Source organism: Rutidosis leptorrhynchoides, chromosome 11 (genome assembly GCF_046630445.1).
Source record: "Rutidosis leptorrhynchoides isolate AG116_Rl617_1_P2 chromosome 11, CSIRO_AGI_Rlap_v1, whole genome shotgun sequence".
NCBI lineage: Eukaryota > Viridiplantae > Streptophyta > Magnoliopsida > Asterales > Asteraceae > Rutidosis > Rutidosis leptorrhynchoides.
This window is the reverse complement of record NC_092343.1, coordinates 11,774,345-11,846,433: the sequence shown is the minus strand read 5'-3', so window position 1 is coordinate 11,846,433 and position 72,089 is coordinate 11,774,345. Positions and strand designations below refer to the sequence as shown.

Here is a 72,089-nt window from a genome sequence, read left to right as displayed (position 1 = left end):
TTTTCTGTCTCATTTCCAGAGTATCTCGTCATGATTATATACTATCTTAGATTCTAAACCTTATTCATTCGCTCGTTGTTACCGACAATCATCCTGGAGTAATCGAAGAAGTCAACGAGCTTCGCGCCTGAGTAATGATTTTTGGAGAATGTGGTGCAAAACCTACCAACTTCAACAACATAACCAGTACCAACAGTACCATCAATAAACAGCACCAGTACCATCAACAATCCGTGCCTCAACATCTCATTCTGTACCTCGAGCATAATCATCGTTCTACGAATCATTCTACATCATTTATCTTCGTTCGACATGACGATTATGTAATCTTCAATGTTTTAGAGATTATTTATTCTAGTTCTAACGGTAAATCAAATAAGATTAATATCACATTAACTCATTAAATCCATGATTATATCTGAAGAAAATATATATGTATATATATTTTCATAAAGATTGTAATTAAAAATTCTTTCGTACAAACTGTTAATGGTGAAAATATTTTAACGGGTAGGTAATACCCGAGGAATATTTAGATTCCACATTAATAAGTTACACTGTACATTCTTCGAATCTGATTCGACGGTCATTTACTATCCTGTTTACATCTACAGATATACGTATCCATTCACCACAGAATAATCATGTTCATCCAATTTCATATTTAGATTTTGATTATCAAAAATCAAGTGGCTTAATGAAGGAAACATTTGACAAAATAAAATTTGTTAGAAACAAACAAATTAACTATGAGAAATTTTGTTAAGAATCCACGCTAACTGTTCCTAGCTAATTGTTCCCAGCTAACTGATTACACTTTATTTATCGCAATTTAATTATCTCAATTTACATTCTCGCAATTTTATTTATTGTCATTTAATTTCTGTTATTTACTTTACGCATTTTATTTATCGTCATTTAATTTCTGTATTTATTTTACGCAATTTAAATATCGGGACACGTATACAAGGTTTTGACATATCATATCGACGCATCTATATATATTATTTGGAATCACCATAGACACTCTATATGCAGTAATGATCGAGTTCTCTATACAGGGTTGAGGTTGATTCTATAATAATATATATACTTTGAGTTGTGATCGAGTCTGAGACGTATACGGGTCACGACAAGTATTAATTAATTCGAATATAATATAATAAACTATATATAAATTACTGGACTGTTAACTGTGGACTATCGACTGTGGACTAATAACATTGGACAATTAAAATGAATTAAAATATTGATTATAACATATGAAACTAAACAATTCTTCAAGTTTGCCACTTGAATTCATCTTAAACCTCATTTGTATCTCAACAATTACAACTTGCATTCAAACCTTTCATGATTCTTGAAAACACCTCGATCGAGAAGATGAACCAACCGCACTTCATCTACGGAAGAAAAGATTTATGCATATAGTTATGCACCTGAAAACACTCAGAACCTGAGTAAACGTTTAACACGTAGCCGTGCTAATTCCTTAGTGTTATTATTACCCAAAATAACATAATAATTCCTTTCAAAGTTACAAATTTTGTAACAGCTTCAGCAAGACAATTTCGACTTTTCGTTCGAAACAACCTTATTATACCTTTGATATATATGCGTGCTCTTTTATTGTTACCGGGGAACCTTTCATATTCCACCATAATACCATCAGCGTTTAATCATCTAAAAACACAATTCTCCTGAAATCACCTCGGATTGATAACCGATGATTCAGATACGGCTGCATTAAATGCAGAGGAAACAGTAAAATTATAGATGGCCTAAATGGTCAAGAGTTTGATGATAAAGAATGGAGTGTTGGGAACGCTCGATAGAAAATTTGGTACTGAAAAACGGATTTAGCTAACCATGAAGGAAACAAAGAACAAATACAAGGACCAAACTCTATAAAATCCAGGAAAATCTGGATCCGATGAAATCTTTAGCGAATACTTGCTCCGTAATCACTTTAAGTCATCGTGAATGAATTTCTTCATCACAATTTGATTCTAAAATTCTAAGATATTATCGTATCTTGCATTATAAATATCTTTCATATTTCTGAAGATATTTTCATAACTATTCTTATCTAAAATTTATAATCTCTTCGCGCTATCAGTGTTACATCATATAGAAACTGTTAGTTTCTATATTCTGTAAACTTTCGAGCTTAAAATATGAATGTTATTGAAGTAATGTTGGGAACTGATGCATGAGTTAGTATAATATAATGACACCTGATCAACGTGATTATATTACAGTAAGTCATGTTGAGTTTCTAATGGAATGTGATAATTCACAGTACCGTCATCATGTGCCATGTTACACGACTCTTACATTCTATCTAATCTCTAAACATATCAAGAAAATATTTCTTGATGATTCGGTCTTTTCCAGGATATTCTGGTAATTTGACCAATCAAAATCATGCCATTACCGTTACTTCCTAAGAGCATTAGCTATGTTCATTCCAAATCTCATATCTACGAATTTCGGACCATTATTCGCTTGACTCGAGGTCGGGAAGAGAAAACGAATGCATGGAGCTTCGAAAAATAATGAAGGATATAAAACTCAACAATCTCACAGAAATTACAAACCGTGTATATCAATACGTATTGCAACGTAAAGACACGGGAGAATTAAAAACATTATAATTCCAAGAAAATAATAGAAGTAAATAGACTCTTCTGGTGGTAAAGAAAAAAAAAAGAATGAAAGATATGAAAGTTAGAGATATAATAAGAATCGGGATTGAATGGAGCATATTAAGAATGGGTAGAGGAAGAAAGAATAAAATGTGTGGAGAATAAGGAAACGAAGGGGGTGGATTTATAGCAATATATCTGACAGGGAAATCAGAACAGATTATTGCATTAATCAAAGAAGATTTTGATTTCCTAAATCGCCGCAGAACTAGATCCTATTACGAAGATTTTCTTTCTGTAAATTCCAGAAATCAATCATAACGACGTCATCGGTTAAAACAATTTTATATTTACCCATTTCACTCTTTTGTGATAGCTTCACTCGTACGCTTCACATGATCGAATCGTTTTATCCATATCTTCCAATAATGATAAAACTCTAATATTATCTCAGATTCGTCATGAAAACATTCCTATTGTTATTTATGACAACCTCTACCAAATTTTGGGGACGAAATTTCTTTAACGGGTGGGTACTGTAACGACCCGGAAATTTCCGACCAAATTTAAACCCTAATCTCTATATGTTTCCGACACGATAAGCAAAAATCCTAATGTTGAGTCTAGAAAGTCTAAAATCTATATTCGGATGATTAGTTACTTTTTTTGACCAAGCCTGACGATTCACGAACATTTATGTGTATATACGATATATACCTATTAATTGATAACGTTAACAAAGTATTAGATATGTAATATTTGGTTTCGATATAAGATTACTATATTTATCGGCGAGAGTAAAAGATAATATAATTTTTATGTATAATTATTATTATATATATAATATTTATAAATGATAAATATTCAATAAAGATTATCATATAATTATATAGTTGTTATATTAATATTATTACTTTCATGATCATTGTAAATAATGATGGTAATACTAATATCAGAATGATTAATAATATTATTATTATTATCATTTTATTATTAAACTTATTATCATTATTGTTATTATTAATATCAGTATAATTAGTAATAAAATTATAATTTACATTTAAAAGAATTAATAACTATTAGTAAAATTATCTTTTTGTTATCATTATTTGTTATTAACAATATTATCATATTTATTATTATTATTATTATTATTATTATTATTATTATTATTAGTATTATTATTATTATTATTATTTTGATTATCATTATTGTTATTACTATAAGTATTTTTATTATTATTATTATTATTAATATTATATACAGTATTAAAAATTAACATTAATATATTATGTAGTTATTTATATTAAAAGAATATAATCTATAAAAACTGAATCATTTAAATAAATTTGTTTAACTCGTTATCAAACTGTAGGAAATTGAATCTTGATTAACTGGTTGTACAAATTTATAGTAGTAGATAAACGAACCAGTAAGCCAAAATCCAAAACGGGTCACCATCCAGTTTATTTTTTTCCTCCTGTCTCCTTTCCTTAATCGAATTATCTATCAAACAATTAGGCTTTAAGTAAATCGGTTTTCTTTGTTTTTTTTTTTTTTAACTCACTTCGTTCTCTTTTCATCATTATAAGTTATAAAATTTAACCAGCCCAAATTATCGAATTTAAACAGAAAAATAAATGAAGAACACAAGCCTACTCTGTATGTTCATATTTTAAGTGAAAGCACGAATTCGAATAACTTTTAAAAATCTAAAATTGCAGTTTTGTTGGAAATCACGTGTCTAAACTATCTGAAAAGTTTCAGGATTCAATTTTCGATATCGAATTCAAATTCGTGAGTCAAAGTTATATTCTCAAAAAGTCAAACAATATGTTCATAGCAAATTCGTAATTTTCTTGATGTTTTAAGTTAAATTAACAATCCAGGAAGTTTTTAGGAGAGATTTGAAACATATTTCGTGTTGTAATCATGGTCTAAAACATTCAAAAATCTCGAATATGATTTGGAGTTTATAAACGGGTTTTAAGGTCTGCTGTATCATTTATTTTTATTTTTTTTTCTTCGGTTTAATTGATTCAAACAACAATTATGGATCATTTTTGTATTTATTTTAAATCCTAAAACTATTAAAGTAGTTCGTTGCCATTTAAAATTGATCCCTGGTTGATTGGGAAGTGAAGAAGAAGGAGAGGAAGATAAACTGTTAAGTACACGGGTTATAATCAATTAGATAGGATTAATTTCAAGAAAAACAGAAATGGTCTGATGGTTTGGTGGGTGGTCGTGTGAGCATGGGGTTATGGGTTCGAGCCCAACTGGTGACATTTTTCCTTATCCGATTATTTTAAGGTAGTTTTCATTTTTATAATTATTATTATTTATTACTAATATAAAAATTAATAATCTATTATTGATAGTATAACTATTATTATTAGGGTTATTATTACTAGTTGTTATCATTAATTGTTATTGTTATTATTAGTATAAAAATTGTTATTAGCATTATAATTATTATTATTACCATTATTATTATTATGATTATTATTATTATGATTATTATTATTATCAAGTATTATTTATATTATTATTATTAAAATAATATTAAATATGAAGATAAAAGTTTTAAATGACGTTGTTAATATTATATGTATTAAAGTAAAGATTATTGATATGAAAATGTATGTAAATTACATAACTTAACTACACAAATAATTATATATATATAAAATGAAAATATTAATAAGATTTATAAATTAATAATTATAACAATAATATCACTGATAATAATATATATATGTTCGGTTACGAGTATATGTTTTAATATATATACAATTAATATAGGTTCGTGAATCCGAGGCCAACCTTATAATTGATCAACGGTGTTATATGTATTTTTACTATAAAATACATTAGGTGAGTATATAGTCCCCTTTTAAACTTTAAATATTTTGGGCTGAGAATACATGCGCTGTTTTTTTTATAAATGATTTACGTTATGGACACAAGTGATCAAAAATAAATTCTACGTTGAGTTGTACCATGGCATATTTCTTTATACTTGGTAGCTAATATTTACCTGAGGAATGTAAACGCGAATCCTGTTGATAGATCTATCGGGCCTGACAACCCCAACCGGGCTGGACGACCAGTTTTCAACGGTTGCACAGTACTTCGTTTCTGTATACTACGCTTGGTACGGTGTAGTGATTATTTAAGAATATGCTGCGATGATTTAAATGTTAAGTATGGTTACCAAGTGCTCAACTACTTTTACATACACTTGCGAGTGTATTATGTTTAATTATATGATATGAAATCTTGTGGTCCATAGTTATTATGCTGCTAGCATCAAACCTATATATCTCACCAACTTTATGTTGACGTTTTAAAGCATGTTATTCTCAGGTACAAATTAAGTCTTCCGCTGTGCATTTGCTCATGTTAAGGACATTACTGGGAGTCGATCATTGCAATGGAACCAAATGTTGATGACTTCGTCCAGGAGGATTAGGACGGGTCATCACAAAGAAATTTGGGAATTTCATCTATCGGTGTTTATGATGGCACAACAGATCCAAAAGACTTTCTCACCATGTTTGAAGGTGTTATGAGATTACAGTATTGGGAAGATGAAACTGCGTGCCATATGTTTCCAATGGTGCTGCAGAAAATGCCGAGAGAGTGGTTTGCTAGTTTGCCACCAAGGATTATTACCATTTTTCTTGATTTAAGGGCAAAATTTGTGATGCAATATCAAAGCTTGAGAAGCTGTACGTTATCACATCTTGATGCACATGAGATAACAATGCACCAGAATGAATCACTTAGTGATTTCATGAAGCGTTATACTATTGAGTGTCAAAAGATACCAGACATACCAGAATCTCAGCTTGTTTCAGGGTTTATATTTTGTCTTGATCAGCGACGTTTTGCACGATTGGTTCACGCGTTGTGTTATGATGTACCAAAAATATCGCATCAGGCATTGGTTATTGCTCATAAATACTTGAGAGCAGGAGAAATGGGATATTCAAGAGTGGATAATTATCAAAGAAACTTCAGGCAGCAAGGCGGAGAACGGAATAGGAATGACAATTATCAGAGACAACGTGGGTATGAGAACAATTATCAGAAGCAGCAACATGGTTGGAGGGGGAATAATCATCCAAATGACAACTATCACCAGCGAAAGCCATTAGACAGACATCCACTTATCATGGCTTTGAATAAAACTCCAAAAGAGATCTTGTTCACAGAACCGGTTAAGGAAACATTTCACCCTCCACCACCAATGGAAGAGCGTCAGGGACCATAGAATGACAAGTGGTGTGATTTCCACTAAGCATATGGACACGATACTGACAATTGTAAGTCGTTGATAAGTGAAATCATCGCAAAGATTAAAGCTGGGGAGTTAAACCATATTTTACCAGGGAAAAAGTACAGGAGAAATGATCCAAACAAACGTTTTGCTTGGCAAGGAAAAGTACGTCATCGTGGACGGCGTGATTGGAACAGAAGGGAAGAAAGAAATGATGAAAGGGATCCAACCCCTGAAATGCACATTAAGGTTATATGGAATGAGGTGGAGGAAAATGAAACAGACGGAGAACGCAGGACGGAGAGGTGGATGTATGCTCCAATCATATTTTACACCATTCTAAATTGGCGTCTATCAGAGGAACCTGTAGTTATCTCAGCTGTAATTGCAAACAGAAACATCACTCGAATATATACTGATACAGGCAGTGAAGCAGATATTTTATATTTGCAATGTTTAAAAGCGTATCCGTTCAGCGTAAAGGATAGGCTTCGCTACACGAACTTGAAGATTGCTGACATCATGGGAGAATCAATGAAGGCAGTTGGTAAAGTGAAGCTGGACGTAACATTGGGAATACACCCTTTAGTCCGAACAGAAATTGTGGACTTTATGATTCTTGATGGCAGATCAAGATTTAATTTATTGTTTGGAAGGCGAACGCTTCGCAAATTTGGAGCAATCACATCTACACCATATGAAGAATTGCGGTTCTCAACACCAAATGGTGTAGCAGTGATACACTCTGAATACGTTGGACCAGCAAAGGAGAGATCAGTTGTTTATGAAGCTCCGGAAAATTTTGTTCAAGGAGGGACGTCAAGACAGTTGTTTAACAGTAACGATGTGAATGGGTATTTCAAACTGCCCAAAAAGTGGGAGCATTAAACGCACGACGCAACACGCTGCACGGAAGACATTATATTACCATCATTTATGCAGAATAGCTTGTTGATTCGTACAAAATAGTTTGTTTACCATGTTTTTTAATTTTCCTCGGTTCAGACAAAAGCACAATGCAATTTTTATAGTTTTCTGATTGGGATTGATCACCCCATAGGAAGATGTTGCACAAAATATTGTATATGCGGCAATGAAATATCAATAAAATTTTATCTTTTCTCACGCAAAGCGATACGCGTTACGAATGTAGAACATTGCATTCATACCTACCCATATAAGGCAAGGTATTTTTATGCCCCCGATGGTAGAGGCTCTTGTGTCAACATTATAGATGCAAGGGATTGGCTAGCGTAAAGTGTTTACTTCGCTAGAGGGCACCGAGGCAAAAATAAGGATCTCATAATGTCATGACATACAGAATGGTTTATCACAAAGGCATAAATCCATTTATATTTTGAAAGCAGAAAAAATTAAATACAAGTATATTTTATAAAGCCGCAAAACACCTGAGCGCAACACGCTAAATGGAACACCACCCATTCTATACGCAGAACTACTTCAAACAGATTTCTCACTTTTTATGCATGGCATAAAATGTTATGTTTGCTTCATATTATACTTAAGAAGAAGTTTGCAAATTTTCAAATGCTTCTTTACATAACAAATATCCTTATGCAACACGGAGGACGGATAACATATTGATTTATCCATCAAGAAAAGACAATCAGAGTACATATACTTTACCAACAAATTAAGCAATACGCATATAAATCCTGATAAACTACATACATTATGAACATACAATGGAAAACATTATTGACTCAGTAAGGTCATCATTATATCATTGATAGATAATACAATAACTCTTGGCGGATAGCGGATACCAGATGAAAGTTCAACACATATGCTATTTTGAAATCAGTTCAAGGCAAAAAAACTTTTGGCATATGATACTCAAAGATTTCTATAGCTAACAATAATCATGTATATATGTACTGCCAAGCACAAAGGATCACAACAGTTTCAAATTATGTAAATACATAAAACATAGAATGTTATTACACAGAATTATAGAGTGTCTTTTCAAATTGGTACTTCTAAGATGTCCTTTACAGAAGCATCTTCCTTCTCACACACCTCTTTAACGGAAACAATTCTTAACGAAGAAACTGCACTCATTGCAGCCTGCACTTTGACCTCGGCGTCAGGTTTGATATGCTTTGATATTACGGTGGGTAAGGGATCAGGTTTATTTGGAAGAAAGTTGACAATTTCTTCAACAGCATCAGAAATGTCATTTTCTACAGACGCCATAAGATATTCATGAAAAGTTTTACCAACAAGATCAGATTTCAATACCCTTTGCACAAGGTCAGGAATACCAAGCTTCAAATCAATAAATTTTTTCTCTGAGGCAGCAGCAGTAACAATTTTTTCATCAACAAGACACGTTTCTTGTTCCAGCAACTTCTTCAACTCCTCTACTTCCTTCAATAATTTACTCTTTTCTTCCATCACCTTTTCTTTTTCCAATCTCTCAGCAACACATTTTTTTCTCAATTAGCTGAAGTGTTTCCTCTTTCTTCTTCGCTAAATCAACTGCCATTTTTCATTTCAAGTTAGCATCGTTCAAATCAATTTCCATCCTTTTTAGCTTGCTGGCATTCTGGACAGCATTGTCAACAAGAGTTTCTTGAGCCTCTTGCATTTTCAGACCATGAAGTACTTGGTGATTCAGAAGTACCAATGTTGCAGCAGTAGATTGGCAACTTTGTTTAAGGGTCATTGCAATTAGAGATGAAGAAAGATCAGCAATCGTATTTCCCTGCAAGATAAACATACATTTAAAAACTACAAATAATGTGGACAATACAAATAGATTTCCAAGAATTAACTGGTGATATATACCTTCAGAAAATTGATAAAGCTGTCGGATTTATTAACAGGATTTTCCAGAAAACTTCTTAAGCCGGACAGAGGGACAACGGAAGGCGGCTGAAAAGAACAAGAAGATTGTGTTGTACCTATTCTTGTAGAAGTTAATGGGTTAGTGAAAGGAGGAGTCTCAAAGGTATTATCCTCATGTGTTTCTTCATCCTCCTCTTCATCATCATCTTCTTCAGCATCAACAGCTCTGTCACTCTTCTCACCAATAGCAGTGGTTTCAGCATCCTCTGCTGGCAAAATCAGTTCTGCAACATAGATAAATAACTTTACAGATTAGCATTAACAAATATTATAGACATTATTACACGGCATAAGTAAATAAACATACTTCTTTTCTTTGCTTGTTGAGAAGCTTTACCAGCTGCACGCTTCCACACACGCTTTGTGCGTTTACCAGTCTTTTTGACGCCAGACGGTTTGGAAGTAGCCTCGATGATTTCCACATCAGATGAAGAAGGCTGCGCAGCATCATCATTTCCGCCTTCCGTAGGCCGTTCAGGACTTTTTAACTGCTCCTCAAATTCAGTATCTTTAATCTTGTCAGCCTCAAGTTCTGCAGCAGTTTTTGGCAGGTCAGTAACAGTAAGGGAATCCAAATTGGCCTTCTTAAACACTTTAAAGACCTGCATTTCTTCTTCTGCAAAATATGAACACATTGAATACAAAGCATATAAGAATACATTTTACAATGACATAATACAAGTATAGCATATTAATAAAATGCCTACCATGTAGTGACCCGAACTTTTCCATGATTATATATTATATGAGATTAATATTTACATGAATAAATGTTTTCAACATGTTAAGCAATCAAACTTGTTAAGACTTGATTATTTGAAACAGTTTTTGTGTTAACGTTTAACCACCCAGTTTGTCCGATGATTCACGAACGTTATAACTTGTATATGACATGATATTATATATATGAACATATATATATGTTTAACATGATGAAATTATAATTAAAGTATCTCATTATGTATATTAACAATGAACCTTATACATAAAACAAGACTACTAACTTAAGAAATTCAAAACGATATCTATACGTAACGATTATCGTTGTAATAACGTCTTAATATTTATATATCATATTAAGATATATTAGTACATCATGTTATCATTATAATGTAATAATTTAACATCTCATTAAATATAATAACAATGGGATTAATTACATTTAACGAAATCGTTAACTTAAAGGTTTCGAAACAACACTTACATGTAACAACTAACGATGACTTAACGACTCAGTTAAAATGCATATACATATAGTGTATTAAGATGTATTAGTATACTTTTTAAAGACTTCATGACACATATCAAAGTACTTCTACTTAACAAAAATGCTTACAGTTACATTCTCATTCATTTTCATCAACAATTCTACTCGTATGCACCCGTATTCGTACTCGTACAATACACAGCTCCTAGATGTACATACTATTGGTATATACACTTCAATGATTAGCTCTTAGCAGCTCTTAATGAGTCATCAAACATGTGGGAACCATTCTTTGTAATCTACCATGAATTATTTAGCAAGATTACAAAAATATTATTAATCAGTCATGACTTATTTACAAGAAAACAAACTTACATATCCTTTATATCTAATCCATATATCACGATCTAAAACACATACAAACACCTTCATTCTTCAATTTTCTTCATCTAATTGAACTCTCTCAAGTTTTATCTTCAAGTTCTAAGTGTTCTTCATAAATTCTATAAGAATACTTGCAAGTTTGCAAGTATACTTCCAAGCTTTCTAATCCATTCCAAGTAATCATCTAAGATCAAGAAACCTTTGTTACTTACAGTAGGTTATCATTCTAATTCAAGGTAATACTCATATTCAAACTTCGATTCAATTTCTATAACTATAACTATCTTAATTCGAGTAGAAAATCTTACTTGAACTTGTTTTTGTGTCATGATTCTACTTCAAGAACTTCCAAGCCATCCAAGATCCTTTGAAGCTCTAGATAATTTCTTGTTATTTCTAGTAGGTTTACCTACTATACTTGAGATAGTAATGATGTTCATAACATCATTCGAATCATATATATATATAACTATCTTATTCGAAGATTTAAACTTGTAATCACTAGAACATAGTTTAGTTAATTCTAAACTTGTTCGCAAACAAAGTTAATCCTTCTAACTTAACTTTAAAATCAACTAAACACATGTTCTATATCTATATAATATGTTAACTTAATTATTTAAAACCTGGAAACACGAAGAACACCGTAAAACCGGACATACGCCGTCGTAGTGAAACCGGGGGCTGTTTTGGGTTATATAATTAAAAACTATGATAAACTTTGATTTAAAAGTTGTTATTCTGGGAAAATGATTTTTCTTATGAACATGAAACTATATCTAAAAATCATGGTTAAACTCAAAGTGAAAGTATGTTTTTTAAAATGGTCATCAGGACGTCGTTCTTTCGACTGAAATGACTACCTCTTACAAAAACGACTTGTAACTTATATTTCTGTCTGCAAACCTATATTTTTTCTATTTAGTTTCATAAAGTACAGTTCAATATGAAACAATAGCAAGTTGATTCACTCAAAACGGATTTAAAACGAAGAAGTTATGGGTAAAACAAAATTGGAAAATTTTACTTGTTGTAGCTACGTAAATTTTATAACAAATCCATACTAACCATAACTTAACTAACTTATATTGTATTATACATGTCTTGATAGACCATAGACATGTATACAATGTTTTGACATATCATATCGACGTCATCTATATATATTATTTGGAACAACCATAGACACTCTATATGCGATAATGATCGAGTTAGCTATACAGGGTTGAGGTTGATTTCAAAATAATATATATACTTTGAGTTGTGATCGAGTCTGAGCCTTGTATGCACTGGGTCGTGGATTGATTCGAGAAATTATATTGATTTATTTTCTGTACTACTAACTGTGGACAATTAATTGTGAACTACTAACGTTGGACTGCTAACTTAACAACTTAAATCGTTAAAAACGTAAATAAAATATGTTGTGAATATATTTCGATCATACTTTGATATATATGTATATATTTTTTATAGGTTCGTGAATCGACCAGTGGCCAAGTGTTATTTTCCGACGAAGGAAAAATTTGTGAAAGTGAGTTATAGTCCCACTTTTAAAATCTAATATTTTTGGGATGAGAATACATGCAGTTTTATAAATGTTTTACAAAATAGACACAAGTACGCGAAACTACATTCTATGGTTGGATTATCGAAATCGAATATCGCCCTTCAAGTCTGGTAACCTAAGAATTAGGGAAATGACCCCTAATTGAAGCGAATCCTAAAGATAGATCTATTGGGCCTAACAACCCTCATTCATGTCTATGGATGACTTTAGTACTTCGAGATTATTATTATACAGACGACGATGTCTGTGGGGATATTCTATGCATTATGGTTAATGTCGGTTACCAGGTGTTCAATCCATATGAATGATTTTTATGTAGATGGCTATATGCATGCATGATGTTTATGAGAAATGGAAATATGAAATCTTGTGATCTATTATTACGATTTGATAAATATATAGGCTAAACCTATAACTCACCAACATTTTTGTTGACGTTTAAAGCATGTTTATTCTCAGGTGATTATTAAGAGCTTCCGCTGTTGCATGCTAATTTAAGGACAAGAATTGAAGTCAGCATGCTTGTAATATATTGATTAAAAACTGCATTCGGAGATTTAAATCGATGTGTAATATTATTGTAAACCATTATGTAATGGTCGTGTGTAAAACGTTATCTTTTAGATTATCATTACTTGATAATCTACGTTATGGTTTTAAACCTTTATCGATAAAATAAAGGTTATGGTTTGTTTTAAAAACGAATGCAGTCTTTGATAAACGTCTCATATAGAGGTTAAAACTTCGCAACGAAATCAATTAATATGAAACGTTTATAATCGATATGAACGGGACATTTCATACCACAGCCTTTCCAGTGTAGCACTGGTGCAAATCCAGCACGCCAGTTGTCACTCATCCCACAACGGACTAAAATGGCTTCGTTATCAGCATATGAACGTTGTGAAAGTTCCAATGACTTCCACTCTTCAACAGTTGTTCTTTCATCATCAGACAATATGATTGATTTACTTACTCCTATTTTGATTTTCCTCCATTTCCGAATAATTGCCCAATTATCCTGGATAACCCTTTCGTTGACAAAAAAGAAGGGTTCTTTCCATCTTTTTAAAGAGGTTTCTTTCGTTCCAGTGAAAGCTTTATTAGCTTTACAATCAAATGTATACCAGCATTTGCTCACCAGTCGAGTTCTAAATAACTCGTGAAAAACATTTATACTGGGAATTTTATCAACAGCGTTACAGTACAATTCAAAAGGCACAATTTTTTGTAACCCAAGTGGATGAATTTGGCTAAGGCCAATCCCATAATGAGATAGAAGTTGTTGAAGGAAAACAGTGGGAGGAATACGAAGGTTACCTATAGTAAGTTGAAGCTTATACAGTGTAATCATCTTTTTGGGAGGATTGTTTGCTCTATCACTAGGAGAAGGAACCATGTGATTTAGTAATCTAAGATTCCTATAATCTATACATAGTCTATCTATTTCGGTTTCGGTAATACTTGACGGGATGGTGCTCACATCACGGTTGTCTCTTTGGGAAGAAGTGCTGCTGGATTCGGCCATGGTAGTATGAAAAATAAAAATTCAAGCAGAAGAGAAAGATGAGTGATCACTGACCTTGCACTTAACAGATCGCTAAAATGAATAATTGCAGTTATCTTCACAGCAAATAATCAGTTTTCAGAAAAAGAAAAAGGAAAAGGGAACAGGCTATTTATAGTCAAGTATATTGATAATGAATGGATAAGATTGACACAGGTGTATGAGCTAGATCAATTGGACAACAATTTAAATTTTGAAAATAAATCAAAAAGATTTTGGGAGCAATTTCATAATTGAAATGTGACGTCAGAGCAGGAAAGCAGACGGCTGCAGCAGTTCTGTGTCTTCGAGGAAAAATCATCTTTTATTTTTAGTTTAATGACTTTATTTTTTGCAAAAATAAAGACATTAAACTTGGGGGGACTTAATGGTGTATCCTAGGGGATACACGCATAAAAACACCATTTTCATACAAAAAGATGGATCAAAAAGCATAAAAGATAATAAAATTTGACGGTTTTCAGTGTTTGCCGCCCAGCGTGTACAGCAGGCCGCCCAGCGTCAAGCGTAAGCCCTGCAGGTAGCTTCTATGCTTAAGCCCTTTAACTCAGCGCGTGAACGGCACGCAGCCACGTCAGCACACGCCACCGACCTTTCGGATATTTCGTGTAACAGAACCACTCAGTAATTGACACGTGTATCTCAAGAATTTCGGACATTCTGCGCCTATAAATAGACCCCCTGGGTCACCACATTTCACATCGGAACTTCAGTCAGAGAGAAGTACAATTTCTCTCTCACACAGTTTTTTCTCACTCTAAACGCACATTAGCCGCTTAGGAGCAATACGCTAGACGGATCAATTACAGATTGATCCCCAGATTGATTGAGGCCACCCCACGGATCTCTCATCCGTGTTTCGGGTCTGCAGAGGTTATTTCTCGAGGGCAAACAACAATCAACATCATACGCCACACGCTGAGCAACTATTGTCTTGTACTGGTACCTTACAGCCGCTATACGGAAAATCGTACCAACAATAACAATCTTGAGCAAGAAAAAATATATGCAACCAACAAACCACAAAATACTTTTATAAATTAAGTGAAGATAGTTATTTTTAAATAATTATTGAATTATTATCAGCTTACAAAAAATATATAAATTTTTAAACATAATGTTTAGCACTATATGTTCAACTTTTCAATAAGACCACTCTTATCCATGACACCTGTCATGGAACTACATTGTTGTCACATTCGCGTCACCTCACTAGTTTATTTCTTTCACTTAACTCATCACACTTACTGATATCCATGGCATACCTCTTTACCATCATATGGACCCACTCAAATTAATTAATTAATACAATGTATCCACATAATGCATTGTGTACAACAAAAAGTGTTTCAGCTCCGTAGTTTAATATGCTCTACATTGATATCTTGAAGGACGGTCATTTCAACGGCTTGGTAAAGAATCTTGCTAACATTGGAGTCTTTTAACGACTTGGAGAAGTAAGCTCCTTTCACGCTACCGATGTAAATGGTCTAATTGTTTGACTGTTCACTACAAGGAAGAAATGATAAATGCTTTAATAAAAACTACTGATTGTGGATATACAGGGCCGTTTCTACAATTTAGAGGTCCTAGGCGAAAATAAAAATGGGCCCTTATACACGTTAAATTTTTTTAATACAGAAAAAAAGATTATGTTAAAATTTATCAATACGAAAGAAGTTTTCAAGACATCCGTAACAATTTTTTTTATTATCAAATATTTATTCGACAATATTTTATTTAATTTACTTAACTATTCGACAATTGTATATATAATAAAAATTTTGGACCCTTCTAATTTTTAAGCCCTAGGCAGTTGCCTATATTACCTATGCTCAAAGACGGCTAGATATAAAAACTTAATGATAAAAAATGTCTTGTGAAAAAACCGACTTAACCTTATATGATTGAATGTAGTACAAAAGCATAAAACATGTTGAATGTGACATTTTGAAGGTAGAAAATGAGATGTCGGAATTATTATTTTTTTTTTTTCTTTTTAGTTTTTATGTACACTAATCTATTGAAATTAAAATTATAACTCCCCAATCGTGACTACTTAATACTCGTAAATCGTAGTAAAATGATTTTTGTACATAATTTGATTGCTTTGAAAAAAAAAAAAAAAACACGATTTTATGTATCATCTTTAAATTCCTTTTCGTACATTTTTTTAAGTGTCGGCCAAAAATGAAAAGTTTGTCTATAGTGGTTCCCACAAATTTAGGTCTTTGTATGAGCCAATCTTGCCGTTAACACGTGTCATACAAATAAGAAAACCACGACGTGGCTAAAACAAATTAACTTATGGGTCCTACAAAGCTTAACAACGTTGATGTTAATGTTGTAACAAACACATGACACGCTTGTTCTGCTAATTAACATGAACCAAATAAATGGGAAAAAAAAAGACAAAATTACGCTTGTATGTCCTCAATTTGTATTCAGTTTTCTCAGGTTATTCTTAAACTTTTTTTTTTGCTTGCGTCGTCCCTAAACTTGTACTTTGTAACTCTGGTCGTCCCTCCGTTAACATTCTGTCAATGGGAAAAAAAAAGTACAAGCTTAGGGACGACCGGAGTTACAAAGTACAAGTTTATGGACGACGCAAAAAAAAAAAAAAAAAAAAGGTTTAAGAATGACCTGAGAAGACTGGATACAAGTTCAGGGACGACGAGCGTAATTTTGTCGGAAAAAAACTCCGTACTATTCTATAGTTACTAAGTATTCCTTCCGTTCCGAATTAAATGTCCACCAATAAATTTTTCAATTTATACTTACTACGGAGTAATATTTAGTGGAATTATTAATTTACCCTTCACTTAATAATAGTTTAGTGAAATGTTTAATTAACTTTCAAAACAGGAAAGAGATGAAATTAGTATTAAAAATTTTGCTCATTTTCAATTTCATATATAGAATGTGTAGAACTGGAACTTTAATGACTTTATTATAGTATTTTGACGTTTTGAGTAATGGACATTTAATCAAATAAAGACGGAGGAGTATATTATATTCATTGCATGTACTTTTAATTCACTGAATAAAGACTATTCATTTTATAGGCTTCATGAAAGATTCTAAAGGAAGAAATGCAATTAGAATGAATGGCTTCAATCTCCATTGTACTTTTTGTAATTTTTACATTTCTTGTATTCCTTCTTCTATATATTTTGCTTTGTTTTTTATAAATTTTAGCCGTTAAAAAAAAACAAACTAACACAATATGAATATAAAAACTAGATTATTACTAATCATAACAAGTTTAATCTAAATAATAAATTCTCTTGCATCCCCCTCAGTTTTTAAACGCTAGATAAAAAAAACGGTCATATTGGATGAGAAAAGTTGTAAGACCCTTTGAGAAAAAGGCAGACAACTATATTCGGTAATAACGACGGCAAACTAGATGGCGAAACTTGGTGAGAGATCCTTTGAAGAAAAAGCACTAGTCCTTTGGCGGTGACAATTGACAACAACAAATCGTTTGATGGCAGCAGGTACAAACCGTTACGACGGTAACAGAAACATACCGTTTTTGGTGGCTGCACGTACCATACCGTTTCAGTGACGACACAAAAAATATATGGGGTAAAACTGCAACAACTTCATAAATGTATTATGCCCATGTAAAACTCTCCAATCAAAAACCTAAACGGTTAGATTGTGTGTTATGTGTAACTAGCCACATTTTCAAAAATTCCAACGATTCAACGATCCAACGATTACATAACCTGTGACTCAATTCTATCGAGGTTGCGTAGAGTATGTCGAATCTAGAAAGTTTTTATTATTTTTTTCGTATTGACTTTTAATAGTTGTGTGGTTGATGAGTCAATAATTATAATTTATAATTATGTATGTTAAACCAACGTTAGATGGTTGGACACCTATGAGTTATATCTACATCATCCTGTAGAGAAACCACTATTAATCATATCATTTACTCCGTAATAATTAACACAAATACTATTTAGTATTCATTTTTTTTTTTTTTTTTTTTTTTGGAAAAGCAGACAGTTTTATTAATAAAATTAAGGAGGGTACAAGAAGGCAATTGGGAACATGCCAATACAGAATCAAGAACAGAAGCTTAAAACTAGAAAAGAGCTAACATGAAGCTATATGCAAAACACGACCTATGACAAAGAGATAATGCAATCGACTCAAATGTGGTGGTCCCCTTTATTTTATTTACTCATTTTTAAACATATGTTTTGTTTATATTCGCGTCACTAATGTGGTGGTCCTTATATATATGATATTAAAATAAAATATCAAAACTACAATAGAGTTGTATATTTACTATCTTAAAGATTGATATAACATAATGAAATAAACTCAAAGATCTTTTGGGTAAACAAATGAACAACTAGTCAAAGTCCATATATATCGATTTCGTTTGCATAAGATATCAAATAAAATAAAATAAAAAGTGAGAAAACTTTAGTTATTTATCAAACGCCGGATAAACAAGCAACTATATAAACCACCATCAAAGTCGAGATCCAGTTCATCGTGAAACCCATCGTAGATCCGTTACACATCAACGTGTTGTTGTGATACCAGCATTGAGTTCGGTTCCTATCCCTAAAATAGAACCGGAGTTAGCTAACATTCGTAACCATCAAACGGACAACTCCTATGAGACTTATGACAGTTTCAAATTATTCACTTGTAAATTATTTTGAACTCTTCAAATGAATTTTGCATTTTATTTCAAATATATATATATATATATATATATATATATATATATATATATATATATATATATATATATATATATATATATATATATATATATATATATATATAGTGGTAGGATCAAGAGGGAAGTAACCACTCGGGGGAAGCAAAAACTTTTTTTTTTTTTTCGTTTTTTGAAAAAACTTTGTTCACGAAAATTATAGATGAGATGAAAATATGAACATTTAGTAGACACTTTGTGATAAATGTTTTTATTTTGGCTGGAAAACGCTCGAAGAAGTAATATATAACAATTATCGTGTTTTTCGAGCGTATTTTGAGGTTTTAGCTATTGGGGTTTAGATATTAGGGTTTAGATATTAGGGTTTATAGGGTTTAGATATTAGGGTTTAGAAATTTAGGGTTTAGATTTAGGGTTTAGATTTAGGATTTAGATTGAGTTTTTAACACGAACGGTTTAGAGTTTAGGGTTTAGGGTTTAGGGTTTGGTGTTTTGGGTTTATGGAATAAACCCAAAACACGAAACCCTAAACCCTAAACTCTAAATCGGGCTAAATTTTACTTCACAAAACATGAAGAAAAAAAAAGTTCATATTCTCCACGAACAATATTATCTTGAATGTTATTTTTGTCGATCGTTTTCCCGCCTAAATAATAACATTCATCACAAAGTGTCTCTTCTAAATGTTCATATTTTCGTGTGATATTGATGCCGGAAAAAAAAAATTCAAAAAAAACGAAAAAAAAAAAAATTTTGCTTCCCCCCGCTTCCCCCCGATTGGTTACTTCCCCATTGATCCTGCCCCTATATATATATATATATATATATATATATATATATATATATATATATATATATATATATATATATATATATATATATATATATATATATATATATATAATATATTATACGGGGGATGATTCTCACACACACTTTTTTTATCCTCACACACCAATTTAAAGAAATGGAGTATTATTAGAAGAGTAAAAGGTTAAAATAGGTGTGTGAGGATCAAAAAGGGTGTGTTAGAATCATCCCTCGTATTATACTTATGACATCAAAATCTTTCAGCTAATTACCTCTACAAGCAAAGCCCAATAACCTCTAAAACTTCAATAAACAAAATTTGTGGCCCAACCCAACCCGCATGACCCGTTTAAACACATACCATAAAAGTGTTTTCAAATTATTTTCTAACTTAACATGCATGTTAATTAACCAACTCAGATAAATTGAAAGTTTGGTTATTCCTAATAACAATTGTGCATAAACATAATAAGAATTGCAAGAGGTGAAAGATAATTACTTATTTCCGCAAAAGCCTCCGCAAAAGGTAATAATATAATCAGCCCCGGAACAAGTCATAATACTAGTTGGATCATCATAAGCATAACTATACGAGGTAGGGCATGTGTCTTTGAATATTTTGGAGTAAGATGTCGGTTGACAAGTTGATGAATTTCCATAATTACCCCTACAACAATACTTGTCGGTATTAAACACATCACAAGCACTTCTACACGCGATTACTTTACCACCAGCCTTAACTGAAAGTTCCGAAGGGCAATTATTTCGTAAATCACCTACACACCCAACATCACTACAGTTTCCTTTACCATAAACGGGTCTAACTGACATCGGTATATTAAAGCCATCAACAAGACTAACATCGTAAAATTGCAATGTGGTTAGTGTAAATTCGGCTAGGGTTAACGGGGTCTCGCCAAATGAAGTACATTGGAGAGATGAACCACATTGACCTGTTAAACAAGTTCCATTACCCTTGGTGTCGAAGTTGCATTTCGTACGACCCCATATTCGACCTGACCAACCCTTGGGTGCGGTGTGGACCCTAGACTCTTCAGTTTGTAGACGGTAACCTCCGTTACCAAAACTTCGACCAGGGTCGATTGCGGGCCAAATTGTTTCGTTACAACAGTTGATTATTGTAAAAACTCTCGCACTATTTGATACTATGTTTCCTGCCAATATGTCACTTTTATTTTGTTATTTAATTCTTCTTGTCACACAAAAGGAAATTGTAGTACACATTCAATTCGTAGCATAAATCTGTTTACAATAATACTATATTTTTTTTTGAAGAGCAAGATATTATTACCACACCAAAAGAAACAAAGAGAACAGGGAAGGCCAACTAGACCATCCCAACAATTACATGAACAAACAGGAGAATGGGTTTGTGAGCGGACAAACCCGACACGACAATAACTAACAATACACACGACAATTATAATGAAAAATAAGTATTCGGACTCTTCAACCAAGTGAGCCAATCCAACTTTTTTCCATGGATACGGTGAGAGATCCAATCGAATGACTTTATTTGTATTTCACTTAAAGCCATCGGAGCAGACCAACATTTGCCACGAAACACTTTGTTATTCCGGTTCTTCCATATGTAATACGCACTAGCCCATTCAATAGCTTGCCAAACTTGCCGCCCGATACAAGACATAACATTCGAAGATTTGCCTCGCAGGATCTCACTAATGCTAAGATTTGAAAAGTTACCCAAACCACACCAATCGAAGATCCGGTTCCACACATCTAATGAATGCTTGCAAAAGATTAGAGAATGCTCGACCGTTTCTATATCATCGTCACAAAGTGGGCATCTAGAGCTATGAAGATCAATACCCCTTTTATCAAGCTCGACCCTAACCGGTATTCGTTTTTTGATTGCTCTCCAAACGAAAACCTCTAGTTTTTTAGGAACCAACCGATTACGTAGAGTCTCTTCAGAAGCATTGTAATTAGCTAAGCTATGATTCTCAATATTAATAGTGAGAGTTCGAACAGAAAACTTGCCGGATGATGACAGTGTCCAGGACCAAGAATCTGGTTTCCGGGCATCGAGCTGCAACCCTGCACACAGTTCGGTAAGATCTGCAAGTTGTGATGACACCCGACCCGACCCTTCCCTCGACCAGTCCCATTCCATTCTTCGATCTGTATCTTCAACAATGACCCGATCCTTTATATGACAATCTTTTTTCTTTTCAAGTCTATATAGCCTAGGAAAGCGATCACTAAGTTTGAAATTCCCAGCCCACTTTTCATTCCAGAAACTGATGTCAGCACCGCTTCCAATAACCCTCTTGAACGAGCTCTTGAATTCGATGCCCAAATCTTCAATAATAGTACCTGATGAAATAATTTTTTGCCAAAGGCTTGAAGAAGAGGACTGAAATGAATTAGTCCCCAATTCCAAACCACCAGTAGACCCGTAAATACTTCGAATGATTTTGACCCATAAGGAATTGGTTTCGGTTTTGAACCTCCACCACCATTTTCCCAAAAGAGCAAGATTTTTATATTTTAAAAGTCCGATATTTAACCCCCCATTTTCATAGGAAGAAACGGCCGAGTCCCATTTAACCCATGGGATTTTTGACTCGGATCCTGACCCGACCCAAAAGAAATTTCTCCTCACACTCTCTAAGTATTTTATCACACACGGCGGAGCACGAAACAATGAGAAATAATACAACGGGAGACTATTAAGAACCGATTTAATAAGGACCAATCTTCCTCCAAAAGACATCGAACGCATTCTCCAATCCGAAAGCCTATTTTTGATTTTATCGATAACCGGGTTCCAATCCTTTAATTTATTCATTTTAGTCCCAATAGGAAGACCTAGATACGTAAAGGGGAAATTCCCTACTTGGCACCCAATACGACTTGCTAAATGAGTTACTTCTTCGAACCCTACCCCGATCCCGTATATACAACTTTTTTGAAAATTGACTTTTAAACCCGAAGCTAACTCGAAACACTTCAATAGATTACGAAGGCTATATACATTTTCTCGACTCCATTCACCAATAAAAACAGTGTCATCCGCATATTGGAGATGCGAGAGCAACACTTTGTCTTTTCCAATTTCTACACCCTTGAATAACCCTCTTTCCGTAGCCGCCTTTGCTAAAATGTTTAAACCCTCTGCAGCCAATATAAAAAGAAATGGCGAAAGTGGGTCGCCTTGCCTAACACCACGACTTAAAGAGAATTCACTTGTAGGCGAACCATTCACTAGGATTGAAATAGAGGCGGAACTTAGACAAGAGAAAATCCATTTCCGCCATCTAGAACCGAACCCCATACTCTTCATGACTTCCATAAGAAAGTTCCAATTAAGGCAATCAAATGCCTTTTCGAAGTCAATTTTAAATATGACACCCTTTTGCTTTTTTGCTTTAAGAAAATCTATGCTTTCATTTATAATTAGCGTACCATCCGAAATGAATCTACCTTTAATAAAAGCACTTTGTTCGGATCCAATGAGACAAGGTAAGACTTTTCTTAATCGATTTGAGAGGATTTTAGCAATTACTTTATAGTAGCTCCCAATTAGACTTATAGGTCGATAGTCACCTAAATAAAGAGGGTCGTTTTTCTTTGAAACCAACGTAACAAAAGATGCATTACAACCCCTTGAAAATTCAAATTTATCCCAAAACCAACTAATAGCACTAATGATATCTACTTTGATGACATCCCAATATTTTTTGAAAAAGTACATATTAAATCCATCCGGCCCGGGTGCTTTTGTACTACCACAATCAAAAATAGCATCGTGGATTTCCTTTTCATCAAACGGGCATTCAAGTCGGTTAGCTTCTTCCATTGAGATCGAGGGATAATTGAGGTCTTCAAGACTTGGTCTAGTAACATCAGGTTCTACAAAGAGTGATTTAAAGTGATTGAAAGCTGCGTCTTTGATACACGAGGGCTCATCAACCCAAAGCCCATTAACCGATATCCCTCGTATATTATTCCTACTATTTTTTCTTTTGATAACGGAGTGAAAAAATTTAGAGTTTTCATCACCTTCGAGTATCCATCGAACACGAGCCTTTTGTTTGAGCATTTTTGTTTTGGTTCCTTCCTTTTGAAGCCACTCTTTACGTGTATTCTGCCATTTGACAATTTCACTACTAACCAACTGTCCTAATTCAGCTTTAGTCTCCATTTCTTGCGCAGCAATTTTTAATGCTTCTATCTCATTATCAAGACTGCTGAATTTTGTTTTGCTCCAACTTTTTAATGCCTCCTTTACATTCTTGAGTTTGTTCCTGAACACACAGTCAAGTCTATTACCTGAGGGTTTTATATCCCACGCATCCTTAATGATTTGATCTACACCATCCTCATCAAGCCAAGCATCAAATAACTTGAAAGGCTTAGGGCCAAAGTTTTTCTCATCATCCTTCAGCATAATTGGACAGTGGTTCGAATGCTTTCTTTCTAATGCAGTAGCTGAAAGATTTTGCCAAATATCCATGAACTTTTCACTAACAAGAAAACGGTCCAATTTACTAAACTTTATGCCATCTTCACTAACTCTCGTGAAAATCCTTCCACTCAAGGGTATCTCTACTAAATGACACTGCTCGATAAAATCATTGAACCAGAGAGCACGGTTACTAATAAAATCACAGTTTAGACGCTCACTTGGACACCTCACTTCATTAAAATCACCACAAATCAACCATGCTTCATCTTTATTACTACACAGTAGACTCACAAGGGAGGCCCATAATCTTTGCTTATTATGGTCATCATGTGGTCCATGTATATTGAGTATATTAACTTTAGAACCTGACTTTTTCCAAACACCCTTTATACCAATAACAAAATCAATGGCAATGGTACTTTCAGCTTCGAATTCATCCGTGTCCCAGATTAGGAGTTGCCCCCCTGACTTACCAACCATTGCCCTTTGAATAAACTCACAATTATTTGATCCCCAAAGTGAACAGACCCATCTAAAATCAACAGTATGTAGTTTGGTTTCTTGTAGTGCCAAAAAAGTTGGTTTTTCACTAACTATTAATTTACGGACCCACCCAAATTTATCTTCAACACCACCAATTTTAAAACTTCTAATGTTTAGTGATATAGACTTCATGAATATAGAAAGTGACGAGATACAGACAACTTAACTTACTGATGGGAAGGTCGCACCTTCCATTTGAGTCCCAGTTTGGTGCCATACTCCTTAATTACAGCTGAGTCGTTTGAATTGAAGGAGCAATCAGTTTTGTTACCTTTATTGACATCGGAAGACCCAGTGGATTTAGAAGAATTTTCTCTGCAAGAAGTACACTTTGATCTCAAGGGTTGAGCCGGATTTGATTTTCTTGCCGATGATTTAACGTTTAACATTCTCGATGATGATTTCCATTTCCTTAGATTTGACCAGCAGCAGTCCTTCTTCTTTTGTTCCATTGTTTTCTTCTCTGTTACTTTTTTAGCTCCAGATGATGTCTTCGTCCCTTCTTTCCTTTTACTATGTTTCACTGATTGATGATTTTTGTGTCTCGAATTATGCCCAATAGGCTTTGCCAATCCAGATGGCCCATTGGAACTTGACTGAGTTGGATTATGGGAAGGAGATGGGTCAGTGAAAAGTCCGTTATCCATAGCTGGATTATTTATAACTGGACTATTTAGTGACTTTCCCATAACTGGACTATTTAAAACTGGATTATTTAGAGAGTCATCCTCTTGGCCCATCACAAGCCCATCTTGTGGTGAATTTTCATGTGTCATTTTGGGCCTACTATCTTTTACTGAGTTAGAATTAACATCAGTATTCGAGGAATTTCCAATATCTTTTTTGGGTAGTGGAGATGCGCATGATGACATTTGACCGTTGCAGTTTATTTCTCCAATGCCATTATCACCAGTGACTTCTCGAAACATGTACTGGATCCCCAAACAACCGGATTCTTCGTCTTCATGAAAATTCTTCACCGGTGATTGTTCTTTTCTTTCATCCTCACCGGAAATTACTTGATTAACAACATTAATATTTGGATCTTCAAGGACAAATTCTTCGTCATACTCTGAATCTGAGAACGAGTCATCTACAAACTCGTCATCCTCATCATCTTTATCACCATTGTCAAAAGTATCGTCCACGAATTCGTTCTCAGATGGCTCTTTTTCATCTTGATTGTCAACCTCAGTAGTTCTCACACATATCTGCGAGTTTAGACTCAAGTTTTCTTTAATGTTAACTGTAAATATACCTTGGCTTGATTCCACCATAAATTTGCCATCGATTGTTTTTGAATCAGATGTGAGAATAAGAACATTCCCAGCCTTAAGATTTTGATTTCCTTGAGTTAAATCACAATTTTCTGTATCATGAACTTGCCCCCAGTGACTTGCAATGTTTCTAAACATACTAGAGTTCCAGGATGTAACAGGAACACCAATGACATCTAGCCATGTTAGTCTAGCATTCGAGTAACATGGAGAGTTAAGAATTTGAACCTTTCTACACCATTTGTGAATCGAGTGATCTTTATTGTTTATAACTTCTTTCGCCTCAATAGGGGAGTTGAAAACCCAAAGTAGGTCTAAACCTCCCAGATACTTGATATCACATTTCTTCATTCCCTCTGCATCACAGAGTTCATGGATTACAGGGATGAGTTTCCAATCATGAACATCACCAATAATAGACCTTTTTAGAAGGTGCATGTTATGGTTACTTTCATGAATGGAAATCTTTTTTGGAGAATTTCCAGTATTTGCTTTTACATTGTTCCTATTTGGTAACATGTTTCTAAGATCTCTGGGAGGAAGCTTATCACGTAGATCTCGTAGTTCATCTTGGTTTCTTAGAACTTCATTGTACTTTCGATCATCTCTAACATTTAAATTAGATCTATTCAAGGGAGGAAAGTGATCCCTATTGACAATGCTTGGTTGATCTTTTTTACCACGTACTTGATCAGTTTCATTCTTCCTGAAAGCTTTGAAGACCCTAATCGGGTTGCCCATAAAAGTTACCTTTTTTAGAGTTAGGAGGGTAACGTATTCATCCTTGACATTCCCAATCTAACAAAGGCGAAACGTTGGCCGCTTTTCAGCCTTTTACCGGCCAAGTACACATCTCGAACATCTCCTACTTTCTTAAACGTTCTCCATAGCTCCTCCACGCCCCAACTTTCCGGGAAGTTAAAGAACATGAACGAGGTCAAATGGATTCCAAAAAGCCTTGTTATTCGATCTTCTAATCTACCGTTGTATTGAACTCGAGTTTGTTTCGTGCCTGCCCATTTGTTTTGATTTTCTCTCCTCACTCTCTCCCTTCTCTCTCTCTCTCTCTCTCACACACCCCATTTTTTTTAGTTTACAATAATACTATATTACCTAATAGATAAAAACGGTGAATAGTAACTAGGAGCATTTTCGTCATTTCACTTTTTTTTATTCTAATTAGATTTCACTACACCAACAAAGACCCTCACACTTTTTTCAAATATTCAAATCGACCCCACCAAACAGGGGGTAAAGTGTCAAATAACTATTTTCATAAAAAATCTTAAATAAACTCCACCCAAATATTCAACGGGTCATATCTTCTCGCTCGCAACGAGTTAAATTTTTCCGACACCATCGTTAAACTCGAAATAATTTTAGGAACACAATGTCACTAACTATACGCAAAACGGACGCTTTTTAAATAAAGCTAAATATTTGGGATACTTGTACTTTTCATACACGTTGATTTTGCGTTAAATTTTTAAAAGTCGGTAATTATATAACTAAACGTGGAGATAGACATATATTGTTAATTTAAAATAACATTTAAATCTTTCACGGGTTATACATTTTAGTTCGACTCGAGTTGTGCTTCAACGACATCATTCTTTAGCCACGAAATAATTTTACAAACTAAACACAATAAAATACATTGAAAACCAAACTTCCGGTGCGAAGTGAGGGTTCAACAACTAGTTATCACTAGATCTTATTAAATATTTTTCGAGATATGACACGAAATTATTTCACTTATCCCAAAGCTGTAGCAATTTTAAGTCACGGTATTCGATTCCAGTAATATTAATTCAAACTCTAGGTCCCAAATGAGTATAAACTAAATTTGGGAAATTGGTCAAATACAATTTTTTTTCAAAATTTTCAAACAATATATATATATATTTTCCCCCCAAAAAAATTGGGAATATACACAATTGAATCGACCATCATTCTAGTAGACCACAGATATAGAGTGGTCGACTAAACCTTTTTTGTGTGTAGTTGATCAACTGTTGGTCGACCACTTCACAATGATGGTTGACTACATAGTTTACCAAACATTAAAGAGGAGTTGGTCGACCACTTCAATAGGATGGTCGACTACATAGTCTACCAAGGAGTTGGTCGACCACTTCATAATAATGGTTAACTACATAGTCTACCAAACATAAAAAGAGGAGTTGGTCGACCACTTCAATGGGATGGTCGACCACTTCAATAGTGATTGTGACTACATTTGAAAGTTGGTCGACCACTTAACAACTATTATGAACTGTTGTACCAAAATGATGGTCGACCCAATGTTGTATATTGTCAACTTTTTTAAAAAATATATATATTGTTTAAAGATTTTGAAAAAAGTGTATTTTTGTCAATTTTTCACTAAATTTATGAGGTTAAAAAGATATCATATCCTAATCCAACCAGACCCGTCTCTACACCATCACTCACGATAAATAATTGACGCTTTTAAAAATATAAACATAAAAATTGAAAGTACCTGAGTAAAGAAGTAAGATCCGTAACATAAGGCATGATGTTGAAAAAGGTAGTGCAATCTCCATGGTTAATCTAGAGGATAAAGGAGATTGGTGATAATGATGATGAAATTTAAATGAATGCAAGAACTTAGAATATTCTTATTCATAACACATGTCAAATAACACATGTCAAACAACTACATTGTATTATATTAACATCACCTCAACAACTTCTTCATTTCACTTAACTCATTACATTCACTAATATACTTCACACCAACTACATTGACCAACTTCAAAATTTTAACTTTTTATTTTTTTATATATTATTATTATTATGTATTATTGTAATTTTAGGTCACCTTTTTAGTTTATTTATGTTGTATTTCAATAAATTGTAACCGTATTTGTGTGTTTTAATAAAGTGTTTGTTTGAAAAAGTGATTATATGCATTTGCAATTGCTAGTGTTTCTTCATAATTTTCATCATCTCGATCAATCCTTTAGCGATTTTTTTGAAATAGTTTTAGTGGTAGTTTGAATATAAATTGTGATTAAAAAAATAAAAATAAAGAAATAAATCACAAACGGCTAGTTTTGTCTCCACACACAACATAGTGGAGCACGACCAATCAATGGCGGCCCTTAAGGCGCCTGGTAGCATCGGCGCCATTGGAACCGCACCACCAACGATGGCCCAATGGCTAACCGATAAGAGAGGTCTTATGGTAAAATGCACGCATGTAATACGATTTTCCAGCTAGAGGTTGTTGGAAGCTTCGACGAGCCCAACACATCCACTATAGAGGATCTAGACTATACTAGACTCACTACACCAACACTTTGACGTTGGTTAGCCTTTAATTTTATAAATCCTTAGTGCACAATGTACTTAGGCGACAGGTATCGACCATATATCTTTAGGCGGTATAACCGACCATGTATTACTTAGGCGGCAGAGCCGACCATATAATAAGAACAACAAAAGTGCACTAAGAACTTAAACACAAACTAAGGCTTGATCGGGAAACTTAACAAAAACACTTATATTAAATTACAATTACAATATTACTTACAAGCTTTATCTTCTCTACTTTCGCTAACTCACACTCTTCTTCTCTTCTTCACAACTCACTTCTTATTTCACTCTCACAACTTCACACACCACAAATGAAATCTCCTCCCATATTTATACTACTCCATGGAACATTCTAGAACCTAGATATTTCCATGGATATATAAATATCTAGATATTTCTACAACCTACAAATATCTAGATTTTTCTTTTACATTTCAATTTCTAGATTTTTCTCTCATATTCTAATATCTAGATATTTTCTTATACATATTAATATCTAGATATTTTACCCATATACATTTACTAATTCCATATTATTCTAAATTTGCATTGTATTTTAACACTCCCCCTCAATGCAAATTTTCTTCCAACGATATCTTGCAGACCATTCCAAGTGCTTCTCTGAATTTTGTAAACTTCGGTTTACTTAGGCTCTTGGTGAATATATCTGCTACCTGTTCATCTGTCTTTGTTGGCACCATCTTGATCTCCCCTTCAAGGACCTTCTCGCGAACATAGTGATAGTGTACTTCTATATGTTTTGTTCTTGCGTGAAAGACTGGATTCTCTGCTAGACGTATAGCTGATAGGTTATCGCAGAAAAGCTCTACTTGATAGTCTGTTGATTGATGAAGATTTTCCATTAGTTGTTTCAACCATGTAATTTCTTGTGTTGCTGACGATGCCGATCGATATTCTGCTTCAGTGCTTGACAAGGATACTGTTGGTTGTCTCTTGCTGCACCATGATATTACTCCTGATCCAAGACTAAACATGTATCCAGTTGTTGACCGTCGTGTATCATAGTCTCCAGCGTAATCGGCGTCACAATATCCAGTCACGTGACATTCTTTTGTTTTCTTGTACAAAATGCCAAAGTTAATAGTGCCTTTAACATACCTTAAGATGCGTCGTACAACATCAAGGTGAGGCTTCTTCGGATTGCTCATGTATCGACTAACCACTCCAACTGCATAAGATATGTCTGGCCGGCTTAGTGTGAGATAAATAAGACTTCCGACCATCTTTCGATACATGGTAACATCTTGAAGACTTTTTCCTTCATCTGCTTGTAGTTTTGTATTCGGATCCATCGGAGTTGAGATAGGTTTGCAATTAAGCATTCCGTACTTTTGTAAAAGATCTCGCGCATATTTCTGTTGTCCCAGAAATAATCCTTCTCTTTTCTGCTCTATTTCGAGTCCAAGAAAATGTTTGAGTTCTCCAAGCTCCTTCATATGAAATCTGATAGACAGATTCTCTCTTGTTCTTTGAATCTCCTCATAGTGATCTCCCGTGATGATTAAGTCATCCACATATACTAGCACTATGGCTAGTTTTCCTTGATCTTGTTTCACAAATAAACTAAAATCTGAAGGAGCAACTGTGAAACCACTTTTTACTAAAAACTCGCCAATCTTCCCGTACCAAGCTCTTGGAGCCTGCTTCAAGCCGTATAGTGCTTTCTTTAATTTGCAGACATGGTCAGGATGGGACTTGTTCTCAAAGCCTCTTGGTTGCTCCATATAAATTTCTTTGTCAAGTTCTCCATGTAAGAAAGCGTTCTTGACATCCATCTGCCACAGCTTCCAAGATTTGCTAGCGGCTAAAGCTAGTAGAGCTCGAATTGTTGTGATCTTCGCCACTGGACTAAACGTTTCTTCATAATCCAGCCCATATTGTTGAGAAAAACCTCTAGCAACAAGTCGAGCTTTATACCTTTCAATGGAGCCATCTGATCGAGTCTTTACCTTGTAAACCCATTTACAAGATATTGGTTTTACATCTTTTGGCTTTGGAACTAAACTCCATGTCTGGTTTTCTTTTAGTGCATTAATTTCTTCTTCCATCGCTTTCTGCCATTCTTGACTTTGTGCTGCTTCTTCATAAGTGGAAGGCTCAATATGTATTAATTCATCCACATGAGCAGCATTGGCATACCTCGGATTAGGTTGCCTCGGCCTTGTTGATCTCCGTAATTCTTGTACATGCTCCTCGGCATCCATTTGGCTTGGACGAACCTCTTCGAATGTATATTGATGTACCCCAGTTTTCCATGGACTCGTTTCCTTAGAGTACGATCCATCTCCTTCTTTAATTGGATCCGATATGTGCTCTTTATGTTCTTCTTTCTCTTCTGGAACTTCTTCTAATCCATGAGATTCTGGAAGCTCTATCTTTTGAGGTGACCACCATGAAGAAGCTTCATCAAATACCACATTTCTTGAAGTATGACACTTCCCAGTATTTGGATCACAACATCTCCATCCTTTTCTTGATTCATCATAACCGACAAAAATGCACCGAATTGCCTTCTTATCAAATTTGCTTCGTAGATGATCTGGTACGAAGACGTAGCATACACATCCAAAAACTTTGAGATGGTTGACGGTTGGTTTGATCTTCCATAATCTTTCATATGGTGAAATATATCCCAACTTTGTTTGTGGGAGTCTGTTAATCACGTACGATGCCGTCCTCATACATTCGGCCCAAAATCTGCCTGGTATATTCTTACCATGAAGCATACTTCGACAAGTTTCGGTAAGGTGACGATTCTTGCGTTCCGCCACTCCATTCTGCTGTGGAGTATTGGGACAAGTTAACTGTCTTCTAATCTTGTGCTTCTCAAGATAGATATTGAACTCAGTCGATAAATATTCTCCTCCATTATCTGTGCGTAAGCACCGGATCTTAGTATTGAGCTCACTTTCTACCTTGTTCTTGAACTCTTTAAACTTCAGAAAAGTCTCCGACTTCTCCTTCATGAAGTAAACCCACACATATCTTGAGAAGTCATCAATGAATGTCACCATATATTTCATACCTCCAAGTGATGTTTGTTTCACTGGGCCGAAGACATCTGAGTGTATGAGCTCTAGTGGTGTCTTGGACTGATGCGCTGACTCATTGAATGGCAATTGGTGAGCTTTGCCAAATTGACATCCAGCACATATTGTATCTGTTCGGATATCAATTTGAGGAAGCCCATTTACTATGCGTTTCACCATCATCTCCTTTAACTTATTGTATCCCACATGCCCAAGACGTTCATGCCACAGATCAGCCGTCTCATTCTTTCGAGTCTTATCCACATAAGCTGTTTCAGCAGATAATACATAGACCGATTCTATTCTTCTTCCATGCATAACTGGATTGCCAACCACCTTTACTCTCTTGAATACAGACACATCTTCTGGTCCAAAGAGCACATAATTCCCTTCTGCTATCAATTGTGGTACTGATAGTAAATTCTTCTTTAGGCCAGGGACAACATACACCTTCTCGAGTTGAAGCTTATGAGATCCACCTTCACTTGGAATTATTGTCTTTCCAATGTGAGAAATAGATAACCTTGAATTGTCGGCTGTCAACACGAATCTCTTTCCTTTGTAATCATCCATTTCTTGCAGCTTCGTCTCATCATTGGTCATATGATTTGAGCACCCAGAATCAATGATCCAATCATCTTTGTAGTTTATTTTTGACTTTAAAGTTGTTGTAAGAGCTTGATCATCTATGTCAGCTTCAACAGAGAGTCCGGCTTCTGCATCCCAAGTTTTCTCATTAATGGATGCTTCAAATGTGACCTCTTTCTTCTCATCTCTTGCGGTGGCCACATTTCCTTCAAAAGTTCGCCTTTTGGGGAATTTACAATCTCGAGCAAAATGACCCTTCTTGCCACAATTGAAGCATTCACCATTCTTTCTCTTATCATTTTCTCTATGTTGTTGGCGATGATCTCTTCTTCCTTGTTGAGCTCCCCGAGCTCCCCCTGAAGCGTTGCCTTTTGACTTTGGGTGACTCTTCCATTCATATGTCTGACTTTCTTTAATCGCCTCTTGTCTTCGAGATGTTGCTTTCTTCTTATTGGTGAAAAGTGCATCTTCTCCGTCTTTTATGGTTACTTCATTCATCTGCTTGACTAATGCCTCTTGATTAGCCAATAGATTCTCCAGCTCTATTAATGATGGTTGAGTAGGCCATCCTCTCACAGCGGCAATAAATCCATTATACTCGGATCTTAAGCCGTGGATGATAATTCTCTTCATCCTTGCATCACTCACTTTCTCTTCAGGAGCAAGTTGAGATATCTCACGACAAATAGATTTCACCTTGGTGAAATACTGAGAAATAGACAGACTTCCTTGTGAGATACCCGCGAGCTCATTTTCCAAGTGCTGGAGGCGTGCTTCATTCTTCTTTGAAAACAATTTTTCAAAAGTTTCCCAAGCTGCCTTTGGTATTTTCTCGTCACGGACGTGCTCCAATAGATCCTCCTCGATTGTAGTCTTCAATAGAAATAAAGCCTTCCCGGCCTTGATGTTCCATTTTCTCAAGGCTTCGGCATTTTCTTTCGGTGGAGGCGTTGTGTCACTGCCAGCAACTATTTCCCATAAATCCTGTCCTTGTAGGTAGGATTCTATGCAAGTCCGCCAATAACCATAGTTGTGGTTATTGAGACTCTTGATTCCACTGCTCGTACTTGCAAGATCTGCCATCATGACGTCCAACGTCCAATAAGCTTGGTCCCTGACCGATGAGCTTTCACAGTTCCTAACTGTGCTCCGACAGAATCTTCCTTAGAGCCTTGGTGAAAACAAGCCGATGTAAACGTCCAACGTTTACCGATTTCCTCCACTAGAAATGGTCCCGAACGACCCGCTCTGATACCAATTGTTAGAAGCTTCGACGAGCCCAACACATCCACTATAGAGGATCTAGACTATACTAGAATCACTACACCAACACTTTGACGTTGGTTAGCCTTTAATTTTATAAATCCTTAGTGCACAATGTACTTAGGCGACAGTGTCGACCATATATCTTTAGGCGGTATAACCGACCATGTATTACTTAGGCGGCAGAGCCGACCATATAATAAGAACAACAAAAGTGCACTAAGAACTTAAACACAAACTAAGGCTTGATCGGAAAACTTAACAAAAACACTTATATTAAATTACAATTACAATATTACTTACAAGCTTTATCTTCTCTACTTTCGCTAACTCACACTCTTCTTCTCTTCTTCACAACTCACTTCTTATTTCACTCTCACAACTTCACACACCACAAATGAAATCTCCTCCCATATTTATACTACTCCATGGAACATTCTAGAACCTAGATATTTCCATGGATATATAAATATCTAGATATTTCTACAACCTACAAATATCTAGATTTTTCTTTTACATTTCAATTTCTAGATTTTTCTCTCATATTCTAATATCTAGATATTTTCTTATACATATTAATATCTAGATATTTTACCCATATACATTTACTAATTCCATATTATTCTAAATTTGCATTGTATTTTAACAGAGGTTGGATACCCAGAGCAATTTCATGGCCGGATTTCGATTTTGATTTTTCCACTGGTCGGTGTTGTCGATATTAATGTCGGATTCGTTCTACACCTTTGGAGATAATCGATTAGTTGTGCAAACCAAGGTCACACGTCGAAATATTAAAAGAAATTATTGTATGCATATAAGCACTTGAAACTTCCCTCTATTATCAAATGATTTTAGATTACTAAGTAACGTATGAGCTTATGTGTAGGACATATTGAGCTAAAATCTATCCGAAAAAATGGTATCGGACCTTGTATCCCTAGTTGGTGTAGCATCGAAGCAAGTCAATAGTAGCAAGTAGCATGTACAAAAAAGTGATTAAGGGTGTGATTACTGAAGATAATCGGTTAATGGGTGCAAATCAAATTCGTGATTGTTGGAGATAATCGGTTAATGGGAGTGAACCAGAGTCTCATATCGTAAAATTAAAAGAAATTATTGTATGCCCATATAAGCACTCGTCTTCTTCGATTCAGTCGTTCCATGTACCTCATCGCCATTCTCTGTATCGTCAAAGTTTTGGCGTTGTTGTCGGCCTTGACCATTTCCCCCGCCGCTTTTTGGAGGTTTTAGTGGGTTTTCCCCACCATAGGGTAGGGACCTCCAGGCAATTTGGTTGTTGAGAAGTGGGTTTCGTGGGTTACTAGTAACTGGTCTCGAAGGGTACGTGTTCTTGAGTTTCAAGGCGTTTGGATTCGGTTTTGTCGGTGATGTAGGCGGTTCCTTAAAAGGTCATGCGTAACGGGTTCAAAGAGATTTTTGGTATCGGATTCCTTGTTTTGTAGTTTCATAGTAGTGTTGATATTTGGTCGTTTTTGATGTGTGTTGTGACGGGTAGAGTGACATTTCATTTCTGTATAAGTCATTATGTATTTTAATAAACTAATAATCAAGAGAGCGTTTGAATTGTCATGCTCTACAGAGTAATACAATTTTGTATGCATTTTTTAAGTACAAATTTATTTTGTATGCACATCTTCATTATTTAATGAAGATCTCCTTATATAGTATTCATTATTTTTATTAAAAAGAAGTTCTAAATCATTTATTTTTAGATACGGAGTGATAAATTTTACTCCGTAGATTAAGAATTTAAGACTTATCTAATCTTTATATTGTGAACTCGACTTATTCATCAGAATTTTTAATGAAAAGAAAGCCATATAAGTCGCTACGTTAGCTGACATGTTTTTTTTAGACATGTTAATAAAATGGGTGTCACATCACCGATTATAAGTAATAACACATCAGTTACACACGGTAGAGCATAATTAAAAGGTTTGTAACACAATAAACCAAAAATGAGATTGATTACACGTTGTCCTTGTTTCAAGTTATTTAAGATTAGTGATGATGAAATACATTGTCCTAAAAAGGGATGAGTTTATAAGACTAATAATATTTGGATTGTGAATTAGAAATTTAAAAAGAAAAAATAAAAACAGAGTTCTCTTTCGGTAAAATGGAAATAAAGTATATTAATGATTAAAACAGAGTTAATTTAGGATGCGTACGAACTCATACATATAGAAACAGATTTCAAGAATTCAAGGGTATCTAAGATTGGTGAGTTTAAACTTACCGGAAATTTTGCTTGTCGGATAGTTTTAATGGAATTTCAAATCTAAGAAACAAAGAAGTGAAGTGAAAGAGTGATAATAGAACAAAAGCTTGTCACTGCTTGTGATTTTTATAGAGGGGTTTATTAAGATTTACTCCGTATTTTATTATTAAAAATAAAAAAAAAACTTTTAAATTCGGTCTATGAATTTTGCAATATGGCTACTTTAAGCGATCTGAAGTTGAAATATGACATTGAAGTCATTTTTTTTTTTTTTTTGAACGGCAATTATATTAAAACTCAAAATATACAAAGTTTGTTACAAGATGACTAGCATTAACGATACCGAGCTAGAATCTTATGCTGTCACCCAATAACTACTCGACATAGAACTCGAAACACTATGGTTACAAAACGAATAAAAGTGGGTTTTGCAACCAATCAACCCACTCGATATGTTTTGATTTGCATCTTCTCGAAATCCATTCAAAGCTCTTCACTTGAATGTCATTTAACGCAACCGGTGGAGACCAACACGACTTTTTGAAGACCTTATGATTCCTATTATTCCAAATGAGATAAGCACTAGTCCACATCGTTGCTTGCCAAATTTTCTCACCTACATCCGAGCATTGCAAGAAAGAATTTCCTCTAAGTAGGCTATCGAAACCATATTGGGACGAGCTAATTCCCCACCAATTTAGAACCTTATCCCATATTTCGCGAACCTTTACACACGAAAACAAAGCATGTTCAACCGTTTCCACCACATCATCGCATAAGGGGCAAAGAACGGAATGAAGATCAATACCCCGTTTGTCAAGTTCAGACAAAACGGGGAGTCTATCCCGCCTCGCCCTCCACACGAAAACACCCACTATTTTAGGTATTAAATTGTTTCTTTGAGTTGCTACATTGGACGCATTCGGAGGATAACACTTTGACATGGTAAGTTTCGTAAGAGAATGAGTTGAAAAGATACCGGATCCGCATAAAACCCACTTCCATCGATCTTCCTTTTCCATCGCCGTGCTTGTTGTCGAAATCAACCTCTCTAACTCTTTTAGTTCTCCCCTCGTTCTTCCTGTAACTTCGCGTACCCATGACCAATTCGGAAAAACATTTTTTACCATCCCATACTACACGATCCGCAACCAATGTAACATCCCGCCTTTTTCCGTTAAATTTATTTTTAACACCGTCTTTTTCTTTTAAATAATACCTTTCGTTATTTAACTTCGTAGTTTCCGTTGACTAACGTTCATAATAATTCCGTCATTTAATTATAACATCTCTCGTTAACTTGCGTTTTAAAAATATTCGTTTGGTTAATTCCCGCACCCGCTTTGAAACTTGAGGGACTAAACTTGCCAAGAGGGCAAAGAGATGACTAGGTCAACTAGTCAACCTTCACCCTCCTCCATTCATTTCAACCTCCCCATTTCATTACTTCCATTTTTATTCTCTCAAAACCTCAAACACAAAATCATCATCTAAATTCGGTTTAGGGAGCTAGCAACAAAACAAATTACATATTTGGAATCCTCTCTTCATCCTCTACAATTTGATACCAACTTCATCTCGTTTGGGTAACATTTCTAAAACTCTAGATTTCTCTAAATTCGTGTTTTCGACTTGAAATTGTGTTAGTTAGTGTCTATGGCTCGTGTATAATATGAATATATGTTTTGTTTGCTCGATTTGTTGATTTAGAGTAACTAGTATGAACTTTGAAATGGGTGTGCTTAATCTTTGATTTTGGATGATTAAATGTTGTTTAATTGTTAAAGTTCATGTATTAAATGTGTTACTAGCATCATTAGCTTCAATTTGATGTGTAGGTTGATTAAGAAAACTTCAAAAGCATGATTATTGATTTTGAGATGTTTGACTAGGGTTTGATAGTTCTTGACATGAATTTTTGGATGCTTGAATGCCATGGAATGTTAATTGTTAGTGTTTAGTTGTAATGTATGCGTTATTACCTTCAAAACGGCATGTCGTATGTGTAAATTGGATTCCCGAATCATAAAATACGTTTTACGAACTTGAAACTTTGAAAATAAACCTTTCTTGATCAATTGACGAGTTTTCGGTTATTGTAAATGATGTTTTTGATTGATGATATGTGGTTAGTTGTATTCCTCGTCAAAATACCTTTTCGACGATATATGATAGGCATTATAAGTGTTTGCGGGTCAAGAATTGGGTTGAAAAAGGTTTTGGTTCGTGCACACTTGGAAAAACTGACCAGAATTCTCTGCCCAGGTAGTGGCGCGGCGCGCCACATCCCCGCGCGGCGCGCAGAATCGCCTGGCCAGATTCTGCTCACTTTGTCACATTTCACGCGAAATGTTTGACTAGCTACCGACCTCCGATTCACATGAAACTTGTTCTAATATGCTTATATATGAATAAAAACCTCAGAAAAATAGTTCGGGACCGAACCCGAACGTGTTGACTTTTTCGTTGACTTTGACCAAGTTTGACTTTTAGTCAAACTTAACCAAACTTTTATACAATCATTCTAACATGCTTTTATACTTGTTTCTTGTATGAAACTTGACAACGTGATTCACATGCTATACTTAATCGAGTCGTAACGAGCCATAGGACTAATTGAACACATTTCACCCGACCTTGTGTCGTAACCGGTTAATTGATATAACTTACTTGTTTAGGTCAAGGCTAAGCAACTTTCATGCACACGTTTACTTGTTGAAGTACTTTTATACTCGTGCACTCGAGGTGAGATCATAGTCCCACCTTTTCAACAACTTTTTATACTTTTAAATTGTGGGCTGAGAAACATATACTTTGTTACATTTTGTACTACTTGCTTTTATACTTTGAACACAAGTACAAGGAAAACAAACATTCCACAGCGAGTTAGAACAAAAATCCTCAATTCGATTATCATTAGTTACACTTGCAGGGTGTAAGCGAGAACTTATATTGTGTGGCCATACGGGTTTGACAAACCCTCATTACGGACGGTTCGCTACCGTCTACGGATGAAATATATTTTCGAGAAACAGTGTATGTTCTAACACTATTGTGATGGGGTTCTATGGAAGGAAACGTTAAGTCTTGATAATTGGGTGCTCGCGAACAATACTTTTGGAATGCAAACGATTTTGATAATCAACTATGGGAATACTAAATCTTGTGGTTCAAAAACAACGTTTATTACAAACACCTATGATTTCACCAACGTTTTTCGTTGACAGTTTTCTATATGTTTCTCAGGTTCATACTTGGCTATTTGATACATGCTTCCGCGTACGCTCATACTTGCTTGGAGTCGAGCATACATACATACATACATACGCTAGGGATAGCACTTTTGGATTCAAACTTTTGTTTACATACTTACGCTATTTATAGCAACTGTGTTTTTCAACTTATATTATGTCGCAAGTTATTTCATTTATACTTTATGACTTTTGTAAACTTAGACTTGTTGTCGAACGGTTTTGTAAACTAAACTTGCAAGTCTTGTACCTTTCAAATGAATGCGACATAATTTTGGTCAAACGAGTCTCATATAGGGACTACGACCACGCAACGGGACCTAAGTTAACGACGCCGTCATTAACGGTTTTGGTCGGGTCGTTACAAGTGGTATCAGAGCGTTGGTTGTAGGGAACTAGGACGTGCATTAGTGTGTCTAACAGAGTCGTTAGGACGCATTAGTGAGTCTAGACTACAACCGGATAGTTAGCCATTGCATTCTGACATACATTTGCTATAGATAGCACTTACTTGACTACTTGTGCATTATACTTGAATCATTCTTAGGCAAACTTCTTAATGGTACCAAGTTTTCATCATACGAACTCGTATTCTGCAACTTTCTGGTAACACGCGTAAATTCAGGATTCATACCCGTAAGGATGACGACGACTTCATTAGTCACACTTGTTCGGGAACTCTGTCTCCCAGATTGTTATTCGCCACCGTTTCAACTTACTATCGGTGTCACACCGGTGTACCTTACTATCTACCACTTCTTGTTACTGCCATCACTACTCTAGGTGAGTATCGCCGTCACTACTTATCACTACGATTGCGTACTACTCGTTATCATGATTCGTTGCTCTTTTCGCGCCTAAAGACACTATTGTTTGACTTGAACCGCATTGACGTGAACAATCATTTATACACTTTCCTCGGGGAACGCTTCTTTAGAGTTGCACAAATTCTTTCGATTCAATACGAGTCACGTTAGAGACGTCATTACACTTTGTTTATTTTAAACTTCACGATTACACGAACTTGAATCCATAGAGTGATGTGGGAATGGAGGTATGAGTTAGCGTAATATAACGACACTCGATCAACGTGGTTATATTACGGTAAGACATACCAAAGTTCTAGTGACGCGTGATGGTGGTTAGACTCGATCAACCTAAACACCACCATGTGCCATGTACATGACTTCATCTTTTCAGGTTTGGACATCCGAAAACTCCGAGAATATTTATAACAACCATACCGGGGACACACCTTCAATTATTGTCAAATTATATTTATGCTTCCGAATGAATTACCGATTCCATTCGACTTCAACCGTATGTCACACGGGTATACTAGCTCGTCCTCGCGCAGTCTTATTGACTAACTACAATTTACTCGTTATGCTCGCATCGAGGCGGAAACTTCTCTCGCCTTACATTCGTACTTCCGGTTCAGGAGGTCCTTATTCTAAATTCTCAATGGAGAGCGACTCTTCACGTCATACAAGTATTCGCCGCGAGGGTGGATAGTCCTAACAATCGTTTTCAAAACCCGATAAGAACTTGCCCCGACGAACGTTTTTGGAAACCGATAAATCTTCCGCGACGCGAATTTTCTTGAGAAACTTGTCCTAGCTAACGTTTTCAATTCCTAGCAAACTTGTTCAATATGCCTTAGGGAAATGTACCCCGTTTCGGATCGAGATCCTCGTTTCACTTCTAGATTTTGGAGTGCCTTACAAAAAGCCTCGGGACCGCGTTTAGACATGAGTACCGCGTACCATCCACAACCCGACGGACCGAACAAACATGCGATTTAAACCTTGGAAACCATAATACAAGTTTGTATTACCAACTTCAAATTTACTTGAGAAAAGTATTTTCCTTTAACCGAATCCTCGTACTACAATGATTTTCATTCGAGTTTTAACGTCACTCCTTTTGAAACCACATGTGACCGGAAACGTCATTCTCCTTTGTCGAACCAAGTAAACGATGATCAATTCACCGGGGCCGAGGTTATTCATGAGCAACCGAGAAAATTTATTCATATTCAGGTAAAACCCTACGCGACTCGTAATCACCAAGAGCTACGCCGATGTTAGACGTAAACATTTCAAATTCCACGTAGGAAACCGCGTCACGTTAAGAGTCGCACCTTGGAAAAGTGCAATCCGTTTCGGGAAAACGTAGGAAGCTAAATCCGCGATATTTTGATCCTTTAAATTCTTGGGGTGTTTTGGACCCGTCGCTAGCCATTTAGACTTTTCCGACTCATTTTGGGTCTCCGTTTATCCTACATTCGATGTATCAACTCAAAGACGTGTTTTGCGAAACGAGAACTTGTTATCTCCTTTGATGAACTCACTATCGACGATAACCCTCACTTCCTAGGAGGACCGGTTGAAACCATAAATCGTGAAGCCAAACCTTAAAACAACATATGATCCCGACCGTCAAAATTCGTTGAAATACCCTAGAACGTACTTCTCCCTCATTCGTAGAATTGGCAACACAAAATCTCGAGGAAGATTCAACAACTACTACTTCCAACTAAATTTCGGGACGAAATTTCTTTTAAGGTGTAGGTAATGTAACATCCCGCCTTTTTCCGTTAAATTTATTTTTAACACCGTCTTTTTCTTTTAAATAATACCTTTCGTTATTTAACTTCGTAGTTTCCGTTGACTAACGTTCATAATAATTCCGTCATTTAATTATAACATCTCTCGTTAACTTGCGTTTTAAAAATATTCGTTTGGTTAATTCCCGCACCCGCTTTGAAACTTGAGGGACTAAACTTGCCAAGAGGGCAAAGAGATGACTAGGTCAACTAGTCAACCTTCACCCTCCTCCATTCATTTCAACCTCCCCATTTCATTACTTCCATTTTTATTCTCTCAAAACCTCAAACACAAAATCATCATCTAAATTCGGTTTAGGGAGCTAGCAACAAAACAAATTACATATTTGGAATCCTCTCTTCATCCTCTACAATTTGATACCAACTTCATCTCGTTTGGGTAACATTTCTAAAACTCTAGATTTCTCTAAATTCGTGTTTTCGACTTGAAATTGTGTTAGTTAGTGTCTATGGCTCGTGTATAATATGAATATATGTTTTGTTTGCTCGATTTGTTGATTTAGAGTAACTAGTATGAACTTTGAAATGGGTGTGCTTAATCTTTGATTTTGGATGATTAAATGTTGTTTAATTGTTAAAGTTCATGTATTAAATGTGTTACTAGCATCATTAGCTTCAATTTGATGTGTAGGTTGATTAAGAAAACTTCAAAAGCATGATTATTGATTTTGAGATGTTTGACTAGGGTTTGATAGTTCTTGACATGAATTTTTGGATGCTTGAATGCCATGGAATGTTAATTGTTAGTGTTTAGTTGTAATGTATGCGTTATTACCTTCAAAACGGCATGTCGTATGTGTAAATTGGATTCCCGAATCATAAAATACGTTTTACGAACTTGAAACTTTGAAAATAAACCTTTCTTGATCAATTGACGAGTTTTCGGTTATTGTAAATGATGTTTTTGATTGATGATATGTGGTTAGTTGTATTCCTCGTCAAAATACCTTTTCGACGATATATGATAGGCATTATAAGTGTTTGCGGGTCAAGAATTGGGTTGAAAAAGGTTTTGGTTCGTGCACACTTGGAAAAACTGACCAGAATTCTCTGCCCAGGTAGTGGCGCGGCGCGCCACATCCCCGCGCGGCGCGCAGAATCGCCTGGCCAGATTCTGCTCACTTTGTCACATTTCACGCGAAATGTTTGACTAGCTACCGACCTCCGATTCACATGAAACTTGTTCTAATATGCTTATATATGAATAAAAACCTCAGAAAAATAGTTCGGGACCGAACCCGAACGTGTTGACTTTTTCGTTGACTTTGACCAAGTTTGACTTTTAGTCAAACTTAACCAAACTTTTATACAATCATTCTAACATGATTTTATACTTGTTTCTTGTATGAAACTTGACAACGTGATTCACATGCTATACTTAATCGAGTCGTAACGAGCCATAGGACTAATTGAACACATTTCACCCGACCTTGTGTCGTAACCGGTTAATTGATATAACTTACTTGTTTAGGTCAAGGCTAAGCAACTTTCATGCACACGTTTACTTGTTGAAGTACTTTTATACTCGTGCACTCGAGGTGAGATCATAGTCCCACCTTTTCAACAACTTTTTATACTTTTAAATTGTGGGCTGAGAAACATATACTTTGTTACATTTTGTACTACTTGCTTTTATACTTTGAACACAAGTACAAGGAAAACAAACATTCCACAGCGAGTTAGAACAAAAATCCTCAATTCGATTATCATTAGTTACACTTGCAGGGTGTAAGCGAGAACTTATATTGTGTGGCCATACGGGTTTGACAAACCCTCATTACGGACGGTTCGCTACCGTCTACGGATGAAATATATTTTCGAGAAACAGTGTATGTTCTAACACTATTGTGATGGGGTTCTATGGAAGGAAACGTTAAGTCTTGATAATTGGGTGCTCGCGAACAATACTTTTGGAATGCAAACGATTTTGATAATCAACTATGGGAATACTAAATCTTGTGGTTCAAAAACAACGTTTATTACAAACACCTATGATTTCACCAACGTTTTTCGTTGACAGTTTTCTATATGTTTCTCAGGTTCATACTTGGCTATTTGATACATGCTTCCGCGTACGCTCATACTTGCTTGGAGTCGAGCATACATACATACATACGCTAGGGATAGCACTTTTGGATTCAAACTTTTGTTTACATACTTACGCTATTTATAGCAACTGTGTTTTTCAACTTATATTATGTCGCAAGTTATTTCATTTATACTTTATGACTTTTGTAAACTTAGACTTGTTGTCGAACGGTTTTGTAAATTAAACTTGCAAGTCTTGTACCTTTCAAATGAATGCGACATAATTTTGGTCAAACGAGTCTCATATAGGGACTACGACCACGCAACGGGACCTAAGTTAACGACGCCGTCATTAACGGTTTTGGTCGGGTCGTTACAACCAAAGCACTCGAGTTTGATTCGAGCTGCACTAATCTCTTGAAAATATTCTTTAACGGGTTTTCTTTGATCCACAGTTCGTCCCAAAATCTTGTACTATTACCGTTACCAATCTTCTTTGAAAACGACTTTGAGAAGTTCACACCAAGTCTATCGATCTAGCAACCTGTTTTAATAATTTTACACCAAGTAGAACAAGAAAGTGAATTTACCCTACCCGAAAAAATATACCCGAAGCCCCATGAATACTTTTTATAACTCTAACCCACAAGGAAGTGAGTTTGGTAAGAAACCTCCACCACCACTTGCCGATTAGAGCTAAATTAATGCAATTAAGAGAACCAATATTTAGTCCGCTATCTGCCAAAGGGCGAATAACTGAATAACATCATCTCATTTAACCCACGAGATTTTAGACTCGTCACCCGCCCCTCCCCAAAAGAATTTTCTTTTCGCACTCTCAAGTTTTATAAGCATACTAGGCGGGGCACGGAAGAACGAAAAGTAGTACAACGGTAAACTATTTAGAACCGAATTCACGAGTGTTAAACGTCCACCGAAAGACATGGCACGTGCTTTCCAATCCGCTAGCTTTTTTTCAAACTTGTCGATAACCGGTTTCCAATTTGTTAATTTGTTCATCTTTGCTCCAATATGTAAACCAAGATAGATAAAAGGAAAAGAGGAAACCTTACACCCAAAAAGATTAGCAATGAACTCCACTTCATTCATTTCCACACCAACACCAAAAAGATTACTTTTATTGTAATCTACCTTTAGCCAGATTGAAATAAACTAAGGAAGATTATCATATATCACCTTATTAAACATCAAAATATTATTTTTCTCCAAATAAATACTCTAATGTCATATATACCTAACTTAAACCTTAAATTCTCTTAAATTTATCCATTTTCTTTACTTAATCATCATTAATACATTTTAATGTCTTTAGAAATTGTTGTTACGATTTAATTGTTCAAATATAATAAGACCATCTTTATCCCTGAAGGGGCGTTTTGGCGTGTTGATGGGTAGGGGTGGGGTGCTTGATGAGCGTGTTGCCAGACTGCTGTGTAATGGGGTGGAGTGTTAAGTAGCGTGTTGAGTGATGTGTTAAAATTTAATTGGAAGTTGGGTGAAATAGTGGATAAAATAAAATAAATAAAAACAAACACGCACAATTTTCTCCCTTGTCTGCAACACACACGCCGCTAGCACATGGAGAAGCACATCATGGTTATAGGCGTGTTGGCCAACACATGACCCAACACGCCAGCGTTAAACTCGGTCTAAGAGTCTTATTGTGTGCCCTTAAGACACACTTTAGATAATTCATGATTTCTTTCAAAAATTTATCTAATAAACGCATTATTTGTGTATATAGTTATCACCGCCCTAAGGCCTAAACTAACTTGATATAAATGATTCGAATATCAATTACAAAACTTATTTGTAAGTGCATTATTTTAATGATTATTTGTCATGATCAACTTTAAGTGTCAAGCTTTTTAAATCCACCACAAGTGAAAATGAACTTTCTTTATGTCAATTCTTAAAACTTTGAGAAAGTTATGATTTCAACTTATTAAAAGGATGCAAAATCTTGTTATAATTTGTATCTTTTTTCAAAAGCAAGTAACACAATAAAGTCGATTTTAATTAAGTTGTCTCACGCATCTAAAGTGTGATGCAAAGGAAAAAAATTGAGGGTTCATTTTACTCGATTAACTTGTTTGGTTCAAGAGGATTAATTAACTTTTCAATCAGTTGAGCTTAATATTACCATTTCAAGGAATGACGATTGATCGAACAGTCTTTATTCTCGAACTCAACTCTATATCAAATAAGATACTAAAGTGTAGTCATTAAACTATAAAGTGAGTAGTTTCGGTTCACCATTATTCTAATTTGATGACTATATTTAATTAATCAGTTAATTTGATGGGTAGTTGTGACACCGCTAAATTTTTTTTTTAATTTAAATACGTGGCGGAAGCATAATATTAATTAAATACGATATCAACATTTGTACAAACCGATGTCTCGTGTCATTAAAACAAATTACATATTAACAGGAAAAGACGTAAATACGTTCTGTTTTCAAAAGTACACGGTTCATATTCTAAAAGACCACATCAGAGTTAACCCTGTCAAACATAACATCATCATGCCCGTCTTCTCCCAAAGCACTATCTACAAGAGCTAACAACCTGCAGGGAGGAGATGGAGGGGAATTAGCACGAAACTAAGTGAGTACGACTAACTATAGGTCATAGCATACATAAGTGTTATACTAATCATGTCACAATAGTCTAACACACAAACATCACCCAAGTGCCGTCTACAGAGACTCTGGCGGCTTGGCCAAACCATTAACCACCAGCTGATCGGACTGGGGCTTACCAGAAGTTCCTCCACCACCGCATGTATATACATAATCCACACGAGACGGACGCGTCATTCACATATATATACACCACGGCTGTCTAGGCCACCACATGAGGAACCCAACCCGCAGGTTGATCTCTCCTACCGAGGCCACCACACAATAGGGACGCACTGGGCTCCAGCAGACAAGCATCAACCAACATGCAGTCATCACAAGGTACTAACTAACCACAACAATATGTATATCTAACAAGCATGACAATCATAATATAACATGCTTTTATATACTATATTCTCCAGTTAGTCCCACTCACCAAATACCAGCAAACGAGAAGGTGTTCAGCTATCTAATCACTGAACCTTCTCTTTCTCCTTTTCTCCTGAGAAATACATATACACGAGTTAGTTTATGTCCATAAACATCAAATAACACAATACAGAAAATTTTGTCAGAAAACTGTCCGCTAAAAATTTTCTCCTTAACACTTATGCACTTTCAACACCAAAATACAAACGGGCAGCATAACGGCTAAAAATCAACACTTAGGTAAAATATTCTGCCCTGGACACTCAGTCGGTCGACTGACTCTTACAGTCGGTCGACTGTCTATACAATCGGTCGACTGACTTTCCCAGTCGGTCGACTTATTTGGTATTTCCACAATCGGCCGAAAGTCAAACTCAATCGGTCGGTTCACTCGCCAGTCGATCGGTTATCTGTCAATCGGTCGGTTCAACCCTAGGTCGGTCGACTGTCGACCGACAGTCGGCCGACTGCGTTCATCTTCATCAGAAACTGAACAATGGCTACGGACTTCACGATGAAATCCTCAAATCTCGATCAAGAGCTCGTTTTAAACACCAAAATCGACCACAACTTGTTCACTACTTGTTATAGACTCAAAACCTGTAGCGACCCGACCAAATCGTCATTGACGGCGCCGTCTACTTAGGTCCCGTTACGTGGTCATAAGTCTTTAAAACAACGTTTGACCAAAAGATATGTCGCATTCATTTCAAATGTAAAGGTTGTTCAAGTTTTACAAGAATAGTTCCACCACAAGTTACGATACAAAGTTTTAAGTACAAATGAAACTTATGCGACACAATTTAAAAGTATCCAAAAGACGCTCCATGTATGCATGTATACTCGACATCCAATGCAAGTATCAAAATAATGAGCGGAAGCATGTATCATGTATCGTTCAAGGACCTGAGAAAAACATAGAAATCTGTCAACGAAAACGTTGGTGAAATCATAGGTTTAAGTAAGTAAGTACAAGTGAACCACAAGATTTGCATCAATGAAATAATAGTAATACATTCCAAAAGTTTGTTTCACGAGCACCCAATTATCAAAGCTTAACATTCCATCCATTGTATACCCCATCCATAGTGCTAGAACAAACACTGATTCTCGAAAATATATTTCATCCGTAGACGGTAGCGAACCGTCAAAGATGAGGGTTGTCAACCCATATGGCCATATAACATAAGTTCTCGCTTACACCCGGCAAGTGTAACTAATGATAATCGAATTGAGGATTTTTGTTCTAAACTCGTATGTAGAATGTTTGTTTTCCCGTTCTTGTGTTCACTTAGTTCAAAAGAATCGTTTATGTTTTCTCATCCCAAATATAAGTTCAAAAAGAGTAAAAGTGGGACTATGATCTCACCTTGAGTGCACGTACGAAAAGTACTTCACAAAATAACGTGTGCGAAGGATAGTGCTAGTCTTGACCTAAACAAATAGGTCGTATCAATAACGGTAAACACGATAAGTCAAGGATGTTCAATTAGTCCTATGGCTCGTTACGACTCGATTATTTAGCATGTGAAATCAAATTGTCAAGTTTCATCTAAGATACAAGTATATAAACAAGTTAGGAAGGTTACATAATCATTTGGTTAAGTTTGACAAAAAGTCAAACTTTGGTCGGTCAAAGTCAACGAAAAAGTCAACACGTTCGGGTCGTGTCCCGAACTATTTTTCTGAGGTTTTTAATCATGTATGAGCATGTTAAGACAAGTTACATGTGAATCGGAGGTGCGTAGCATAGCAAACATTATTCAAAAATTGACCAAGTTGGACAGACCAGAATGGCGCGCCGCGCGGGTATATGGCGCGCCGCGCCATTACCTGTGCAGAGAATTCTGGCAGTTTTTAAGTTTTATGCACGAACCTAACTTCAAACAATCACCATTTATGATCCGCAAACAATCAAGACAAGTATCTTATACCGTTGGGAAGGTAATTTGACGAGGAAAACAACTAAACACATTTCATCAATCAATCTACCTATTACAACAACCAAAACCGCATCTAATGCTTAACATTAACCGCATACAAGTTCATAAATGCAATTCAATGATTCGGGCAACCAATTTACATGAATGATATGCCGTTTCGAAGGTAATCAAGCATACAATCCAACTAAACACTTACCAATAATAATCCATGGCATTCAATGCATCAAAAGTCCATTTCAAATTCATCAAACCCTAACCCAAATTCACCAAAATCAATAATCAAGTTCATGAAGTTTTCTAAGGCAACCTACACATCAAATTGAAGCTAGTGATACAAGGAACACAATTAGAACATGAACTTTTAACATCTAACAACATATGATCATCCAAACTTCAAGAACAACACACCAAAATTCAAGTTCATGCTAGTTACACTAAAACAACGAGATCGAGCATATAAATTATATATTCATGTTAGACTTGAGCCATAGACACTAATTAACACTTTTATAAGTTAAAAACATCAAGAACAAAAAATCTAGTGATTTTAGAAAGTTACCCAAATGAGATGAAGTTGGTACCAAAATGAAGAGGATGAAGAGAGGATCACGAATATGTAATTTATTTTGTTGTAAGCCTCCTAGATCGAATTTAGATGATGATTGAATGAATTTGGATAATTGGGTGTGTGTTCTTGCTAGAGAGAAAGAGAGAGATGGAGATGATAATGAATGGGTGAAAGGGGTTTGACCCTTTGACCTAGTCAAGGGTTTGATCCCTTGTCAAGTTTAGTCCCTCAACTTTCGTTCGGGTGCGGGAATTACCTAAACGAGATAATTTAAAACGCGTATCAACGGGAGATGTTATAAACATATAACGGACTTTATATTAGTATAACGGAAAAGTAAACGGAAAAAGGTGGGATGTTACATTACCTACTCCTTAAAAGAAATTTCGTCCCGAAATTTAAGTAGGCGTAGTAGTCGTTGTTTCTTCCTCGAGATCTTGCGTTTCTGAATTCACAAATAGATGAGGATACTTCCTTTGCATTTGATCTTGTCTTTCCCAAGTAAACTCGGGTCCTCTTTTGGCATTCCAACGAACCTTGATAATCGGGATTCGGCTTTGTTTCAATGTCTTGACGGAGGTGTCCACAATTTCAACCGGTTCCTCCACAAAATGAAGTTTGTCATCAATAGTAAGTTCTTCGAGAGGGATGACGATATCGGGTTCGGCAAGACACTTTTTCAAGTTAGATACATGGAAGGTAGGATGAACGGAGTTCAATTGAGGCGGAAGATCTAAACGATAAGCAACGGTTCCAATACGCTCCAAGATTTCGAAAGGACCAATATACCGCGGATTTAGCTTCCCGCGTTTCCCAAAACGGATTACACCCTTCCAAGGTGCGACTTTTAACATTACTCGGTCACCGACTTGAAATTCAAGATCGTTGCGTCGTTTGTCGGTATAGCTCTTTTGACGACTTCGGGCCGTCCTAAGCCTATCTCGGATTTGAACGATTTTCTCGGTGGTTTCGTGAATGAGTTCGGGTCCGGTGATTTGCACGTCGCCTACCTCGGCCCAACAAAGAGGTGAACGACATTTGCGGCCATATAGCGCTTCAAAAGGTGCGGCTTTAATACTCGCGTGATAACTATTGTTGTAAGAGAACTCGGCGAGAGGTAAGTGCTTGTCCCAAGCTTTTCCGAAATCAACCACGCAAGCTCGTAACATGTCCTCTAAGGTTTGAATTGTACGTTCGCTTTGTCCATCGGTTTGAGGATGATATGCGGTGCTCATGTCTAAACGCGTTCCCAACGCTTCTTGCAATGTACGCCAAAATCTAGAAACGAAACGGCCATCTCGGTCGGAGATAATCGATAAAGGTACACCGTGTCGGGCTACGATATCCTTAATGTAAAGTTGTGCAAGTTTCTCCATTTTGTCCGTTTCTTTCATGGCAAGGAAGTGTGCGGATTTGGTGAGACGGTCAACAATAACCCAAATGGTATCATAACCGCCCGTCGTTTTTGGTAGTTTGGTGATAAAATCCATCGTTATCCTTTCCCACTTCCATTGCGGGATCTCGGGTTGTCGAAGTAGTCCGGACGGTCTTTGGTGTTCGGCTTTGACTTTGGAACATGTCAAACACTTGGAAACATAAGTAGCTACGTCCCTTTTGATGTTCGGCCACCAATATAGCTGTTTAAGGTCGTGGTACATCTTATTGGCACCGGGGTGAATCGAGTATCGTGACTTATGGGCTTCATCTAAAATAAGGCTTCGTAGGTCCCCATAACTAGGCACCCAAATCCTTCCGGCGAAATATCGGAGTCCGGTTTCTTTAACTTCGAATCGAGAGGTGAGGACGTTCAAGTGTTCGAGAGAGATGTTTTCATCCTTGAGAGCCTCATCTTGGGCTACCCGAATTTGGCTATTAAGGTTTGTGTGGATGGTGATGTTTAAGGCTCGGACACGAAGAGGCACCACTCTTTCTTTTCGACTTAAGGCATCGGCTACTACATTTGCCTTCCCGGGATGGTAACGAAGCTCGCAATCGTAATCGTTTAAGGTTTCAATCCACCTTCGTTGTCTCATGTTTAGTTGCTTTTGATCGAAAATGTGTTGGAGACTTTTGTGGTCGGTAAAGATAGTACTCTTGGTTCCATAAAGATAGTGTCTCCACATTTTAAGTGCAAAGACAACGGCTCCGAGTTCGAGATCATGTGTCGTATAGTTTCGTTCATGAATTTTGAGTTGTCGAGAAGCATAAGCAATGACTTTCGTTCGTTGCATCAATACACACCCAAAACCATGTTTTGAGGCATCGCAATATACAACAAAGTCATCATTGCCTTCGGGAAGTGACAAGATAGGAGCGGTGGTTAGCTTCGTTTTCAAGATTTGGAATGCGGATTCATGTTCGGTCGCCCAAATGAATTTCTTTCCCTTGTGAGTCAATGCGGTTAGAGGACGTGCAATCAAAGAGAAATTTTCGATGAATCTACGATAGTACCCGGCGAGACCCAAAAATTGACGAATGTGAGTAGGAGTAGTAGGAGTCTCCCATTTGCTAATGGCTTCGATTTTCGTTGGATCGACTTTAATACCTTGGTCACTTACAACATGACCAAGAAATTGAACTTCCTTTAACCAAAATTCACACTTGGAGAATTTGGCATAGAGTTGTTCTTGTCTTAAAAGTTCAAGCACAAGTCGGAGATGTTGTTCGTGCTCTTCTTCATTTTTAGAATAGATCAATATGTCATCGATGAACACAATAACAAATTTATCGAGATACGGTTTGCACACGCGGTTCATAAGATCCATGAACACCGCCGGTGCGTTAGTGAGACCAAATGGCATGACAAGGAATTCATAACTACCGTAACGAGTCCGGAAAGCGGTTTTGGAGACATCTTCCCCCTTAACCCTTAATTGATGATAACCCGAGCGGAGATCGATTTTTGAATATACACAAGACCCTTGTAGTTGATCAAAGAGGTCATCGATGCGAGGAAGAGGATATCGGTTCTTAACCGTCAATTTATTTAGTTCACGATAATCAATGCACATTCGTAGGGATCCGTCTTTCTTTTTAACAAACAAAATCGGAGCGCCCCAAGGTGAATGGCTAGGTTGGATAAAACCACGATCAAGTAGTTCTTGGATTTGACTTTGCAATTCTTGCATTTCAGATGGAGCGAGTCTATATGGTGCACGCGCTACGGGTGCGGCTCCCGGAATAAGATCGATTTGGAATTCAACCGGTCGATGAGGCGGAAGACCCGGCAATTCGTCGGGAAATACATCGGAATAGTCACTAACAATTGGCACATCATCGATGTGCTTCTCATCGGACTCGACTTTCTTAACGTGAGCAAGGATCGCAAAACAACCCTTACGGAGTAGTTTTCTAACTTTAACACACGAAACGAGGTTGAGTCCGGTGCAACTCTTATCGCCATAGACGATCAAAGGTTCACCATTCTCGATAGGAATTCGGATTGCGTTAAGATCACAAAGAATGTGAGATTTCGTTTTGACTAACCAATTCATACCGATTATTACATCAAAGCTTCCTAGTTCCATGGGTATCAAATCAATTTCAAATTCCTTACCCAAAATGTTTATCGTACACCCCCGGTAATATGTGTCGGCACTTAATAGTTTCCCGTTAGCCACTTCAATGGTATAAGTGGTATCTAATGGAAGAGGTGGAGTGTTAAAAGAATGAGTCAAAGTCTTGGATACAAAGCATTTATCGGCACCTGAATCGAATAAGCAAGAGACATAAGAATTGTTGAGAAGAAACGTACCCGTGACTAGTTCAGTGTCATCCCGGGCTTCCTCGGTGTTTATGTTGAAAGCTCGGCCGCGCGTATTGGGGTTATCTTTCTTCTTTGGGCATGCATTTCTATAATGACCCGTTTGGCCACATTCGTAACAAGTGCCCGTCTTTGGTGCATTGGGCCACTTTCGAGATATGGGAGTGGCACTTTTACAATCGTTGGCCTTATGACCAACTCCTTGGCACCGGTGGCAAATTAACTTACTACATTCGCCAAAGTGATGTTTGTTGCATTTGTTGCAAAGAGGTAGGTTCCCGGCATAACCTTTCTTGCCGTCGGAGGTGTAAGGCTTCTTAGCAAAGTTGTTGTTGCTTGATTGGGAGGGTTCCCACTTTCTTTTGTTGCCGACCGATTTATCCTCGGCCTTAGGTGCCGGAACTACGATTTCGTCAACCGTTTCAATTAGTTGGCAAGCCATGTTCATAGCGGCTTGATGAGTAGTGGGTTTGGATGACATCACCCCTTGTTTGATGCTTTTTGGGAGACCGAGCATGTAGAGCTCAATCCTTTGAGATTCGGGGTTAACAAGATTAGGACACATCAAGGATAGTTCGGCGAAGCGTTGATTATAAGCTTTAAGATCGTTTCCGACCGCTTTCAAAGCTCTTAGTTCTTCCTCAAGCTTTCGGGTTTCTTCGCGCGGAAAATATTCAACAATCATCTTTTCCTTTAGATCGGCCCAAGAGAGGGCATGAGCTTCATCGGTACCCACCGATTGAACATAGGTGTTCCACCATGTTAGAGCAATTCCGGAGAAAGTGTGAGTGGAGTATTTGACCTTGTCTTGATCCCGGCAACCGCTTATGCTAAAGACGGCCTCGGTTTGTTCAAACCAACGAGTAAGCACAACCGGTCCCCCGGTTCCATCATAAGTGTGGGGTTTGCACCCCATGAAAGCTTTGTAGGAGCACCCTTCGCTAGAGTTACCGGCTCCTTGGTTGTTGTTGTTGTTGTTGTTGTGGTTGTTATTATTATTGTTGTTGGATGAGTGACCGGCCATGGCCGCATCTACGGCGGTGGCTATCATCCGTTCGAGAGCTTGTTCGGGAGTTTCATTGCGGCGTACACGACGAGGAGCCATTGTTCCTTCAAGACACAAGAATATCATTGATTAGTATTCTCAATAATACTAACCGTGATATAGAATAAAGATAAAGAGAAATTTTTCCTCGACTCGCCTTAAATTCTTTATGTCATAATGTCGGAACGTTCATATGAGTCACCGTAATATAATCCCGGAAATTATATTACCCTGATTCATATGTGCATTCGACATCATTTCATATAGTCAAGGTGGCGTGTCAATCAAATTAAACAACGTGAGATTAAGATGAACTAAGAGTAGATATGAGTAGAAGCGTTCGAGTATAAATGCACAAGTAGTCAAGTAATTCCTACTTCAAGTCTATATGCCGGTTGTAGTCTAGACTCACCAATGTACCCTATGACTCGGGGTTGACACTAATGAACTCTAAATCCCTACAACCAACGCTCTGATACCATCTGTAGCGACCCGACCAAATCGTCATTGACGGCGCCGTCTACTTAGGTCCCGTTACGTGGTCATAAGTCTTTAAAACAACGTTTGACCAAAAGATATGTCGCATTCATTTCAAATGTAAAGGTTGTTCAAGTTTTACAAGAATAGTTCCACCACAAGTTACGATACAAAGTTTTAAGTACAAATGAAACTTATGCGACACAATTTAAAAGTATCCAAAAGACGCTCCATGTATGCATGTATACTCGACATCCAATGCAAGTATCAAAATAATGAGCGGAAGCATGTATCATGTATCGTTCAAGGACCTGAGAAAAACATAGAAATCTGTCAACGAAAACGTTGGTGAAATCATAGGTTTAAGTAAGTAAGTACAAGTGAACCACAAGATTTGCATCAATGAAATAATAGTAATACATTCCAAAAGTTTGTTTCACGAGCACCCAATTATCAAAGCTTAACATTCCATCCATTGTATACCCCATCCATAGTGCTAGAACAAACACTGATTCTCGAAAATATATTTCATCCGTAGACGGTAGCGAACCGTCAAAGATGAGGGTTGTCAACCCATATGGCCATATAACATAAGTTCTCGCTTACACCCGGCAAGTGTAACTAATGATAATCGAATTGAGGATTTTTGTTCTAAACTCGTATGTAGAATGTTTGTTTTCCCGTTCTTGTGTTCACTTAGTTCAAAAGAATCGTTTATGTTTTCTCATCCCAAATATAAGTTCAAAAAGAGTAAAAGTGGGACTATGATCTCACCTTGAGTGCACGTACGAAAAGTACTTCACAAAATAACGTGTGCGAAGGATAGTGCTAGTCTTGACCTAAACAAATAGGTCGTATCAATAACGGTAAACACGATAAGTCAAGGATGTTCAATTAGTCCTATGGCTCGTTACGACTCGATTATTTAGCATGTGAAATCAAATTGTCAAGTTTCATGCAAGATACAAGTATATAAACAAGTTAGGAAGGTTACATAATCATTTGGTTAAGTTTGACAAAAAGTCAAACTTTGGTCGGTCAAAGTCAACGAAAAAGTCAACACGTTCGGGTCGTGTCCCGAACTATTTTTCTGAGGTTTTTAATCATGTATGAGCATGTTAGGACAAGTTACATGTGAATCGGAGGTGCGTAGCATAGCAAACATTATTCAAAAATTGACCAAGTTGGACAGACCAGAATGGCGCGCCGCGCGGGTATATGGCGCGCCGCGCCATTACCTGTGCAGAGAATTCTGGCAGTTTTTAAGTTTTATGCACGAACCTAACTTCAAACAATCACCATTTATGATCCGCAAACAATCAAGACAAGTATCTTATACCGTTGGGAAGGTAATTTGACGAGGAAAACAACTAAACACATTTCATCAATCAATCTACCTATTACAACAACCAAAACCGCATCTAATGCTTAACATTAACCGCATACAAGTTCATAAATGCAATTCAATGATTCGGGCAACCAATTTACATGAATGATATGCCGTTTCGAAGGTAATCAAGCATACAATCCAACTAAACACTTACCAATAATAATCCATGGCATTCAATGCATCAAAAGTCCATTTCAAATTCATCAAACCCTAACCCAAATTTACCAAAATCAATAATCAAGTTCATGAAGTTTTCTAAGGCAACCTACACATCAAATTGAAGCTAGTGATACAAGGAACACAATTAGAACATGAACTTTTAACATCTAACAACATATGATCATCCAAACTTCAAGAACAACACACCAAAATTCAAGTTCATGCTAGTTACACTAAAACAACGAGATCGAGCATATAAATTATATATTCATGTTAGACTTGAGCCATAGACACTAATTAACACTTTTATAAGTTAAAAACATCAAGAACACAAAATCTAGTGATTTTAGAAAGTTACCCAAATGAGATGAAGTTGGTACCAAAATGAAGAGGATGAAGAGAGGATCACGAATATGTAATTTATTTTGTTGTAAGCCTCCTAGATCGAATTTAGATGATGATTGAATGAATTTGGATAATTGGGTGTGTGTTCTTGCTAGAGAGAAAGAGAGAGATGGAGATGATAATGAATGGGTGAAAGGGGTTTGACCCTTTGACCTAGTCAAGGGTTTGATCCCTTGTCAAGTTTAGTCCCTCAACTTTCGTTCGGGTGCGGGAATTACCTAAACGAGATAATTTAAAACGCGTATCAACGGGAGATGTTATAAACATATAACGGACTTTATATTAGTATAACGGAAAAGTAAACGGAAAAAGGTGGGATGTTACAAAACCCACAACAATTTGACCATAACAACACTTAAATCACTTGTTTTGACACAAATTCAAGCTTTTTACAAAACTCACACAAAACCATGAATTTAACAATGAATTGAACACAAAAACACATGTTACTTACCTTGATAGACTCAGTAAACGATAACAAACACACTTCTAACATCAATTTGAGCTCAAGATCAACAATGGGGAATTAGGGTTTGATTGGTAATGGAAGTGAAGGTACGGGAGTGTTTTGGGAAGGATCTGGAAAAAATGCAAGAGAGAGACAGCACCAGTTACTTAATTGAGGTTAATTTTCCACACAGTGCAACACACGGGTATTTATCAGTTATCTGATATCTTTCGTACAACATTTGGCAACCCAAACGAAGTCCAAATTAAATAAACAAACCTGTTAGTGACCCTTGTCACAAACTGGTCCTAACCACATCATTAATTAATAATAAACATTAAATAATAATAATAATAATAATAATAATAAAAATAAAAGCATATAGTAACACAATACAACTTAAGGGCAATCTCGTAATCTTACATCTAGGCCCAATTGAGGATGTTACAGTAGTGATATCTACGCAACCAATTTTTACAAATACACAACCAAACATGTTTTACAGTGTTGTACTGTACAACACTGTAAAGAATGTTTGGTTGTGTATTTGTAAAAATTGGTTGTGTAGATATCATCACCCTAATTTGATTAGTAACTAGATTATAGCTTACACTTTGGTGGAACTTGGAATATGATAAGACACGAAGTTGCATACACTAGTTGATTGGATCAGACGGTATAATGCAAACTTGAATCACACGTTTATTGGATCAGCTATAGTTTCGAAGTGTGCATCTCATGTGATGTCCACTAACGAAAGGGAAATAACGAATGTTACATCTAGAGACCAACGACGCAATAATTTCAAACATTAGGGTCTTGCACGTCAATAAAATACTTAAAGTCCATACATGAAATTTTGTGCAAACATTGAAGACCAATAACAAAATTTTGTCTTTAAATTATAATCTAATAAAGTTAGTAGCTATTTAACCAAAGAGCTTTAATTGGCATCGGATTGTTAAGGATTTAAAATCCTTAAGATGTACTCGTACCTCGCTAGGGTTAAAGGAAAAAAAATGCACAATGTTAGATTAATTTAAAGCACTTTTGAGTAAACAATTAAATTACTAATCAAGTCCAAATAAAAGGATCTCGTTTACATAAGAAATCAAAAGAAAAAATATACTGCATAGAAAAAAAACTCTAGTTATTTATCACGCTAGATAAACAAGCAAGTATAAAAATCACCATCAATGTCGAAATCCAGTTCATCGTAAAACCTTTCGTGGATCCGCTACAAGTCAGCTTGTTGTTGTGATACGAGCATTGAGTTCGGTTCCTAAAACAGAACCTAAGTTAGCGAACAATCATATAGCCAATTTGCATTTTATTAGAAAAAAAAAATTTCATCAAAATCTTTCGGCTACAAACTAATTGGGCTGGCACTAGAATTTAAACCTGCAAGCCCAATCATATCATTTCACTTAGAGTGTGTGGCCCAACCCACGCCACATGATCGTTACACATAGAAACTTTTCAGATTATTTATTTATTTTCTACTTTTGACATGTTACCCAACTGAGATAAATTGCAACTTTGGTCATTTCTAATAACAATTTTGCATAACATAAAGTAGTACGGAGTATAAGATATGAAAGAAAATTACTTTGCTCCGCAAAAGGTAATAATGTAATCAGCCCCGGAACAAGTCATAATACTAGTCGGATCATCATAAGCATAACTATACGAAGTAGGGCACGCATTTTTAAATATCTTCGAGTACGTAGTCGGTTGACAAGTAGCTGAATTTCCATAATTACCCCTACAACAATACTCATCGGTATTAAACACATCACAAGCACTTCTACACGCAATAACTTTACCACCAGCCTTAACCGAAAGTTCCGAAGGGCAATTTTTTCGTAAATCACCTACACAACCCGCAACACTACAATTTCCTTTACCGTTAATGGGCCTAACAGACATCGGTATATTAAACCCATCAACGAGACTAACATCGTAAAATTCCAATGTGGTTAGAGTAAATTCGGCTAGGGTTGATGGGGTCTCGCCAGATGCAGTACATTGGAGAGATGAACCACATCGACCTGTTAAACATGTTCCATTACCATTGGTGTCGAAGTTGCATTTGGTTCGACCCCATATTCGACCTGACCAGCCCACGGGTGCGGTGTGAACCCTGGACTCTTTGGCTCGTAAACGGTAACCTCCATTACCGAAGCTTTCTCCCGGGGTGATTGCGGGCCAGATTGTCTCGTCACAATCGTTGATTATTGTGAATATTCTTGCACCATTTGATAATATGTTTCCTGACAATATGTCACCATTTTTTTAATAATTTATTAATGCCCTCAACTTTCTTGTATACACGAGATTAAATACCTTCTTAATTACACTTAACGACATTTAGATTAAAGTAGCTAGCATAGCATTCTCCTAAACATTTAGTTATTATTAGTGTAATATTTATAATCCATATAAGGGTAAAAATATTTTTTACTTTACTCGCCCCCTAAATTACAACCTCTTGTTGTTTTTATCATTACATTTGTAAGGAGAAGTTTCAAGTTTGGTAGTAGCTTTGTAGTTAAACTCATAACCTCATAGTTACACGGTGACATGGACACTGCTAGGTCAACTGCCCTTTCGTTCCCTCTAGAACATTTCATACACTGAACTCTCAAATGCCCAAACATAATTAGCAAAACAAACAAATTTTTAATCCTCCAAAAGATGTGGCATTTTCAATTTACAAACGGACGATTCAAGTTATATTTGAACTCTAAGGCCCAAATAATAAGTAAAAAATCAAAATTATCTAAGGTTAAAATTTAGATCATATCCTAATCCGACCGACCCGATCGAACCCTTCTTGACACCATCACTCACTTAAAACTATGGACGTTTTCGAAATCATGAAATCAAAATTTGGAAGTACCTGAGTAAAGAAGTAGGACCCAAAACAAAATGCATGATGTTGAAAATTGTAGTGTAATTGCCATTGTTTATTTAGAGGATGGAGGAGATTAGTGATAATGATGATGATGAATTGATGATGAAATTTAAATTAAATGCAACAATTTATGGTAAAATGCATGCATGAGGTTTGGCTTGTAATAATAAAACTAGAATACGTAGATATGGAGTATACTAAACGAATCTTTCTAATCCTTTGTTTCAAGTTTACAAAATTCGATTCTATTCTTCAAACAAATCCTATCATATACTATCACTTAATTATCTGTCCGTACTATCAGTTGTTCTTTTTTATGTTTAGTACTACTCTGTAGTATTATGGATCATATTAATCTACAATTTGTTATCAAACTATTGCTAATATTTAGTGCTCTTATATTTAAGAAAAATGTTAAATTTGTTATTTCATATACATGTTTTAATGCATGTCTTAAGTACTAAATGACACATTTAAAGGCAATAATTATCTACTCACACTAAATAATGTTTTATATCAATATTCCGTATTAATTAGTGCTTGTATTTCATAGTGTGTACCTAACTCTGATCTATTCTGTGTATCCGTTGATTAAGAGCTTATTTAGTGGTGACATGGCCGTCTCGTTAAAATTATGGGCCCTGTTCAGCATATATAAACTAGGCCTTTTGCATAATAAAATTTTTCATATATACTGAATAATAAATTTCATAATACTAATAATCTCATGAGTACTACCATCTTTCAAAATAAGGATTGCAAAAAAACTAATATGAAACAATTATATATATAAGGACCGCACAAAGTTGAATGGGGAAGGAAATAGGGAACTACGTGTATGAGGTTTTTTCACAATATAACTTTTTTAATTTTCTGGACCATTTAATGGGATTTATTGGGCTTATCACTATACATAATATATACTCCGTATTTGATTTTTTGGGGGACCTTACGGATTATGGGCCCTGTTCCATGACACATTTAGAACATGCTCAAATCCGTCCTTGAGTGGTGATGGGGGTGATGGGTTTTTTTTTTTAAGTTTTTGTGAGGTATAGTGCTGATGTGGTAAAGGTGATGGGGTGATGGCGTGATGGAGTTTGTAGTGGAATGGGGTGATGGTTATGTAATAGGGTATTTGGTCCCACTTTTGTATAATAAATGGGGTAGTTATAAAATAAAAAGAAAAAAAAAAATCTGATTGGCTTAAAACCCCATCACCCCCATGTGATGGACTCATCGCGCCTGAGGTTTTTTACCTCCATCGCGCCCCATAGTGGCGTGATGGTGGTAATTTTGGCTCCTATCACGCTGCACTAATTAAAGTCTAAGTTACCTTACCTAATGACTAGGTAAATCAATCAACATAATATCACTATATGTTATTGACACATTACCAAAAAGATCAGATATACATATGGTAATGATATTTCCAACAATGTACTGAGTATTTGATAAATTTATTCACTTTATGCATTAACAAATTGTACCGTACAATCTGTCAATGCATAAAGTGAGTAAATTTACAGAGTACATTGTTAAAAATATCACTACCCATATGCATAACTACATAATAAACTATAACTGAAAGTTTGGTCGGAACAACAAAACTAAAATTAATTTAAATACACAGGTATAAAAATTAAAATATCAGTATAAAATACTACCTCCGTCCCATCTTAAGTGTCCACTGTTGACTTTTCAAAGTCTTTCTTTGTCAACTTTGACCATAAATATTTTTATTTGTGCTATATAATATTTGATGGAAATTATATGAATGGATTGAGTTTTAAATGTGTTTTCATTCCACATAATTTTCATCAAATATTATATAACACAAATAAAGATATTTACGGTCAAAGTTGACAAAGAAAGACTTTGAAAAGTCAACAGTGGACACTTAAGATGGTACAGAGGGAGTAAGTTCATTATCACGTAACATATATAACTAAATAAATAAATTTCTATATAATAAATAAAAGAATAAAGGTATTTAAAATAAAGGGATGTGAATGGGCCATGAGTGCTACAAATATTAGCGTGGTTGTGGAATAGTGAGATGTTTCCACTATTTTTTAAATTTATAAATCAAGTGATTGTAACATTTGATAACCTTGTTAGTTACTACTCTCTCCGTCCCATATTAATAGTTCACAGACAAAAAATACACAGTTTAAGAAAATGTTATAAAAGTACTGTACTTTCTGTTTACTTTTCAGTTTTACCCCTACCTTTTCTTTCCCCTTTAATCTCATCCACATACTAATGGTGTATCCTATCGTATACACGCATAAAAAGCATAATAGTTGCATAAAAGTAGCATCAGGAAGAGTGGAAACAACAGTTTTGTGTAATTATCCGTCCAGCGTTTTCCGCTGTACAGGTTGCTCCGTCATGCGTAAACCCTGAAGGCCGCCTAGCGTGTAAGCCCTGGCCGAAGAACGCCACTTTTAGCATAAATTTCGGATCACAAGTAACAGAACATATCATCATCTGACACGTGTCCCGGAATAATTCGGTGGATCTGACACTATAAATAGACCCCTTGGGTCGTCATTTTACACAGTTCAGACATTCTGACAAATTTGAGAGCAGAGACTTCACCTCTCTCTCTCTAGCACTTTCTCTCACTAGAAGTCATCCGGCTAGCAATTCTACGCTCTACGGACGACAGATTGATTAAGCCACCCCACAAGTTTCTATACTTGTGAACCGGGTCTGCAGGGTTTATTTCCCAAGAGCAAACATCAATCAGCAACACTCGCCCACCTAAAGCTAGATTACTTCAAGTATCGTGTTGGCACACTAAGCCTTACCTCATAAGGAAATAGGTGTTAACAATGGCGCCATCCACTAATGCAAAGAACACGCGAAACGAAAAAGGAGCAAAAACAACTGACGCTCCATTTGTACTTGAAGCAGTCAACAATCCATTAACTGAAGACATGATAACTGTTGAAGATGTACCTGTTCCGCCACCGGACGGTACGATTGAAGAAACAGTTGCTGAAACTGCAGAAAGGCTTAAGCGTTTGGCAACTAATTCAGAGAAAAGGCCAGTAATCGAAGAAACAACAACCAAAAGTGTAGAAAGGATTTCAAACCTTGTCACTAATCCAGAGAGGCGACCATTGATGCAACCACGGCGATGTCCATCATTTATACCTTTTCGACGGATGGCGGATGGCAAAGACAAGCAAATCATGAAAAGGCAATCTATATCAAAGTACATGTTATCCAGACTATTAGACAAGCTGGGTAGTCTTATTGATGACTCTGAGGATGATAATGACTTGAGCTATATTAATAATGATTCTGACGATGAGATTGATGACAAAGATGAGTTCATGTCTGAGAAGCAGGCAATGTTGTTTTTAAATGACATCCTTAAGCAGACAGCTCCGGCAAAGTATAAGCAACGCTTAGCGCAGTCCACCGTTCGTGATGTGGCTGTGGATAATTTTTTCGCACTAATTACTGGAGAGTAAGCTACAAAGCTACCGACTATGGCAGAATCTACTCAATGTTTTATTGATCGAATTGCTAACTATCCGTTGCCTAGAAATCTTGGCATACCGGCAATTGGAATTTATGATGGTACAACAGATCCTGAGGATTTCCTCACTATGTTTGAAGATGCAATGAGGTTGCAGCATTGGGATGACGAGGTAGCTTGTCATATGTTTCCAATGGTGCTGCAGAAAATGGCAAGGGAATGGTTTGCTAGCTTGCCGCCAAGAAGCATCACAAGTTATTTGGACCTCCGTGCAAAGTTTGTTATGCAGTATCAAAATCTTCAAAGCTGTACTTTGACACATCTTGATGCACATGAGATCACAATGCATCACAATGAGTCCTTGAGTAATTTCATGAAGCGATACACACTTAAAGCACAGAAGATACCTGATTGTCCAGAATCTCAGCTAGTATCTGGTTTCATTTTTTGTTTGGATCAGCGAAGGTTTAGTGCACTTGTTCATACATTAAGGTATGACTTGCCAAAAACTCTGCATCAGGCGTTGGAAGTTGCACAAAAACATGTTCGAGCTGGTGAGCGAGGACTAAGCAAGTTTGATGGAAGTGGCAGTAGCAAACCGCATAACGGAGAGCAGTACTTTGACAGAAATAAGAGGAGGAATGACAATTCCAATGGTGGATGGGGAGGCAACAATCATCCCAATGATTTTCATCACAACAGAAGGCCAATAGAGAGACATCCATTGATAATGGTGCTGACTAAAACTCCAAAAGAGATTCTATTCACTGAGCCAATCCGAACTACTTTCAATCCTCCAGCACCCATGGAGGAAAGAGAGGGTCCAAAAAGTGAACTATGGTGTGACTTTCATGAGGCATAGGGTCATGATACAGATAATTGCAAATCTCTGATGAGAGAAATCATCGCAAAGATCAAAGCAGGAGAGTTAAACCACTTGTTGCCGGGAAAACAATATAGGAGAAATGATCCTCGCAGGAAATTTGGATGGCAGAATAATGATGGTGGAAGAGGTAGTCGAGGTGATAACAGAAGAAGGGAAGAGCATGGCGGAAGAGATAACAGAAACCAGTACGGAGATCGGATCACGGAGCGTGAGTCAACTCCAGACGTTGTAATCAAAATGGTGTGGTTGAATGGAAGTCACTATGAGGACGGTGAGCAGTCGGATAACAATGTTGATAGCTTGAGATATGCCCCAATCATTTTTCAACCAATTCAAAATTGGGCCTTGTCCGTTTAGCCAGTGGTCATTTCAGCAGAAATTGCAAACAAGTTCATCAGCCATATCTACACAGATACAGGCAGTGAGGCTGACATCATTTATTGGCATTGTTTTAAGGCTTTTTCAAGGCATGTGCAGGTTAGAGCTAGGTGGACGAGTTTGAAGGTTTCAGGGCTAACAGGAGCTCCAGTGAATGCAATGGGGCGAGTTAGTTCGGAGGTCGTTTTGGGAACATTTCCACTATTGAGAACCGAAACAATCGATTTCACTATTTTGGATGGCAACTCTCGATTTAATGTCCTTTTTGGACGGCAGCGTTAGCTAAATTTAGAGCGATAACATCAACGGCTCATGCAGAGATCAGATTCCCAACTCCGAACGGAGTAGCCGCCATACACTCACAGTGTGTGGCACCAACAAGGGAACGATCCACATTTGCAAACCTACCAGAAGGCAATATGAATCAGAGGAGGCATAATCGGTTGTTCAGGGAGGATGAGGTTCAGGAGTTCTTTATACCATAATCAAGTGTTCAGGCTGGACAGCGCTAAGTGCTTGGCGTTTGAAGAAACAAATTTCAGCATTTTATCAAGAACAAAATTTATCATTTCAATAAGAGCAGTTTGTTAGCATTTCTGAAGAACAAAATTTATCAATATACTGTAGACCATTGTGGTCATCTTTACAGTGCCTATGTTTTCAATTGCATACACTAAACGTTCATGATGTACTAATTAGACTTGATCCACCTAAATTCGTCATCAATTGTTTATGTATTGCACAGTACTGATCATTAAAATTTTATATTTTTCTTATGCAAAGTGCTGCCTGTGACAAATGTAAAACATTGCATTTATATCCTGCCCACAGAAGGAGAGTATTTTTATACCTCCGATGACGGAAGCTCTTGTGCCGGCCAGCAAAGGTACAAGGGATCGGATAGAAAACGTTAAAGTTTTACTAGAACGCACCGTGGCAAAATACAAAAATCAGATACTTGTCATGACAAATATTATAAAAAACTTACTTCACAGAACGAAAGAAGTTTATATTTTATATGAAGGCCAAAATGTTTCACAATTCTTCCTCATATATTTTATGACGGAAGGTGTAGTGACCCGAACTTTTCCATGTTTATATATATTATTTGAGATTGATATTTACATGATTAAATGTTTCCAACATGTTAAGCAATCAAACTTGTTAAGACTTGATTAATTGAAATATGTTTCATATAGACAATTGACCACCCAAGTTGACCGGCGATTCACGAACGTTAAAACTTGTAAAAACGACATGACGATATATATATGGATATACATATGGTTAACATGAGATTATGATAAGTAAGTATCTCCATAAGTATATTAACAATGAGTTACATACATATAAACAAGACTACTAACTTAAGGATTTCGAAACGAGACATATATGTAACGATTATCGTTGTAACGACATTTAAATGAATATATATCATATTAAGATATATTAATATATCATAATATCATGATAATATAATAATTTAAAATCTCATTTGATATTATAAACATTGGGTTAACAACATTTAACAAGATCGTTAACCTAAAGGTTTCAAAACAACACTTACATGTAACGACTAACGATGACTTAACGACTCAGTTAAAATGTATATACATGTAGTGTTTTAATATGTATTTATACACTTTTGAAAGACTTCAATACACTTATCAAAATACTTCTACTTAACAAAAATGCTTACAATTACATCCTCGTTCAGTTTCATCAACAATTCTACTCGTATGCACCCGTATTCGTACTCGTACAATACACAGCTTTTAGATGTATGTACTATTGGTATATACACTCCAATGATCAGCTCTTAGCAGCCCATGTGAGTCACCTAACACATGTAGGAACCATCATTTGGCAACTAGCATGAAATATCTCATAAAATTACAAAAATATGAGTAATCATTCATGACTTATTTACATGAAAACAAAATTACATATCCTTTATATCTAATCCATACACCAACGACCAAAAACACCTACAAACACTTTCATTCTTCAATTTTCTTCATCTAATTGATCTCTCTCAAGTTCTATCTTCAAGTTCTAAGTGTTCTTCATAAATTCCAAAAGTTCTAGTTTCATAAAATCAAGAATACTTTCAAGTTTGCTAGCTCACTTCCAATCTTGTAAGGTGATCATCCAACCTCAAGAAATCTTTCTTTCTTACAGTAGGTTATCATTCTAATACAAGGTAATAATCATATTCAAACTTTGGTTCAATTTCTATAACTATAACAATCTTATTTCAAGTGATGATCTTACTTAAACTTGTTTTCGTGTCATGATTCTGCTTCAAGAACTTCGAGCCATCCAAGGATCCGTTGAAGCTAGATCCATTTTTCTCTTTTCTAGTAGGTTTATCCAAGGAACTTAAGGTAGTAATGATGTTCATAACATCATTCGATTCATATATATAAAGCTATCTTATTCGAAGGTTTAAACTTGTAATCACTAGAACATAGTTTAGTTAATTCTAAACTTGTTCGCAAACAAAAGTTAATCCTTCTAACTTGACTTTTAAAATCAACTTAACACATGTTCTATATCTATATGATATGCTAACTTAATGATTTAAAACCTGGAAACACGAAAAACACCGTAAAACCAGATTTACGCCGTCGTAGTAACACCGCGGGCTGTTTTGGGTTAGTTAATTAAAAACTATGATAAACTTTGATTTAAAAGTTGTTATTCTGAGAAAATTATTTTTATTATGAACATAAAACTATATCCAAAAATTATGGTTAAACTCAAAGTGGAAGTATGTTTTCTAAAATGGTCATCTAGACGTCGTTCTTTAGACTGAAATGAGTACCTTTACAAAAACGACTTGTAACTTATTTTTCCGACTATAAACCTATACTTTTTCTGTTTAGATTCATAAAATAGAGTTCAATATGAAACCATAGCAATTTGATTCACTCAAAACGGATTTAAAATGAAGAAGTTATGGGTAAAACAAGATTGGATAATTTTTCTCATTTTAGCTACGTGAAAATTGGTAACAAATCTATTCCAACCATAACTTAATCAACTTGTATTGTATATTATGTAATCTTGAGATACCATAGACACGTATACAATGTTTCGACCTATCATGTCGACACATCTATATATATTTCGGAACAACCATAGACACTCTATATGTGAATGTTGGAGTTAGCTATACAGGGTTGAGGTTGATTCCAAAATATATATAGTTTGAGTTGTGATCAATACTGAGATACGTATACACTGGGTCGTGGATTGATTCAAGATAATATTTATCGATTTATTTCTGTACATCTAACTGTGGACAACTAGTTGTAGGTTACTAACGAGGACAGCTGACTTAATAAACTTAAAACATCAAAATATATTAAAAGTGTTGTAAATATATTTTGAACATACTTTGATATATATGTATATATTGTTATAGGTTCGTGAATCAACCAGTGGCCAAGTCTTACTTCTCGACGAAGTAAAAATCTGTGAAAGTGAGTTATAGTCCCACTTTTAAAATCTAATATTTTTGGGATGAGAATACATGCAGGTTTTATAAATGATTTATAAAATAGACACAAGTACGTGAAACTACATTCTATGGTTGAATTATCGAAATCGAATATGCCCCTTTTTATTAAGTCTGGTAATCTAAGAATTAGGGAACAGACACCCTAATTGACGCGAATCCTAAAGATAGATCTATTGGGCCTAACAAACCCCATCCAAAGTACCGGATGCTTTAGTACTTCGAAATTTATATCATATCCGAAGGGTGTCCCGAAATGATGGGGATATTCTTATATATGCATCTTGTTAATGTCGGTTACCAGGTGTTCACCATATGAATGATTTTTATCTCTATGTATGGGATGTGTATTGAAATATGAAATCTTGTGGTCTATTATTATGATTTGATATATATAGGTTAAACCTATAACTCACCAACATTTTTGTTGACGTTTTAAGCATGTTTATTCTCAGGTGATTATTAAGAGCTTCCGCTGTCGCATACTTAAATAAGGACGAGATTTGGAGTCCATGCTTGTATGATATTGTGTAAAAACTGCATTCAAGAAACTTATTTTATTGTAACATATTTGTATTGTAAACCATTATGTAATGGTCGTGTGTAAACAGGATATTTTCGATTATCATTATTTGATAATCTACGTAAAGCTTTTTAAACCTTTATTGATGAAATAAAGGTTATGGTTTGTTTTAAAATGAATGCAGTCTTTGAAAAACGTCTCATATAGAGGTCAAAACCTCGCAACGAAATCAATTAATATGGAACGTTTTTAATCAATAAGAACGGGACATTTCAGTTGGTATCCGAGCGTTGGTCTTAGAGAACCAGAATTTTACATTAGTGTGTCTTATCGAGTTTGTTAGGATGCATTAGTGAGTCTGGACTTCGACCGTGTTTACTTGAAAAATGATTGCTTAACAAATTTTGTTGGAAACTATATATTTTTAACATGTGAATATTATGTGATATATTAATCTCTTAACGCGTTTGATATTATGTGATAGATGTCTACCTCTAGAACAAGTCCCATTGACTCACCTAATAATAATGAAGAGTCAAATGTAAATTGGAATGATTCGTGGACTGATTCACAAGTTCCCGAAGAGGAACCGGAAGAAGAGTCGGAACCGGAAGAGGAATCGGAACCGGAAGAGGAATCGGAACCGGAAGAAGAATCGGAACCGGATGAAGAAATTGAACCGGTGGGGGAAATAATAAAACGGTTAAGTAAAAGAAAATCCTCAACCAACCGACCAAGGTTAATTATGGTCAATGGTGTTTCCGCCAAGGAAGCAAAATATTGGGAGGATTACCAATTCTCCGATGAATCGGATTCCGACGAGAATTCCGATGATGTTATAGAAATTACCCCAACTGAATTTAAAAAGGCAAAAGAAAATAATAAGGGAAAGGGTATAAAAATAGAGAAATCTAATTCCAACCCCGATGAACTTTATATGTATCGTCAACCCCCGAAGTCCTTAAGTTGTAACAATGACCCGGGAACCTCTAAACCACCAGGTTTTTCTAAACCAATGTGGAAAACGACGGCTCGTATTAGGGGAACATCATATATCCCTAGAAACTTGGCAAAACGAACCAAAACCGAAGAAGAAGAAATGAGCGAGTCGGAATAAGATAGTTGTATTCGTGTGGTGCAATATATGTAATATAGTGTGCTTATGCTTTATGATATATGTAAAAATTGCTTGTATTAATAAGTTTTTTTTTATGAATCTAACTCTTGTCTATTTTACAGTTTAAAAACACAAAATGGATAGACAACCCAATATTTTAAGAGACCTACCCGGAGACATGATTGATGAAATCTTGTCTAGAGTCGGTCAGAATTCCTCGGCACAACTATTTAAGGCGAGATCAGTTTGTAAGACATTCGAAGAACGTTCCAAGAATGTCTTGGTTTATAAGAGACTTTCGTTTGAAAGATGGGGGATATCACATTGGGAAACCCATAAGTTACGATGTGTTTACTTTGACGCATATATTGCGGGGAACCCAAATGCTATTTTACGCAATGGGTTAAGAAATTATTTTGACTCAATATATCCGAATATTGGACTTCGTGATTTAGAAAAAGTGGCTAACATGCAACATAAAGAAGCATGTTATGCTTACGGATTAGTAATGTTCGCTTCTCACCAAAGTGAGAACAAGAACATCGGGCTACAACTATTAAACAAAACGTTTCCACAAGTGACGGAGTCGGTAATTAGGGTAAGAAATGAGGTTTTTAGATTGTTGCGGGACTGTTGGACATTACGTAACCCTCGTCCCTTTGACGACGTTACAACACGCTGTCTTATCAACGGCCATAACGGTTATGTTCCACAAGACCAAGGATGGGAAGTAATCCTAGTAAAACCAGAATGCATTACTTGTTTTTGGACGTATGAATTACGTGTCTTTATTGCCTTTGCTGAACGACTTGTGTACTAGCTAGAATTATCTTCACAACCATCTTGTATCAAATTTATTGTGTGCTATATTTCATGCTATATGTAAAATAAGCGGTATTGTAAGTTTGTAAAATATTGTGTAAAAGTTTGAACGCGAAATATTATTATAATCAGTTTTTCATATAGAATTGTAGTAGTTGAATTGTATATTAGCTACTAAGTATGAACTTAACGGGTAGGTACTACCCGAATTTAAACTTATAAAACGCTAATATGAAGAAAAAGCTTTTATAAATGAGTTCATATTATGCTACGAAATACTATTAACTACTCTTAATATTCTGTATGATTAACTTGTTCCATTTGACTATTTTGAAGGAAATGGCACCGACTACTCGACACACCGTGAATATGAATGAAGAGGAATTCCGTACTTTTCTAGCTTCAAACATAGCCGCAGTACAGGCTGCGCT

General features: G+C 35.9%; 2 protein-coding genes across 2 annotated transcripts; both read right to left on the bottom strand.

Annotated features, from left to right (window-relative positions):
• Positions 1-18,884: 18,884 nt before the first annotated feature.
• On the bottom strand, positions 18,885-36,913 carry LOC139876601 (pathogenesis-related thaumatin-like protein 3.5). Its single transcript, XM_071863941.1, has 4 exons — positions 36,833-36,913; positions 28,830-28,900; positions 20,553-21,228; positions 18,885-19,122 (listed from the first exon to the last, which is right to left on the bottom strand). The coding sequence occupies exons 2-4, from the start codon at positions 28,891-28,893 to the stop codon at positions 18,990-18,992; spliced, it is 873 nt and encodes a 290-aa protein (XP_071720042.1). The 5' UTR covers positions 28,894-28,900; positions 36,833-36,913; the 3' UTR covers positions 18,885-18,989.
• Positions 36,914-45,493: 8,580 nt separating this feature from the next.
• LOC139874302 (thaumatin-like protein) lies at positions 45,494-65,216 on the bottom strand. The gene is made up of 5 exons (XM_071861748.1): positions 65,129-65,216; positions 63,978-64,078; positions 59,606-60,279; positions 59,158-59,278; positions 45,494-45,874 (listed from the first exon to the last, which is right to left on the bottom strand). Exons 1-5 carry the CDS (start codon positions 65,214-65,216, stop codon positions 45,494-45,496), a joined length of 1,365 nt encoding a protein of 454 aa, XP_071717849.1.
• Between the last annotated feature and the right edge of the window lie 6,873 nt (positions 65,217-72,089).

Coding starts and splice junctions, on each gene's coding strand:
- LOC139874302 (XM_071861748.1), bottom strand. CDS start 65,216: ATGGGTGCTGGAGGATTGAAAGTAGTTCGGATTGGCTCAGTGAATAGA. Junction 64,079..65,128: donor CAGCACCATTATCAATGGAT/GTCTCTCTATTG, acceptor TCCGTCGAAAAG/GTATAAATGATGGACATCGC. Junction 45,875..59,157: donor TACTTGCTTGTTTATCTAGC/GTGATAAATAAC, acceptor ATCTGGCTAAAG/GTAGATTACAATAAAAGTAA.
- LOC139876601 (XM_071863941.1), bottom strand. CDS start 28,893: ATGGAGATTGCACTACCTTTTTCAACATCATGCCTTATGTTACGGATC. Junction 21,229..28,829: donor GATCTTACTTCTTTACTCAG/GTACTTTCAATT, acceptor ACATATTGGCAG/GAAACATAGTATCAAATAGT. Junction 19,123..20,552: donor GGAGGCTTTTGCGGAAATAA/GTAATTATCTTT, acceptor GTTCTATTTTAG/GGATAGGAACCGAACTCAAT.